Source organism: Canis lupus, chromosome 28 (genome assembly GCF_048164855.1).
Source record: "Canis lupus baileyi chromosome 28, mCanLup2.hap1, whole genome shotgun sequence".
NCBI classification, from domain to species: domain Eukaryota; kingdom Metazoa; phylum Chordata; class Mammalia; order Carnivora; family Canidae; genus Canis; species Canis lupus.
The window spans coordinates 3,198,468-3,270,289 of NC_132865.1; the positions used below are offsets into that span (position 1 = coordinate 3,198,468).

At 40.3% G+C, this 71,822-nt stretch overlaps 3 protein-coding genes and 1 long non-coding RNA gene across 7 annotated transcripts; 2 read left to right on the forward strand and 2 right to left on the reverse strand.

The window, feature by feature from the left end:
* Positions 1 to 3,327: 3,327 nt before the first annotated feature.
* LOC140620109 (uncharacterized) lies at positions 3,328 to 6,152 on the reverse strand. The gene is made up of 2 exons (XM_072803921.1): positions 4,918 to 6,152; positions 3,328 to 4,798 (listed from the first exon to the last, which is right to left on the reverse strand). Exon 1 carries the CDS (start codon positions 5,954 to 5,956, stop codon positions 5,192 to 5,194), a length of 765 nt encoding a protein of 254 aa, XP_072660022.1. The 5' UTR covers positions 5,957 to 6,152; the 3' UTR covers positions 3,328 to 4,798; positions 4,918 to 5,191.
* RBM12B (RNA binding motif protein 12B) lies at positions 5,268 to 29,837 on the forward strand. 4 transcript variants are annotated; one of them, XM_072803920.1, is made up of 4 exons: positions 5,268 to 5,485; positions 5,758 to 5,851; positions 8,896 to 8,943; positions 9,594 to 29,837. In XM_072803920.1, exon 4 carries the CDS (start codon positions 9,622 to 9,624, stop codon positions 12,604 to 12,606), a length of 2,985 nt encoding a protein of 994 aa, XP_072660021.1. In that variant the 5' UTR covers positions 5,268 to 5,485; positions 5,758 to 5,851; positions 8,896 to 8,943; positions 9,594 to 9,621; the 3' UTR covers positions 12,607 to 29,837. The 4 variants fall into 4 exon arrangements, with proteins under 4 accessions (XP_072660021.1, XP_072660018.1, XP_072660019.1 ...); XM_072803917.1 differs by having other exon boundaries at positions 5,268 to 5,851; XM_072803918.1 differs by lacking the exon at positions 5,758 to 5,851 and having other exon boundaries at positions 5,268 to 5,725.
* CIBAR1 (CBY1 interacting BAR domain containing 1) lies at positions 16,174 to 44,109 on the reverse strand. The gene is made up of 9 exons (XM_072803922.1): positions 43,953 to 44,109; positions 43,249 to 43,483; positions 40,824 to 40,892; positions 39,823 to 39,924; positions 37,702 to 37,707; positions 35,668 to 35,772; positions 24,735 to 24,848; positions 18,912 to 19,031; positions 16,174 to 17,274 (listed from the first exon to the last, which is right to left on the reverse strand). Exons 1-9 carry the CDS (start codon positions 43,976 to 43,978, stop codon positions 17,188 to 17,190), a joined length of 864 nt encoding a protein of 287 aa, XP_072660023.1. The 5' UTR covers positions 43,979 to 44,109; the 3' UTR covers positions 16,174 to 17,187.
* Positions 44,110 to 45,561: 1,452 nt separating this feature from the next.
* On the forward strand, positions 45,562 to 48,516 carry LOC140620111 (uncharacterized). The gene is made up of 2 exons (XR_012019850.1): positions 45,562 to 46,678; positions 48,245 to 48,516. It is a non-coding gene; the product is annotated as an uncharacterized lncRNA (long non-coding RNA).
* Positions 48,517 to 71,822: the final 23,306 nt, after the last annotated feature.

The following is a 71,822-nucleotide window of genomic DNA, read 5'->3' on the forward strand; positions in this document are numbered from 1 at the left end:
CTTGAAATGCAAGTCTAACATGTCACCTCTGCTTAAAATAGTTCGTTGGTTTTTTTCAGTGGGAAGCTCAAAGTCCTGAGCATGAACCGCAACGCCCAGCAGGGTCTGACTTCTTCCTGCACCCTTTCATTGTCCTGTGCACTCCTGTGCTAAGCCTGTGCACCTCTCTGTGCAGACCACCCCTGTTCCCACTCCCTGTCTGAAAATTCACATTTACTTCACTAACTCCCCCTTTACTTCCAGCTCATCTGTCACTTCTTTAACAAATTCCTCTTGCCTTTTGTAATCAGGCCAGTCTCCTATGAAATACTCTCACACTATCATGTATTTCCCTTTTATAGCTCTTGTCCCTGCTGTAAACTAACATTAGTTGAATTCTTTTGCTAGTTTTCCTGTCCTCTCCTGTATTTTATGATTTATGAGATTATGAGAGCAAGGACCATGTCCAATTTTGTTCACCATTGTCTTAGTACCTGGAGTTATGCATAATACATTGTCATTTAAAACACACATCGCAACGGAAAAGATTAAATCAAAACTTGCTTCATTCTCTAGTTTATTATCATCTTCCAAACTCTAAGGAGATCTCAATGCTATCTCCCCTCATTTCATCCCTGGGAAAGGCGAGAGGACCAATGTGGGTTGAGCCTGGAGTAGGCTTTAGCCAGTCAAAAGAGACAGACTTTTTTTGTGTGTGTCCACAAAATTTTTTGTGTACTTTGCACAAGCAAAGTACCATGCACTAGTAACCAGTTTCAGGGGAGGACTCCAAACGTTCCTGCCCATTGCATCTTGGTTTTAGAGTCACTAAGGGAAATTCAATGCTGGACAGACATTGAATTCACTGGACAGACAAGATTTTACTTAGAGAAGAGACAGAGCAGGAGCAGTTTCAAAAGTGGTGTCAGTTCTGGCCAATGGGTCTCTCCTGGCCACTGACACAAGGCAATCGGCCTATGTGCCACACCCCTCTCATTCTGCAGTGGAAGCAACCTGGCCTTTCTCCTCAGAGGATGGATATAGCAGCGGGTTGACCAAGTGATATATAATATACATACTTTAAACAGAAACAAGTGTAGTTAGTGAGCCCACAATAAGGAGATATTCCCACATTGGGTGATAGGCCAGGCAGTGTGTGTGGCCTCTTTAATTCTTGGTAAGGAAGGGTTCCAGACTCAAGGCTCATTCTTATGCAGCTGAGTGGGGGCTGAAAGACTGCCTGCAGGAGACTGCCTCCCTCTTCCAACACAAAGTCTTCTAGATTCTTTAATTAATTAATTTTTTTTGGCTATCTCCTTACATTCGGTCTTTGGAACTTCTCTTATCTTCTTTCGTTTTATGTACCTGGCATTGGATGGAACCCAGAGAAACAAAGCCTAAGCATGAGATAACATGCTTCATATGTGGTCCTACCTGTTCTACAATGGGTTCTACACCGAGATTTGGGGGGGGGGGGGTGTCAAAGCTTCAGCAGTAAAATACAGAGATTTTATCCAGTACTTTTTCTGTATGCCTCCTTTGTTAACGTATAACATCAATTAGAACATTCATGATCTCAGTCTCTTCCATCTTTCTGCCACAGAGATAAGACTCCCATTTATTTGTCCCAACTTATTCAATCAGTTGTGTACAGAGCCCCAACAATCCCTAGGGGTTTTGTAGGTATGCCTCCAAGGAGCACTGCAAGGGATAAATCAGAAAGGAGCATATGGGCCACCAGAGCAACAGGTAAGAGTTCATGTTATGTGATTTCCTTGGTGTTTTACCATGTGCTATATATAATATATAGTGGTCCGTGTGTGTGTGTGTGTGTGTGTGTGTGTGTGTGCTTTACCTACACAACAACCCTACTCTGTCATTGTCCTCTTCATTTGATAGGTGAAGAATTTAAGGCAAAATGATTCAGTGACTAATGTGAGACAGTTAGCAAGGTTCAGAACTATGGCATTCTGATCTCTGAGCCAGCCTTCTTGATTTCCAAGTTATATTGGAGTTTATTGTGTGTTAGGGACTGTGCTATGTGCTCTACAAGCACTGTATAATTTAGTCTTCAAAAATGGCCCCGAAAGGTGGATACTGTTATCGTCACCCTACCAACTGAGAAGTTTAGGATAAGGAATTTGTTCAGTCATGAAGGCAGAGCTGGGATTTAAACTTGAATTTGCCTGATTTAAGAGCCCAGTCTTAATCTCCATGTTCTACACGTCCTCCTGTGTATGATGGCTTGCGCCCGCTCTCTTCTCCTATAGTACACGCTTCTTGAGGAAAAGGGACTGTAAATTCTTTACCTGTCTTTCAGGAGCCTTGGCAAGGTGCTTGACACATAGCCTGTGCTCATATGCCAGTTGAACTGAATGGAAGTCAAGGGATGCAAAAGGAATAAGGGTCCTTGGGAGGTGAGAAGATCAAGGAACTCTTAAGTCCAAGTGATGAAAGGCTGTTCTTGTGGGTATTGAGGAGCTGGAAAGGGCAGCTAAAAACTGATACCAAAATCATTCAGAAGGGTAGGGAGTGAGATAGATGTGGTAAAAAGCTTGGAGAGGTTAAATGCCCAGGAGAGCCATAGAATGCTCATGGATAAGTGTGGTTACTATGTTTTAGGATATAGTCTTCTGTTTTTCTGTTCCAGAAATTTACTTTTCTTTCTGTTCTCTAAAATGATTAGGTTTCCATGTTGACATACTAAAGGTTCAAGAAACTATTCAATAACCAGAATACTAAGTAATTAAACCCAATTATCTTAGCTGGAGTTTTCTGTTTTTGATTGTAATGGTATTGTGCCTTGTAATTGTAATTGCCTGTGTCTTCACTAATGTGGTAAAAAACAACTGTTTTGCTGGGTGACATAAATGACTTCAACACTGTCAATGAAGTCTACAAACAGTATTTCAAGAGTAGTTTTCCTGCAAGAGCTGCTTACCAGGTTGCTGCTTTGTCCAAAGGAGGCCGTGTGGAGATTGAAGCAGTGGCTGTCCTAGGACCTCTCACCACAGCATCGCTATAAGTGGGCCCAGTGTTATTTTATCTGGAATCGTAACAATGTTTTTAAGTTTACATCTTAATTTTTCCGTTGACGTTGGAAAGTGTATGATTGGCTAAAACATTTGAGGTCATTTTGGAAATAACCATATAATAAGGGGAATTAAGCATGAATTGGAGATCAGATGACAACTCCAGTTACTGGTGCCATAAATCACACACACACTCATGGTACTGGATGTGGGGAAAGAGACGCTCATTACATACACAAATAAATGGAAGTAGAGGGAAATAAATCATGGGAGAGAGGAATTACCATTCCTAATAAATAATTAAGCGCACACATAATTCAGTTAAATCCTATTAATTTAATGATATGAAATAATTAGTCCTCACCTCAGCTATATAATTCTGCTTTTACTTGAATAAAATTAAAGTACCTGAAACTTGAATGGTAGAGGTAAAGGAGAATAAAGTGTACCACAATTTTAATAGATAGTATTTTTCTAATGGAAAATAGACATGCAGATAAAAAAAAAAGGAAGAGGATGGTCATCCCAAACAGTAAAAGAGGCTGGCAATACCTAAGCTTGTCCAAAAGAGGGAGTCTGATCTGAGCACACTTGTTCAGACTAGCCTTACAGTAAGAGCTCATTAAATGACAGCTATTATTTTTGTTAACGTAGGTGAGGATGCTTCCAGGTGCCCTTTAGCTGAGAACCACTTTTTGAGATTAGGTACCTCCTTGTTCTATTTCCATGATTAGCAAACAACTCTGAACATCTGACTTCAGAGAGAGTGCATACATACACAGGTCAGGAAAGTGGCTCGTCAGCCAGAGTTGATCTCAGGTTAACTTTACCACTGAATTACCATTCTTCTTGTGAATTAATACTGACAATATTGACATTCTGGAGTGCTGGCCCTGTGTACTTATTTAAAGGAGGCCTGCCTCAAAGGACAGAATCCTCTCTCCATGGCCTCTCGCAGCAAATGACCAGGGTTCAATTCCTGGCTGTACCTTGCACTATCTCCATAGCTTTGAGCAAGCTATGCAATCCTTTATGCCTCAGTTTCCCTTATCTGTAAAACAGGAAAAATAATAGCACCTACTTCTGAAAGTAGTTGTAAGAAGACAATGAGATAATGCATAGGCGTTGCCACAGAGCAGGCCTTCCATAAATTTTAGCTTTTGAGGTGAGGTTCCCCTAGGGCCAAACCATGAACTGTGGGGAAAAATCAAGGTAAGTGCTATCTACTCAATCAGCCCAGGTTCCCAAAGTGCCATCCTCTGCTTGTGTATGGATCGCCTTGACGTTTGAAACAAGCCACTAATACCTAGTCTCGGGTTCTAGATATATCAACTCATTCAATATTTATGGCAACTCCATGGGGTAGATGCTACTATCATCCCCATTTTACAGATGAGGAAACTGAGGCATGGAGAGGCGCTTAATAATTTGCCCGAGTGAGTAAATGCTGGCTCTCGTTCCAGGAGCTACCTTTTACTCACTTGTGAACCTTTTTCCCTCTTTCTCACACTCGTATCAGAGGGATTAAAGACTCATTTTTTTTTCCATCTCCCGAAAGTATTTTCAAGACCTAGTTTCTGCTTTCTTAGTGAGCTTTGACTCCACCCAAAAATACACCACGTAGTCACAAAACCGGCGGGGTGCTTTGTTATTTGCGAAAACAATCGAGTCGCATCAAATCAAGCCGAAGTTCACCTCCTCTCACGTCAGCACCAGAGAGCGCGCCTGTACTTGTGCTCTCCGCTTAGCAGTTCTTCAAGGGTGGTGTGTCCTCATGTTGCAAAAAACTGCAAAGTGGGAACAACAAACGTAAAAGAGCGCCTCATAAAGTTACTCGAGTGCATAAAATCCTGAGTCGCGTTGGAGCGCACGCGCGTCCCCAGCCCCCTGGGTGCTGGGCCTGTACCTGCCCCCCACGGAAGGCCGACTGACGTTTCCGTGCCCTGCAAGGTCTCGTGAGGGCCTCTCAGAAGATGCTCACGTCGCACAGTAACGGCAAAGGTGAGGGCAGGAAGGACGCGCCCGCCCCCTCCGCCTTCGCGGCTCCTGCCGGAAGCCCCGCGGCCCGCGAGCGTCCTCCCGCCGCCCGCCGCCTCAGCGGGCTCCCGCGTCCGCCGAGAGGGCCTCGCCTCTCCCCGGTGGAGGCGCCGGATTGGCGGAGCCTGAGCATGCGCAGAAGCTCAGCCGCCGCGGGGCGGGCCGGGGCGCCCCCGGGCCCCGCCTCCCTCGCCCTGACGCCGGGAAGCGAGCCAACGGCAGGGCGCGTGCGCAGACGCGGCCGGGGCGCCGGGGCGGTGGGGGACGCCTGGAGAGCGCATGGGCAGACAGACTGTACGTCCGTTTGTCCGGAGCGGAGGGGAGAGTGGGCGCCATCTTCTTCTAGGCTCTCTGAGGGCTCCACCTGTGCCGGGCAGGCTGCTGCGACGAGGAGCGCCCCCCGCGCCCGGCCGCGTGCGTCCGACCCGGCAGCCGCGGTGTGTGTTTACTGCCGAGCGCGGAGCAGTTCCCCTCGGGGCGTCGGGCTGGGGAGGGGCTGGCGCCGGGACGGAAGCTCCGGGAAAGGCGGGGCCGGCGCCGCGCCAGGAGCTGGCGTAGCCTCTGCCGTTAGGGCACCTCGTTCCCTGCCGAACCCCGGCTCCCGGCAGCCTCCGTGTGGCGGGGAGGGCGCGCTTCCCAGCGTAACTGCGAGCGAAGCTCGCCGAAGGATGTCCTAGGTAATTTTTTATTCTTTGCTGTGTCATCGTAGTCAGTGGTGGCGGAGGAGCGCTGGAGGCCCGGCGCCGTTGGCGTGAGAGCGGCCAGTGCTGGAGCGAGGAGCGGGGCGGTCCACGCCGGGCGAGGTAGGGTGCAGTGCGCCCTTGGGCCGGCGTGGCGGAAGGGCACGGAGGTTGGGCGGTCCAGGTTACTTGGAAGGCTGATGTTGGCCGAAGGTCTGGCGACGGCATCGGATCCCACGTAGCAACTTCGGCCTGGCGCGAAGGAAGGAAGCCCTGACCCCTGGGAGTACGGACAAAGGCTTTGGGCTCTAGAAGCGATGCCTGCGGATGATCCCCGCTTGACGATGATGGATGTTCTGGGAAATCCGGTGCCGTGTGGATTCGTCTTCGTTTACAGTTCCCGTTAAGGACTATGGCTCGGTGTCGTCATCATGCCTTTGGTTTTTATTTTAACCACCTACATTATTAAAAGGATAAAAGGCAGATCTTCATAAACACATAATCGTGGACTGGGCTAGATTATTTTCTGCAGGGGAGACTCCTGCATTTAGAATTTCACCATAACTCTGGGTTTTAAGGGATAGTCATTTTCTTTCCCCTACCATATCTGGAAAATGACTTGTTATTTGCTAGTTAAAATCAAACGGATCTGAGATAATACCTTTTTCAGTTTAATCTCTTTCCGGATCAGGCTTGATTAGAAGATGCAGATTTCGTGTTTAGTGATAATGGTGACCAAGTGGGATGAATCCTGGATAAAATCAAAATGATTTAAAATTGAGCTTATTAATTTCAGTGACTTGCCCTTATAGGAGTTTTTAAGGACTCACCCCCATCTTTTCACAGGTTAGAAGTTCTAACATCCCTGTCTTCATATCAACACAGTAGCAAAAATACTTGTGTTGCATTCATAAGTGGAAAGAAATTTAAGTGCAGTGTACTTTAGTATATTTTGTGTATTTTAGTTGTTGTGTCATGTGCTAAGAGTAGAATTTCTAGGGAATTTACTTAAGGAAATAACATGGGAACCACAGGAAAAGTTCTCATTTTGAGAACTAGTCTCTTATTGGTGGTCTCTCAGGTGTGTCAATGTTGAGGGATAAAACGATACATTTTCCCTACCCTTTGAAGGACAGAGAAGTGTTAATATGTGGCAAATTAGAAAAAAATATTTTAAATTACTTGAATTGGAATTCATAACATTTGTACTCATGGAACCATTTAGTTAAAATACTGTTTGTAAGCGAGGGAGAATAAATTAGAAATTTTTTTAGTTTGACAGGTTATTCCTTTAAATATCCTTGAGTATCAGTAGATATATTTATGTTCTCAGGGTAAATCTCTTATATTTTTAAAAAAGTTTAGGGAGAGACAAATCTTACTGTATCTTACTTTCTAAAATATTTTAACAGTAAAGGAGCCAAGTCAGTTTGCATAGGAAGGAATCTTGGAATTTTAGTGGGGACAACTATTCCAAAGCCATTTGTAGTTCTCTAAATATTGGTGTGGATATTGGTTTGTTGAAAGAACCAGGCTTGTACTTAGTTGTTATTTTTGGTACTGTGCGGATTTTTTTTAATAGACCATTTTTTTAGAGCAGTTTTTTAGGTTTACAGCAATATGGAGCAGATGAAGCAGATTTCCCATATACCCCCACAATGTACCATGTAAATATTATAACAGTAAATGTCATTAATATTTTCTGTATCAATTTGGCATTGATAATTCAGGTATAAAATATGCCAAGTAATTTCTTGATATTTTAGTTTGGCTTGTAGTTTAAAAAGTTTATAATCAGTGGACCATTTTCAAAGGAAAATAAACCTTGCAGACCTGAAAGAATATGTCTTACATAAGTGTAAATACTGAATTAAAACAACATTTATTGGCACATTAAAAACATAAATTTATAATTATTAATTTAGCAGCTCTTAAAAACGTATTCAGGAAGACTGTATTAAATATTGTTACTTTGGTATCTCTGAAAATAATAGATGTAAATTTCCTTAACGAAAGACTAAGTTAAGATTGTTCAGCAGTAAATACTGATAATCCCTAAACATTCTAAATAAATGTGTTTTTATTCTATTTTCTACATTGTCTTTTGGGTTTTCTCAATGCAGGACAGTTTGAAATGGAATAAGCTTGTTAGTGTAATAAGATTCTATATTTGAATACTTCCTATTTGGCTTCAGATGAATTTTAATAGTAATGGTTTTAGAAGTTTGGGACAAGGAGTAGTAGTAGTTGAGTTTTTATTTTATTTTAGGGGTATTTTATTTTTATTTTACTTTTTAAAGATTTTGTTAGATTCCAAGCAGACTCTGTGCTGTGCACTGAGCCCATTGCAGGGCTTGATCTCACAACCTTGAGATTGTAACCTGAGCCAAAACCAAGAGTTGGATACTTAACCAACAAGCCACCCAGGTACTCCTGTTTTTAGGGGTATTTTAGTATTTGCCTTGATTATATTAGAATCAGGAAACTTGGTTCCATGTTTGGAAGTGTGAGCTGTAGCCATTGGTTTGAGTCTATTGCTTTAGAAATCGGTTTTTGAATTCAAAGCGTTAGTGTCTTTTTTGTTGTATCATTTTGAATGGTTGCCTTATTAGTTTGATTTGGCCTTATGTTTTAAAAGGGTGGAAAATTGCAAGAGAGTTGGACTTAATGAGCTAAGTGTTTGGCCTTTTCACAAGTGGAAGTGATAGAAGGCTTTTGGGAATTTTTGGTGTTTCTAAGTTGTCATTTTACTTGTAGAACAGTGCAAGTGCATGTAAAATTTATATACAGTGAAATGCACAAAACTTAAGGATAGTATTCATTTAATCTTGATAAGTTTATACACCCATGTAACCAACACTAATAAAAATGTATAACCTTTATACACCTTTTTCCTCGTGCCACTTCCAATCAAGGAGCCATTCAATTTCCAGAAGTTTTTTTGTTTTTAAATAATTTGCAGATGCCTACTTGGAATTTGAACTTCATTTTTGCTGAAGGATGATTAATTTCCCTTGAAACAAAGAAGACCATTTTGTAATCCCCATAGTTGTGGTTCCTTATATTGCTTCTTAGTAGGTAATTCTGAAGGGAATATCCTAATCTGGTGTCGTTTAAGATCAATTACAGGGTCCAAGGATTAATTATATTTCATTTTCTTTCCACAGTTAAGTTGCTTTTACAGAATTAACAGGTCTCCAAGAAATTATAAAAAGGTAAGATATCCAGAGCTTAAGGCTTTTCACAGAAGCTTGACAAAAGAAATGTAAAGTAGAATAGGACATGTAGGTACACATGGCTTCTGTACTTTATGTGTGGCCAGTGATGTATACTAATGGTAGACAGTTTATTATCATAAGCAAAAAATATGTACTGACCATAGATGGCTTTTTGAATATGTAAAACTCATCGTTGGTTAGTAAAATTCTTTAACCCACAAAGCTCTCTCTCATGTTTTAGGAGAAGGTAGGTTTCTAAGTGAGTCTGAAAATAGTTTGGTCTTGTTGTGAAGCAGTGCTTGGCAGACTTACAAAGATTATTTGATATTTTTGATGCTTATATTGTATAGGATAGGTGATATGAAATATTTCTTTGAAACAGTTGGTTTATTTGTATGTTTAGATGGGAGGTTTATTCTTTAAGAGATTAGATACTGTATTTTTACATATACATAATTTTACATATTTTTTTGTATTTATAATACAAAAAATTTTACATATTTTTACATAATAAGGTATTATGTATCATACCTTATTTTCATTTATAAATGTTGAAGAAGGTAGGAACCAAGTAATTATTAAGTTTAGTTGGGGATAAGGTACTTCAAAAATAAGACTTGCTATTATGTGTACCTTTTTGTCTGCAGGTCATTATTGCTGTGGTTTGAGCTCAGCATGGCTGTAGTCATCCGTTTACTGGGGCTTCCTTTTATTGCGGGGCCTGTGGATATTCGTCACTTCTTCACGGGATTGACTATTCCTGATGGAGGAGTGCATATAATTGGAGGGGAAATTGGGGAGGCTTTTATTATTTTTGCAACAGATGAAGATGCAAGACGTGCCATAAGTCGTTCAGGAGGGTTTATCAAGGATTCATCTGTAGAGCTCTTTCTTAGTAGTAAGGCAGAAATGCAGAAGACTATAGAAATGAGAAGAACCGATCGCATAGGAAGAGAGCGACCGGGATCCGGGGCGTCAGGGGCTGGCAGCTTATCTAACTTTGTCGAGGCTATTAAAGAAGAAGCAAGTAATTCTGGATATGGCTCTCCAATTAATCAAGATGCTGGGTTTCATACTAACGGTACAGGACATGGTGATTTAAGGCCAAGAAAGACACGGCCATTGAAGGCAGAGAATCCTTACCTGTTTCTGCGAGGTTTGCCTTACTTAGTAAATGAAGATGATGTACGTGTCTTTTTCTCTGGTTTGTGTGTGGATGGCGTAATTTTCTTAAAACATCATGATGGCCGAAATAATGGTGATGCCATAGTAAAATTTGCTTCATGTATTGATGCTTCAGGTGGTCTTAAATGTCATAGAAGTTTTATGGGTTCAAGATTCATAGAAGTAATGCAAGGCTCAGAACAACAGTGGATTGAGTTTGGTGGTAATGCAGTTAAGGAGGTTGACATTCCTATGAGAACTGAAGAACATTCTCCGCCAAGAGGAATTAATGATCGGCATTTTCGAAAACGATCTCATTCAAAATCTCCCAGAAGAACACGTTCTCGTTCTCCTCTTGGATTTTATGTTCACTTAAAAAATCTGTCCCTAAGTATTAACAAGAGAGATTTAAGAAATTTCTTTAGAGATACTGATCTGACTAATGAACAGATTAGGTTTTTATATAAGGATGAGAGAAGAACGAGATACGCCTTTGTGATGTTCAAAACTCTGAAAGATTATAACAGCGCTTTGGGTTTACATAAGACTGTTTTACAATATCGTCCAGTTCATATTGATCCTGTTTCTAGAAAACAGATGCTGAAGTTCATTGAATGTTACGAAAAGAAAAGACCAGTGTCTGTAGAGAAAGAGAGGCTTGGACATGTTTCACAGAAATACTCTCAAGAAGGCTATCCCGGCCAGAAACTGTGTATATACATAAGAAATTTTCCTTTTGATGTTACAAAAGTTGAAGTGCAAAAGTTCTTTGCAGACTTTTCTCTTGGAGAGGATGATATTTACTTACTTTATGATGACAAAGGAGTCGGTCTGGGAGAAGCATTGGTGAAATTCAAAACCGAAGAACAGGCCGTGAAAGCTGAGCGTTTAAACCGGCGGAGATTCTTGGGGACAGAGGTATTGTTAAGACTGATATCTGAGGCACAGATGCAGGAGTTTGGCGTAAGCTTTTCCTTGATGTCCACGGAGAGAATGCAAGGCCATTCGCAGTCCTGTGACAGAGACGACCATGCCCATTCATTTGACTCCAGTGACCCGCCTCTATACTCCGCCGGCCCCTCCGAGAACTTCAGGCACCAGCAAGAGGACTTGAGGCAGCTGGACAGTTTCAAGCAAACCCAGGCGGACTTCCGGCAGCTTGACCGGAGCCTTCCGGAAGACTTCAGGCATTCCCCAGAGGACTTCAGGCGCTCTCCCGAAGACTTCAGGCGCCCTCGGGAGGAGCACTTCCGGCGGCCGCTCGAGGAGGATTTCAGGCGCCCTTGGGAGGAGGGCTTCCGGTACCCTAGAGAGGAGGACTTCCGGTACCCTAGAGAGGAGGACTGGAGGCGGCCCCCCGAGGAGGATTTCAGACGGCCTCCCAAGGACGACTTCAGGCGACCCCCCGAGGAGGACTGGAGGCGGCTCCCCGAGGGAGACTTTAGGCGGCCACCTGAGGAGGACTGGAGGCGGCCTCCTGAGGACGACTTCAGGCGGCTTCCCCAGGGGGAATGGAGACGACCACCCGAGGAGGACTTCCGGCGGCCTCCCGAGGAGGACTTCCGGCGACTCCCCGAGGAGGACTTCCGGCGACTTCCCGAGGAGGACTTCCGGCGACCTCCCGAGGAGGACTTCCGGCGTTCTCCCGAGGAGGATTTCCGGCGTTCTCCCGAGGAGGACTTCAGGAGACCACCCCCGGAACACTTCAGGCGGCCGCCCCCGGAGCACCTTAGGCGGCCGCCCCCGGAGCATTTCAGGCGGCCGCCCCCGGAGCATTTCAGGCGGCCGCCCCCGGAGCACTTCCGCCGGCCGCCCCAGGAGCACTTCCGCCGGCCGCCCCAGGAACACTTCCGGCGGCCGCCGCAGGAGCATTTCCGGCGTCCCCGCGAGGAGGAGTTCAGGCGCCCGCCGGATGAAGATTTCCGAGGCCCTCCTGACGAAGACTTTCGGCAGCCTGCCGAGGAGGACTTCCGGAGCCCGCAGGAGGAAGACTTCCGGGGCCCCTCTGACGAGGACTTCAGGCGGCTCCCGGAAGAAGACCCCAGGGAACCCCCGGAGGAGGACCCGAGACTTCCCGACCCGTTCCGGCCTCCCGGTGAGGAGTTCCGGAGTCCACCCGATGACTTCAGAAGCCATCGCCCTTTTGTGAATTTTGGTCGCCCAGAAGGTGGCAAGTTTGATTTTGGAAAGCGCAGTTTGGGAAGTTTCCCCGAGGGGAGATTTATGCCTGACCCCAAATTAAATTGTAGTTCAGGCAGAGTGACACCTATTAAGATAATGAATCTCCCATTTAAAGCTAATGTTAATGAAATCCTAGACTTTTTTCATGGTTACAGAATCCTGCCGGATTCCGTTTCGATACAGTATAACGAGCAAGGATTACCTACAGGGGAGGCCATTGTCGCCATGATAAACTATAACGAAGCCATGGCTGCTATCAAAGATCTCAACGACCGGCCGGTGGGCCCGCGCAAGGTTAAGCTAACGCTGCTCTAGGGAGCATTGCTGAGTTCACGTCCCTCCCCGCAGTGTTGATGCAGTAAAATGCATTTGTTGGTTTTTTTTTTTTTTTAAGTGTTTATTTTTAATGATCTGATGAAAAGCATTTTAATTACGACTTGTGAATAGAACAAATGTAAATATTAGAATGTGAATCTGGTTTTCTTTTGCTTGCAAATTGCCATTCGCTTTTTTCTAACTTAAAATTATATATGCCCCTTTCCTGGACAGTGGGGGAGAAAATTCCCCGAGCGTGTTCATTTTTGTGGATGTCATGGGTAAACCTCCAGACTTGTATAGCAGAGCTGTACTGGGGGAAGAGGAGTTTTATATTCCCTTTGTTTCCAGTCTGTAGTCTACATCTTCTACTGTATAAGGAAATGGTCAGTGACTCATTGTTCAGGTTTAGCATTTTTATTGCTAGCTGCCTGCGGAACTAATGCCCTCTTCTTTGTCTGAGATATTACTGTGTTAAGCCTCCCATTAATTATACATAGCTCAAAATGGACAGACTGTGAATTTCAAGTTTACTTATGTAAAAAAGCTTAGGAGATTCTTGAAGTTTCCATGCTCATAACTTTGGAAAGTTTCATAAAAATAATAATAAAAAAAAATGCAACTGGATAGACCAACCAGTTAACTTTACTTGTATTTGTGTGAGAAGAAAAAAGAATTATAGCTTCTTCTGTGAAGTTTTCAACAGCTACCTTAGACAGTATTTATGACTGCATCGGCCAAACAGCCTACTATAATAGCATAGAGTGCTACGTGTAGTTCTGTGGTTTCTTCCACATTTCATCAACCAAACTGATAAGATTAACTCAAAATACTTAAAAGACAAAAAGTAAATTACAGGTACCAGAGACATTCGGGCTTATGCTGGGAATAATCTGATAAATGGATATAGTTTGTTTTTAGGTAGAATTTAGTGATAATTCATTTAACTTGTATTTTTTATTAGGTTTTCAAATTTAAATTTGAAGACTTTGTATCCAGAGGCTCAATAACTAGATATAATCAGACTTTTATGAGATGAATTTTGACTTATTTGATATTTAGTGTGGGCATTTTACAAGTACTAGATTTTATTTTTTTAATACCCGTAATAATACTAATGGCTAACATCTATTGGGCACTTACTGTGTGCTGTGCAGTAAAAGTGCTTTTACATGCATAATCTCAATTTAAATATTCCCTAAGAAGTATGGAATATTATTTATGTCTATTTCACAAGTGAGATAATGAAGTTTGGAGGTTAAGTAACTTGCCTGATAAGCTAGGAAATCATAGAGGCAATTTCCAGCCAGACAGACCACTGACTCCAGTTCATGCTCTTAACGCTTTTGCTTATTAACTTTGTTAAGTCGTACCTCTAATCTTAGTAAGATCATGCTAAAAATATTTTGAAGAGTAAATCAGTATTTTCTTCACCTCCATTGTTGCTTTAAAAGTACCATTAAAAAACAAAATTAGTATGCTCATTGTTCATAAAAGACAAAAAAGTGACTTTAAAAGTTTTTATATATCCAGGGCTTCTCTTGGACAATAACATTATAAATAGACTTCTAATTAAAAATTATTTATTTTATCAAATATGATTTGACTTTGGTTGGCCTTTTATAGTTTACCTAAAACCAGGTAATTTTAAAATTTTCCTCAGTTCTGTGATCCAGAAGTTTACCATTTTGAGCAAATAAGAATAGAATTCGCATCTATATGTGGTAGTTTAGTCATTTAATAGGATATTGCGGAAGTAGAATACTTTGTCAGTACTTAGCCATTTGTTATCATTTTGGATGAATCTTCAGTGATTTAAGAGAAACCAACTCAAGTTTCTGTGTGTTTAATTACAGTGAATATAATTGCTAGTAGAATAAATAAACTGGTAATTTGGTTTGAAAAAGACCATATTTTTGCACAGCTTTTCCCAGCTCCGCTTTCGGTGGCATGTTAATAACTTAAAATGGCCATGATAGGATTACTTACGCTGTGGAAGTAGGCAAATGCAATAAATCGGCATTTTCCATGTTGGAGAGCCAGTTAACCAAGCATATCACCAATTTCAAACACACAGAATACTAAATTCTCCTACACCCATCAACATAGTTGACCATGAACCACCTGGGTTTGCACTGCAGGTGTCCACTTAAACATAGAATTTTTTCAATAAAGACAACATTAAATATTTTATGATTTTATCAATACAAATGTATGTTGATTAACTTATTGGTAAGGCTTTTGATCAACAGTATGCTATTTATTAGGTTTTGAGGTAATCAAAAGTTAACACAGATTTCAAGTGCACAGCAGTCAGCGCCCCTGACCCTGGCATAGTTCAAGGGTCAGCTGTATCAGCCAGTTTTGCCTCCTCTCTCCTATTCCCAGATCTACTAGGAGCAATACTTACTGGTTCTTTAGTTTAATACCCAGCAGCATTTTAATTGTCTTATAGCCAAACAGTTTTGTCAGAATGTATCTGAAAAATAATAGTTCATGTCTAGGAAGTGAAAATAATCCCACAAACCAAGAGATGGTTAACAATCTTTGGGAGTGTACCTTTATCACTTACTGATAATATTGTCTAGCTGTTGTTTCACAGATCATCTATTAAGCAGTGACTGTCACCTCCATCTTTACATTAAATGCTAGTTATTCATGAGCTGCATTAGATACTATATTTTTATGATTTATAATTATGAATTAACTATATCATTTATTTTCAAAACCCTAATAAATCTATTTTGGAGGTAAGAAATGGAGACCTATAGGCTAAGTAACTAGTCGAGTTGCCTGGGTTTTTGGTTTTTTTTGTTTGTTTGTTTTTTGTTTTTTTTTTACAAGGAAGCTGAAAGAGGTTTTTACATTTTTAAAGGTGGTCACATTTTAAATGATTACATAAGTACCTATGTAATAGCCTTGATTTTCTCAGCACACAAATTATAAAAATATTTACTTTTTAGCCATTTAAGGAAAAGTTTGCCAACCTAAGTCTGGTCTAAAAGAAAGTTTACATTGCTGAAAGTATTATATGTAGTAATCCTTTTGTCTTAAGAGTTCATTCATTTGAGAGAGGCAGAGAATGAGCAGGGAGAAGGAGCAGAGGGAGAGAAAAAGAGAAGCAGACTCTGCACTGAACAGGGTGCCCGACACGGCCTGAATCCCAGGACCTGGAGATCATGACCTGAGCTGAAGGCAGATGTCTAACCAGCTGAGCCACCCAGGTGCCCCAGAGCATACATTTTATATCAACACTATTTGCTGACTGCTTTATGTATCAGGCACTGTTTTCACTCTATAGATAGGGCAATTAATCTCAAGTGAGCTGCTATTGTAAACAAGAGAAGTACTTTAACCCTGTTTTATTTTTTTCCTCCCAGCTACAACACTGCAGTTAAATACTGAGAAAATAAAAATGCAATGATACCTTCAGTGTCTTAATTCATTTAGGGTTTTAAAACATTTTGCATATTTTATTTAAAAAGTACTGAAGTAATTTTATCACTTAGGACTATTCTCAGGAAGCAGTATTTTGTTAAGAACAGAATCATGAATAACAAAGTCAAAAAGCTTTCTAGAAAGCCTTTATTTTTCTGTTATGAATAATTTTCTTGTGGTTATCCCAAATGATTTTATAAATTTCATAATTTTTATATGCCTAACTGGTATCGATGAAATGTCAAAAGTACAATCCTCATCCGAAGAAACAAAAGAACTGGACATACTGAAAGGCTCCGATTAAATTGATTATTTTAAGGAATAAAAGTAACTATATCCTCTTTCATTAATTAGATGGTGGTTTGGTACAATTTTTATACTTTTAATGATTTAGGGTTTTTCATGATAATTTCTTAGGCAACATTCCACCAAGTTACAGCTTTCCAAAAGTTGTAGTACTGTGTATAATGCTTTAGTATGATAGCACTTTTCATTTTTAAACCAGATTCAGGCTGAATGTGGCTTTCTTTTTGAATCTAAAATTTATGCTAAATTTGAATCTAAAATTTAAGACAGTGTCCCTAGTGTCCCATTACCTTTAATCAAAAGTAGTAACACTTGTTGAATAGTAAATTATGTGTCAAGTCATGTGTAAAGTCATGAAACTTAAGGTTGTAGTAAAAGTGAAAAAAGTAAGGGAAAAAAAAAAAACCTTGTCTTTTTGATTAAGGCTTTATGGAATAGAATTTCTGTTTAATTAGAATGACTAAAGACCCTTTTTTGGCAATGAAAGCAAAAGAAGCAAGTAGAATTGTTAGATCTGTTTTTGTCATCTACTTATATTGCAACCTCAACTAGGTATAGTGCAGTAATATGAAATACTTTTGAAATACATAATTTTTTTAAAATGGAACCTATAGAAAAATCACATGCTGTTAGATAGGATGTTGAAATGACTGCTGTGTAATATTTTTTAAAACTTTCAATTTTGGTCAGCATACATTTTCTTTAATTTTCATTTCCAGTAGGATTTCATTTTGAGGTTTAACATGTTTGAAGCCAGTATAAAGTTTTACAATGTAGTAATTCTGGATTCCAAGTCATTTAAGATGAAAATTGAAATGTGAAGTTTACTTAAGAAAATTAATTTTCTTCTGTAACATCCAAGTCTTCATCCTCTTCATCATCATCCTCTGCTTGTTGATCCTTTCTTAGTTGACAGGTGGATACCTGTTAAAAATTAGCACATTAAAAAAATACTAACTTAATATTTTTATGTGCTTGGTATCTTCTTAATATGTCCTTACAAAGAGGAGCACATAGAACATATATTTCAGGAAGATTATTTCTAGTAATGAAATTTCCCTATGAATCACTGTATTTTAAGGTTGAAAATAGAGGGTTTTCATTCATTTATGTTATTTTTGAGCAAAAATATGAAATTAACCATTCGATTCCAGTTGGATATACTAGGACTTCCATAACATAAAATACTTAAAAGAGAAATACAGATTCAGGATATTATGTCAAGTATATTTTAGGTTAAGTGATTCTTTGACCATAAAAATAGGCATTTGAATGAGAATCATCAAATGCATAGCAAAAATTCCCAAGAACATTTCTACTAGTCAGATGATATAATTAAATTTAATACTGTGATTTAAATGGAATGAGTTGAGAATCTGAATTCACTACTGGGGTTTAAGTCCTTATCATTGCCACCTGGGTCATCTTGCTTCAGACCTTTCTGAGGGTGATTTGGTAATGTCTGGAGATGTTGTCACACCAAGGGAGGGGTGAGTTTGTGTGTGTTACTGGCATCTTGTGGGTAGAGGCTAGTGATGCTGCTGAACATCTTCAGAATGCATAGGATATTACTCCCCATTCCCTAGCTCAAAGTCAATAGTGTGGAGGTCAAGAAACCCTAGGATGATGTAATTTTAAAGTACTACACAGATGTTAGCTAATTTTGGTAACATTAAGTCTAAAATAGAAACAAACTTTGTACTATGATACTAGATATATGGAATTTATGTGCAAAGCACTTCATGCTGGAATAATAAAATTGTAAGCTGGTTGGGGGAGAGGCATACATATAAAGCAGTAAATAAATACCTAGAGGAGAACCAAATGAAAATAGGTGGTATTGGGTCCCATTTACCTAAAAGTTAAAATTTTGAAAATATTTTGCTCAATTTTAAATTCTGAATGCCAGATATGAAAAAAGGGGTATAGATCTCTAGATCAGAAGTTGGCAAGCTATACCCCAGTCTGCCTCCTGTTTTTGTAAATAAAGTTTAATTATAACAGCCAAATTGACTTGTTAATGTATTGTTTATGGCTGCCCTTAACTTGGGACATAGACTATATGGCCTCTTTTCTCTATGGCCTCTTAGAAAACAAGGTTGTTCACCCTCCCAGTTCTAGATACCAGTAACTCAGGCTTTCTGGATACTGAAGAAGTGAGAAAATTGACTCCTACCCTAAAGATAATGTGCATCTGGATCTACGATAATGCTCAGCAAAAGATCTTTTTTAGGTATAATCAGCAAGTCATGGTAGTGGAATTTAAACCCTAAGCGGTTTGACTTCAGAATATGCTCTTCATGTTATACTGCAGAACAAACCTAGATAAGCATTCCCTTGCCCTTTCCACCTCTGCTCTCAAATGTTCTGCTTTAGAGAGTATTATGTGCCATAGTATATAAGACAGGAAATAACAGAGCTGCATCCAGTATGATCTTCATCATTTTATGTAAGAGGGTATGTTATATGAAGTCAGGACTTACAGGAAACATTTTTAGTACTGAATGACACCAAAGGCAGCTGCTCAAGTTCCTTTAAAATATGTATGATTTCTAGCTTACCTGTCCTGTTCCAGATAGACACTTAGCTGACAGTGATCTTTGAAGAGGCGACTTTGAATTTGCTCTTACAATGTCTAGACGAGATGAATAATCTGGTGGATACAGAGAATTTCGGAAAGCCTGTTGCAATGATAAAGCAATATTATAAAGTAGATATCAAACACTAGAATAATCTAGAAAGCCATGTTAAGTTTCTCTTGGTTAAGATTTTTCTAAAGCAACCACATCCACTCACCCACCTCCACCTCCCAGAACAAAATTTCTATTACCGTAAATTTAAAATACATATTTTTAAACATTTTATTTATCTGAGAAAGAGCATATGCTCAAGCAAGGGAAGGGCAGAGGGAGAGAAAGAATCCAGAGCTCAGGTTTCATGCCCAGGGCAGAGCCTACTCAGGGCTAAATCTCACAACCCTGAGATCATGACCTGAGCTGAAATCAAGAGTCAGACGTTTAACTGAGCCACCCAGGCACCCCCGTACGAAAAATATTTTAAGTTGTAAAGATGAAAGCTAAAAAGTTTATTTGCACCAAGTGAGGCGATGATGAGAGTTTTGCTGACGAAATGTGTAAGTTGCTACCACCCTCAAAGAGGATGCCGACCAGGAGGGAGCCTACAAGTCACTCATATACCTTAGATTCTTTGTTTTCTGCCATTCTCAACAATTAGTAATTTAACTTCATTGCGGTACTGTGATAGTACATCATGTAAGAGTAAGTTGCACTCCAGTTTCACTAGAATCTAGAATCCCTTTGTCAGTTTTTTGCCTTAAAGCAACAGTTCCAAATACCACTCTCTTAAGCCTGTCTGCATCTTTGTCTTCCCCCATTTCTCTAACACGCAGACTAGTAACAGGTAAGATTATCAGATGTAATAACTTCACTCTTTTTTTCCCCTCAGCTCTTCACCCTGTCATGGTCAGGGTCAAATGTCATTCTGATATTTTCCAAGGTACATATATCCTATAACCAAAACTTAAAAAACAAAAAGCTTGCTTTCTCCACAGTTCCTTCCCCCAGCAAACAAGCCAAGATCAATCTTTTTTATTTTTTTAATTACTTCAAGGTATAACTTTATTCCTTAAAAAACTTCTCAAATATTCTACTTCATCTCCATTTGTCAAAAACACACAAGTAGTCTTTCACCTTCCATTGAGATTGCTCTTGCCAAAAGTCACCAAGGTCATCTTTCTGTCTTGGTCTTTACTGACCTTGTTAGGAAACTTCTTTTTCACGCATGCCATTTCTAAACCTTTCATGTGCTAGCTGCCCTATTTCTTCACATCTCCTTTTCTACTGCTTATACCTTAAATATTCTTATAAAGGGTTTCCCTTAGGCCATGGGTGGTGGTTTTATTTATACCTGTCTCTGAAAGATTAAGATAAATACAGTGTTTAATGGCTACCTTTCAACCAATTCTCTATAGGCTCTCTCTTGATAGCCATACTTACGTGCCCAACTACCTTCTGTTTTCTTAGACCAATACTGTCTAGTAGAACTTTCTAAGATGAGGGAAATGCTTGCTATCTTGTGCTGTTCAAAAAGGCAACATGTGGTTGCCCTTGCTCACATGTGGTTCATGTGAATAAGGAACTTCAAATTTTTTATTTAACCACAGTGGCTAGCTACTGTATTGGACAGTGTAGCTCTGCATTCACCTTACCAATGAATGATGTTACCATACAATTTAGTAGACCAAAAGCTAAAACCCTGGCCATTGTCCCCTAAACTTCTCATCTGAGGTACGTCTTAGTTTTTTGACTCCACGCGTCTTTCTCTGTAGCTTACTTAGAATTATCTTACTGAAGACCAAAATATGTTATTAAAAAACTTAGTGGCTCCTGACTACCCATGGTCCAAATTCCTTAGGTGACCTCCATGTCATCAAATGATCTTAATCACTCAAACCTGCCCACCACTCTTCACTTCTAGCCAATGTTCCTGTATGTAGAACATGTACTACTCTCCCTTTGCAGTGCTGATTCCTCAGCCTGGAATTCTAGCAAAATTCCAAGAGCCAAGTCAAATGTCAACAGTAGCTCCTGTTGTCCATACCCTCAATACAGCTTTCATTTCATTGTTCTGTAATTACACATCTATCTCTCCTCCTAGTTTTAAGTTCCTATAGAGTAAGGAGCCCTGTTTCATCTTTGCAACTCCTCCACCTTAAGACAGTAACATGATAAGTGATGTTAACATGATCTTAATCCCTATGTTCTAGGGGAAAAAAAGACTCCACTAAGGGATGTCTTTATACGTTCCTTTAAACCTTAGAGAAGTAAGTGCAAGACATAAAAGAAATTGAGAGATGAAACTTCACCCCACAGGTGAGACTTGTGTTGTAGGGCAATTCAGGCATGCTTAACATGTTAGGTTATTTAACATGTTACTGAGGACTCAGTTATGTTCTGGTGCCAGACATGGAACACTGGCATCCTAGTATGATATAAAAACTAGATGACTCATTAATTAGCTGGTACTTGGAAAGGATATATTTTTGGTAGAACATTTCTTTTTTTAACTGTTCCAGCAAAGATGAGGTTAAAATAGGAAAATGGAAGACAGTATACACCAATGAGATAAAAGCCTAAACCAGTTAAATATTAAAATTAATCTCAATGCAGGGCAACAGATTTAGAGGAATATTTATTGGCAATAATCCATTTCCCAGTATGGTCCAAGATCTCTTCTAGGAGTGAGTCTCGAGATGTTCTGAAGTGATTGCGCAGAGGTGATCTTTTGAAGGGGAAATGAGCCTGACAATGCTTTTTTAAATGAAGAACAAATAAGGTAAGATGGTTTGTGATTATAGATACCTAACTGCAAAAAAATTAGCTGCTGCCAGAATAAGTGTCAGCAGCTCTCGTAAAGCATAGACTACCTAAGAGCAACAAGTTCTATTTCTGTTCCTCTCTTCATATTTTCTCTACTTGTTTCCAAGAAACCCTGTATTTAAAGGATCCTTTTCCTTCTTGATACCTGTTTATTATTTTATGTCCCCTGGTCCCACAACTGTCCCTGGACTACCTTCCTCTCCACAATCTCTATATGGCATAATAGTAACAGTTTATGTCAGTAGTTCCTCATGCCTCAGGACCTTTGTGTATCTATCTGTATCCTTTGCCTAAAGGGTGTTGCCAGGGGTCCTCCAACACATCCCTCAAACTTCTAATCAAGAAACCATTCTTTGATTCTCCAGACTATTTTGAATTCTCCAAAACATACATTCATAGCACACTATATACTTTATGAGACTGGTTGTATTATAAAACTTAAAATAGTTACACAGTGTAGGCATACCTGGTCTCATTGTATTCCACTGTATCGTGCTTCACACATACTCTGTATTTTTATGAATTGAAGGTTTGTGGCAATACTGCTTTAAGCAAGTCTTGGTGCCATTTTTTCCAATAGCATTTGCTCACTTCGTGTCTCTGTGTCACATTTTGGTAATTATTGTAATAGTTTAAACGTTTTCATTATTATTATCACTACATGTGTTATGGTGACCTGCGATTAGTGATTATGACTGATAGCTCAGATGATGGTTAGCATCTTTTAGCAATAAAATATTTAATTTAGATATGTACACTTTTTTAAAGATCTAAAATGCTATTGCACACTTAAACTATAGTATGTAATGCTGTATATTAATTATACTGGAATTAAAATAAACAAAAAATAGACTATAGTATAGTGTAAACATAACTTTTTTATGCACTGGGAAACTAAAATATTCATTTGACTTGCTTTATTGTGATATTCCTTTTGTTGCAGAGGTCTGGAATACTGCAATCTCTCTGAGGTATGCCTGTATATTTTTAATATCTGAACTAGATTTCTTAAGTTTTTGCCTAAGTCAGACCATTTCTGACTTACAATGTTTAATCCTCAGAACTTAGAATGGTGCCTGGCATATAACAGGCGCTCAATAAAAAGTTGTTGAATGAACATTTTATGAGGTAAATACTGTATCTCTATTTTAGAGACAAGGAAGCTGAATTATGAAGAACTTGCTTAATATTGCCCCACGACAAAGTGGGGGAAGTTGATACCTTGTCAAAAAACATATCTACCACACAGCCCTGAGATCTTTAGTTTTTTTATGAATCTCTCTTCTCATGACCTACCTAGTGTGTTGCCTAAGAATAGCAGTAAGAGAAGTGGTGTGACCAAACACCTAGCTGGGACCACTGGGATGAGAAGGAAAATCTTGGGGTCCAGAGGAAGTGAAGGGACTTTGGTGACTGTTAATAAATGGCATGTCAAGGGCATCAGAAAAAGGAGAATGAAAATGCTTGTAATGAGGACTCCAGTCTTGTACGAAAAGTGGGGGACCAATTCTGAACCTGCCACTGAATGCTGTGATGTTTCTTGGAGGGAATCTGAACATCATTTTTCACAGGATAGAGAGGATACAAACACCGTGTCAGTAGTCAGACTTCTGGGTTTGGCTCCCAGCTATATTACTTATTATTTATGGGCCCCTCTGGGACGTTTCTTAACCTCATTCTGCCTCAGTTTTTCTCTTCCATAGAAATGAAGACAATTAAGTACCTCTATCAAAGTAGATGGAGGAATGAAAATATAATTAAAATGCATAGGTCAGTAGCTGCCCAGAGTAATCACTATATAAACATTTGTTATTTTTTCATTTTACAGATGACAAAAGCTCGATCTATTTTTTTTTAAAGAGTACATGAAAACAGTGAAAATTAAGAAATCTTAGCTTTAGTATTTGGAAGGAATGGTCCCTTAGGAAGCCATTTATTGATAAACAAAAAGCAGAAATATCATGTATGCATAATTGATAGAAAACTGTGAGATTCTTGGCATTGGAAAATATATGTACACACACACACACACACACACACATACCTTTCTTCATTTTTGTCAAACTGTAATCTGATTTTACTCAATTAAGTTTCCTGGAATCAATGGGGTAGTGAGAAGAGAAGGCCCCAGGGGTCACTTTATAATGGACAGTTTAATAAATAAACAACTTGGGGATTCTTCACAATTGTCAAATGGCAGACACTTTCAAATTCTATCAATATAGAATTCTGGTTCTATCTTGAGATGACCTGGCCTTTCTCACTTCTACTATAAAGATAATATGGACAAAGTATGTCTCAATATTCTAGCTGTTTCAGCAAAAATACTTTTCTGCCTTTTTTCCTCCCTTTTAGAAGGTAGGGGTGTATGACATTATTCACTCTTCAGATAATGCTTGTTGAAGCCAGGTTTTGATTTAGGTGCTCTAACATTAGTTGGCCAGCTGGACTTGCATTGAATTCTCAGTACAAAACAAGCCTGATTAAGTCACACAAAACTGGTTAGAATCCTGATTCTGCTACTTACAGCTAAGTGTCCATGGTCACGCCAAGTTACTGAAAGCCTCTAAACCTGTTTTTGTAGTTGTAAAGATGAGAGTAACAGCAGCTTGTACACCTTATAGGATTGTGTGAGAAGTGAATGAGAAAATGCATGTGAAGCTCTGAGTATTTTGCATAGCACAAATCAGTATTATGGTTAGCACACTGGCTTACATCACTAGTCAAAATGACACATTATTTCATGTAATGGCCCTGTTAACTAGCTATTAATAAATTAATCCTTGAAACTTTACTATGGTTAATTTGAAAAGTCAAAAATGCTTACTTAGAAAATCATGAAAGTTAAACTATTTGGGACTGCATACAGTAATATAAACCACTGTAATGCTCAAAGTCAAGATATTTTTGCCCACACAACCAGTGCTTTCTTTTAAACGTTTCCATCTTAACAGAAGAACTGAATTTAGATAGACATAGTCCTACCTCCAAATCTTCTTCTTCGTCAATCTTTTGTATGTTTTGGTAGGCAGCAGTGTAGACCTCTAAAGCTTTGCCATGAAATAACATTTCAATAGTGATAAATTCTGAAAATATAGTCTAAAAAAAAAAAGAGATTGGAATTTAAACAATCATATGAACCTGTGGATTTAGTAAATTTATTGCTTACTATAGTCTTGGCATTTTATGAAATATAGAGGTATCTCTTTTTCCACAGGGCAAATGAAGTACAAAAAGATAACGGGTATAAAAATAGTTGCAAAGACCTTTGGCAGCACAACCTTGAAATTACACACAGTATTTCCTATCTTACCATTTACTTCCTCTTATTTAGTTCTTTGTACACCTTGGAATTGACATTTGTGATTTAAAAAGAAAAGATCCGATTAAAATGTATACCATTATGTACCCTGTTGCCATATGCCTATAATTATTAGGTAAAACAGGTCAGTTCTAAACCTAGTGTTTTAGTAATTCAAACTGATGTTTAAACAACAATGTCTTTTAGACAGGAATTATATTCAGTCCTATTTCTATGTGTTACTTGTATTCTCTAACCACAAAGGAATTACTTAGTAATTATATTGTTACCACTGATAATAGCATCGTGCATTTGCATAGGACTTGGCAAGTGTCGCTCACAGCTAGAATGTTGAAACTTGGGTCTGATTCTTCAAAGGCTATAGCTCTTGTACTGTGCTATTCTTGCTGGAATCAATAATTTCTTTCACAAATAAACTGCATGTAGACTCTGAGCATGATGACAACGTATGACAAGGAAAATCATGGGTTAAGAGAATGAGGATAGACATGTTGATCTAAGCAGGGGTGAGATAATTGGTATAAGATACAAACCAGACAAGTGTTTCATAAAATAGGATCTTCTCCTTTTGTTATCTTGTTCCTCATCAAAATAAATCAGAGCATTAAAGTGGAGAGAAGTAGGCAGAATAAGAACAAGGTAGAAAATACTCATTCACTGTCCTTCAAGGGGCAAGAGAGAAGAGATGGGTTATAGACGACAAGAGTCAGATGTCCCTTTCTCCTCCTTCCTGTTCTCCTGTGTTAACCTCCCAGATAGGAGTGACCCTACACTTTGGAAGACAGTGTTACAGGTATCCCTATTGTTCCATGGTTCCTCCTGCCCCCATCTCCATTCTTTCTTCAGAATTACAAGAATATTTATGGGAATATTAATAGGCTTCTGATCACTACTCATGTAAGCAGATCTGTAGTTGAAAAGGATCCCTTCTGGCCTGCAAATATTGGGCTCTGGGATGAGAGGCAGCTATGACTCAACAGTGACCCTTACTGTCAGTTCATATAGGTCACAGAGGATTCTGGTCTACTGGAACAGCACCTGACTAATATGCAGTATTATGCCCAAGGATCTCCAGATACCCAGGAAATATCTTAGAGGTGAACTGGTTTTTGATTAGGACTGGGACTTACTTAGTTCTCAGTCTTCCTTAGAGAGCTGGCGAGCTAGAAAGGAGTGCTCATTAGGAGAGCAGCAGAGCACTGAAGACTCCTACTTGCTTCTTGGTCTGCAGCTCGTTTTAGGTAATGGGACAGTCAAGCACAGGCTTACATCTTTTCTTCTGAATCTTAAATTTAGGGATTTTTCTACATTTAGTAAGTAAGGAACTATGTTAAAAAATACAGACATAGTTTGACTTTATGTTTATTCAAGGCTGAAACAGAAAAGTTTTTCATTTACTTAGGCTTAGAATTATACAGTAAACCCTTAAACTTGTTTCAGGTTAAGTACAGAGGGAGGTAGAGAATCGTATTTTACAATGTTACATAGTCAGCTCTGTTTTAGTTTTTCTTGGATATTTCCAGACCATCTGTTTACTTATGTGGAGAGAGAAGAGAAGGTATGCTATGAAAGTACCTAAGAAATAAAAGAGTCTCAAATAAGGAATTAAGTTTCAACACTCGAGTTAGGTGTTATTCCTGTTTTTAAATATTTCCACAGATGGATATTCTAAGTCTTTAAGACTGGCACACTATTTAATAACTAGTGGAGTCCAGACATTTATAATGGTATTACACCTAAATCTGTAGATTTAGGCTTAATTCAAGTCTATTTCACTGTGGTAACTTTATGGAATATGCAAACCTCTTTAAATATTTTTCAAATATTTGAATATAGTTATTAAATTTCTTTTTTTTTAAGATTTTATTTATTAATTCATGAGAGACACATACACACAGAGAGAGAGAGAGAGAGAGGCAGAGACACAGGCAGAGGGAGAAGCAGGCTCCGTGCAGGGAGCCCGACGTGGGACTCGATCCCAGGACTCCAGGATCAGGCCCTGGGCCGAAGGCAGGCACTAAATCACTGAGCCATCCAGGCTGCCCAGTTATTAAATTTCTGATGGTTAAAGATCTCTGAATGTGTCATCTCTGAACTAACATTTATTTAATGCCAACATTTTATAGGATTTACATTCCCCTTAGCTCATAAGCCCTGAAAAATATGTAGATATGTCTGTCAATGAAGAAAGATACATTATTTTTATTTATTCATATCGTCTGTTAAGAGAAACTACTGCATCCTCATTTTAAGACACTGATCAGTTTTTAGTCTGTTACCATTTCCCAATCTCAAAATTTAGTTTCAATTAGTGATAAATACTTTACAAATTATCTGTATCAATACTTTACAAATTATCTGTATCAACGTCTGTTATTTACTACTTGGAAGATGGGGAAATCAGTCTTAAGTTTTGTGATACTTTGGTTTAGTCGTCTATGGTTTGAATTTTTATTTCTTGACAAAACCTATCACACTCACTAAGATAAGAATGGCCCTACTGTTTTTTTATACTGTTTTTCTATCAGAATGGGAAATGGGAAATCAGTAGTGCTGGTAACCTAGTATCCCAGACTTGCAATCTCTGACCCAAGAGTCATGAGGCCTAAAGATTATCACAGGGGAGAGTTGTATCCTTGAGTAGAGTCAGGAGAGAATACTGCCAATTATGCTCTTCCTAGTTAGAATATCATAAAATATGTGAAAATAGGCAGAAGGAAGGAGAATAATAGCAAGGAACATAAAAGCTAGGTGATGACTAATATAAGAAAGAATATAAAATGCATGTTTTTGAAATAAAATATTTTCAGTGAATGACTAGAAGGGTGGCGGAACTTTCTAGGAACCAGTCATATTTAGAAATAATTTTCCTCAAATAAATACAACTAACTTTCAGGGATCTCATGTAACCTTATCTGGAATGGGTCAGTATAATCAAGGACAGAAGCATTAATGAGTTACTTCCCCCCCCCCTTTTCAATTTTTATTTTGTGTGACTAGAAGGCAATTTGGGCACATGCTTAATTTTTAATCTGAGGGCTAAGGGAGCTAATCTGAAGTCCTCTACCTGTTGGCAAGTATTCTCTAAAGCAGGAGAGTTCTTAATTTAGTAGTTAAGAACATGGGCTCTGGATTAAGATAAATCTGGGTTCCAATCATGACTGAAACCTAAGAGCTATAGAACATTGAGCAGTTCATCTATTCTTTCTCCTAATTTCTTTCATCTGTACAATGGGGATGACAACAGTGTCAACCTCACAGGATTAATCCTCAAGGATTAAATGAGATGATCCAAGAAAAGGTATAGTATGGAAACTGGTTTGGAGTAAGTGCTCAACACACGTTACCTATTTTTATTACTCAAGAAGTAAACTTGCTAAGTTAGAAAATGTTCCTTTTCCTAATATTAAAGCCTCCATCTGATTTAATTAGCAAGCAAGACTTTTAACAAGTCATAAAAGGTCATACTAACATTTTGGCAAATAAAGGGGAAATTATGTTCTCCAGAATAGAGTCTCTCCTATAAATGATGTCAGGAGAAATTTATCTACTTGAAAAGAATGAAGTTAATACCTACCTCATACCATATCAGAACACAACTACTAGATAAAATGTTTAAATACTTAAAAAAATATACCATATCAGAACACAACTACTAGATAAAATGTTTAAATACTTAAAAAAATTTTAAATATCACATTTACTAGAAGAAAATATAACCAAGTATTATACAATCTTCAGGATGAAAACAACCTTTCTAAGCATGACACAAAGTCAGAAACCAAAAAGGGGAAAACCATTAATAGACCTGGCAACAAAAATAAAACTTTAGGGCAAAAACACACCATGTACAACAAAATGGGAAAATACATTTTGCAACATGTGGGTTAATTTTCTCAATATAGTTTTTACACATTAATAAGAAAACTGCCACTATTCAATAAAAATATAGGCTAACAAGTATGGGTCATTTACTAAAGAAATTTGTCCTTAAATATATGAAAATATTCTGTCTTAACTGCAGTAACTGCAAGTTAAGATGACACTGATTTTTTCACCTATCAGATTAGTTATTAAAAATACTACTACTCTTCATTGGTACACTGGGGAGCCCATGCAAAGTTTTGTAGAAATATAAACTTGTTAAAATTTTGTGGACTGAAGTTTAAAGATCTGTGGATAGAAAGTATCAAACTTTAAAGGGTGTATGCTCTTTGAATCAGAAATACCACTCTGGTAATTTATCTCAGAAGAATAGCTGGATCAACAAAGGCCAATGTTTAGTGATGCAGTGAGATTTATAATTGCAAAAAATAACCTAGATAACCACTAAGGACCATAAGGACTGGTTAGATATAGCCATAGCGAAATACTATGAGGATACCAAAAAGGATGATCTCCATCTCCGTTTCTTGGCACATATGTCCATGATATATTAAATTTTAAAAAGAGATGCTATATATAGTGTGGTCCACTTCAATATAACTACATGGGGTAATGATACTATGTTCCTCATAAGGATGTTGTGAGGAGTATGAGTTTATCCATATAAAGTACACAGGATATGTGACATAACACCTAAGAAATACTTGTTATTATCATGTCTCTTGTGTATATGTGCATAGAAGAACATCAGAATGATATAAACCAGAGTGCTGATTATTTCTGAATAGTAGGATTACATTTTTCTCAATGGTTGTATTAAAAAAAAAAACTATGGTGACATTATATTTAGCTATAAGAAAAATAAAGCTTTTAAAAATTAATTTAAATGTTTCTTGCTCATGTCAGCTACTTTGCCACATACTACATTCCTGTCCCTCTGTTCTAGGAGTGACCCCTGGTCAAGATCCTTTCTGTAGGTCTGAAATTCCCTTGACACCCACCATTTAAATGATGACTTTTCCTATTAACATGGGAAACGAATGAGATTTAAAAAAAAAAATTATTTGAGAGAGCAAGAGAGCATGATTGGGGTGGAGAGGGAGAGGGAGAAGCAAACTCCTCACTGACCAGGGACCCCAATGCAGGGCTCCATCCCAGGACCCTGGGATCATGACCTGAGCTGCAGCCAGATGCTTAACCGACTGAGCCATCCAGGAACCCCACAATTTTTTTTTTTTTTTAAAGAGAAAGAACAAGAATGAGCAGGACAGAGGGAGGAGAGGTGGAGAGGGAGAGAGAGAGTATCTTAAGCAGGCTCTAAGCACAGCATGGAGCCTGATATGGGACCCTATCTCATGATCCTGAGATCATGACCTGAGCCGAAATTAAGAGTCGGAATTTTTAACTGCTTAACCAACCGAGCCACCCAGGCGCCCCAGGGGTCATGATTTTTCATTCACATTGTGTACAGTAAGTTCCATACCAACTTTGCTCAAATTTTTTGCAAGGTTCCTGTGAAGTCTTTTATCTAAAAATTGTGCTACCTTGCTCATTAATGCTGCTACCAAAACTCAGATGGACTTGTAAGTTAAACCCAACTCAACACAGTAGTACAGTTATCAGTAGTGCTCACTCATTTCTGCCCCCACAGAGGTTAAGGAAGGAGACAGAAGCTCTGTCCCCATCTGAAGCAGTAGCCTGATAACAGGTCCTATGTTTGTTTCTCTCAAAATTGAATGGCATCAATGATTACTTTTCCAAGAAATTTTCTCATAAACAGAAATGTGAGACATGCTAACCTCAACATAGGGTGACAGTAATTCAACTCTTTTTTAACTTGTCAGAAGGCTTCTAGTATGAGATTTGTGCATCCCTCTTTATCATAAAAGATCTCAAATGAGGCCTGACTTGGAAAAGAAACAATTTGATAGTAAGGAGGAAAGATGTAGAAAATGAGGTTTCAGAGCCTTGTTTGATATTGACCTCTGGAACCCATTTCTGGAAGTTTGTTAGAGGAGTCTAAATTTAGAGTATAGGTTGTCACACATGACATCATCTTGTATGTAGAAAATCCTAAGGAATCTACTAAAAAATTGTCATTGCTTATAAAGGAGTTCTGCCATGTTGCAGAACGTAAGATCATTGTGCAAAAGTCAGTTATATTTGTGTGCACTTGCAACGAACAATCTGAAAATGAAATTAAACAATTCCATTTATAATAGCATCAAGAATGATAAAATACTTAGGAAAAAGTTTAAGAAGAACAAAACTTATACTCTGAAAACTACCAATGTGGTTAAAATAAATTAAGGAATATTTAAATAAATGGAAAAATAGCCCATGTTCATGGAATAGAAAAATTAATGGTAAGATGGCAGTACTCCCCCAAGTGGATTTACAGATTGTAGGCAATCCCTACCAGAATCCCACCTGACTTCTTTATAGAAACTAACAAGCTGGGGAACCCGGGCAGCTCAGCCATTGAGCGTCTGCCTTTAGCTCAGGTCGTGATCCCGGGGTCCGAGGATGGAGTCCCACATTGGGCTCCCTGCATGGAGCCTGCTTCTCCCTCTGCCTGTGCCTCTGCCTCTGCCTCTCTCTGTGTGTGTGTCTCTCATGAGTAAATAAAACCTTAAAAAAAAAAAAAAAACTGACAAGCTGATTCTAAAATTCATATGGAATTACAACAGATCCAGAATAGTCAAAACAATCTTTAAAAAGAACAAAGTAGGGGCAGCCTGGGTAGCTCAGTGGTTTAGCGCTGCCTTCAGCCCAGGGTGTGATCCTGCAGACCCGGGATCAAGTCTCACGTCGGGCTCCCTGCATGGAGCCTGCTTCTCCCTCTGCCTGTGTCTCTGCCCCTCTTTCTCTTTCTCTCTCTGTGTGTTTCTCATGAATAAATAAAATCTTAAAAAAAAATAAAAAGAACAAAGTAGAAGCACTCACACACCGTGATTTTAAAATGCATTATAAAGCAATGCTCATCAAGATAGTGTAGTACTGGCATAAGGATAGACCTACCTATAGATCAGTGAAAGTCCAGAAACAAAACTATGTCAACTGATCTTCAACAATAGTTCCAAGACTATTCAATGGCAAAGAATAGCATCTTTAATAAATGGTGCTTGGGCAACAGGACAGTCCCATGCAAAGAGATGAAGTTTATTCTTCAGCTCACACCATACATAAAAATTAACTCAAATGGATCAAAGGCTTATTATAAGAAACATTAAAACTATACAACTATTAGAAGAAAATAGGGATAAATCTTCAAGATCTCAGATTTGGCAGTGGATTGTTAGATATTACGCTGGAAACACATGCAACAAAAGAAACATTGGACTTCATCAGAATTACAAACTGTTCTGCTTCAAGGAGCACCATCAAGATATTGAAAAGAACCCTAAGAATGGGAGAAAATAATATCAAATCATAGATCTGAAAAGGGACTTGTATCCAGAATAAAGAATTTTTGCCATTCAATAATAAAAAGACAATCCAACTAAAATATGGGCAAAGGATCTGAATAGACCTTTCTTCAAGGAAGATACGCAAATGGCCAATAAGCATTAGCAGGGAAATGCAACTCGAAACCACAAGAAGCTGCCATTTCACACCCACTAGGATGGCTGTACTGCAAAAGTGATGAACAAGTACTGGTGAGGATGCAGAAAACTTTGAACCCTTGTTTTTTACTGGTGGGAATGCAGAATGGTGCAGGAAGTTTCTCAAATGATTAAATATAGGGATAGCATATGATCCAGCATTTTAAAAGATTTTATTTATTCATGAGAGACACAGAGAGAGAGGCAGAGGGAGAAGCAGGTTCCCTGCAGGGAGCCTGATACGGGACTCGATCCCAGGACACCGGGATCACAACCTGAGCCAAAGGCAGACGCTCAATTGCTGGCCCTGGCCCAGCAATTTAATTAGATATATACCTAAGAAAAATGAAAATCTATGTCCATACAAAAACTTGCACATGAATCATAATAACCAGAAGGTAGAAAACAACCCAAATGTCCATCAATTGATGAATGGATAAACAAAATGAAGTTATATCCATACAATGGGATATTTGGCCATAAAAAAGAATGAATTACACTGATAGAACACATACTATGACATTAAAGCATATTATAGCTAACATATAGCACACACATATATACAGCTAATAATGAAAGCATGCTAAGACAAAGAAGCCAGTCACAAAAACCATGTTATGATTCTATTCACGTGAAATGGCCAGAAGAGCCAAATCCAGAGATTTCAGATTAGTGGTGGCTGCTTAGGGCTGGGGTAGGGGAGGTAGGGGTGTGGGAGGCAGCAAAGTAGTAGGTCTTCCTGTGGCTGATGATAATGTTCTAAAATTGAGTGGTGATGGTTGCACCTACTGGAAGGCACTAAAAATCACTGAGTTGTACATTTTAAATGGGTGCATTGTATTGGTGTATGAATTCTATCTCAATTTATTAAAAAAGGTTTTCTTCATGTCTCACACTTTTGGTGACTACCAAGAGACTTCCTTCCAGGGGCATGATGAAGTAGGTAAAGAGAAAAGCTTGGAAGCCCTTTCCCTCTCTGCGCACCCTCCCGTCTGCGGTCCCTCTCTCTCTGTCCTAATGCTTCAGGAAATCCCAGGTAGTAGGAATTGCAGTTGGGAATTCTCCACTCTCTCTGTCCATTTTGTAACGGGTGGTTGCTTGGGGCATTAAAAACCTCTGTAGAGGTAGTCTGCTGCTGAACTGAACCCACAGATGAGAGACCCAGATTATCACATATAAAAGAAAATTTTGCAGGCATGAGGAGCTGGAGCGGTGCAAGGAATCAGGCTGCCATCACTGATGTAGCCTTCAGGTGGCAATGGAATCAAGCATACCTCACAAGTCTCCATTTTCATCATTCAGGTTAAAGCTAATTATTATTTTTTTTTAATTTAATTTTTTAAAAAATTTATTTATGATAGTCACAGAGAGAGAGAGAGAGAGAGAGAGAGAGAGAGAGAGAGAGGCAGAGGGAGAAGCAGGCTCCATACACCAGGAGCCCGAAGTGGGATTCGATCCCGGGTCTCCAGGATCATGCCCTGGGCCAAAGGCAGGCGCTAAACCGCTGCGCCACCCAGGGATCCCCAAAGCTAATTATTTTAATAACCTTCCTTCCTTTCTCCCTCAGTTGAAGAGATGATGTCAGCAGGTGTAAAACGTTATATCCTGCCCACACTCCCAACTCAGTAAACGGAGTCTGTCTCAGGGCAGCTTTCTGAGATGCCCTTCATGAGTAGCAATCTACTATATTACATACTAGAGGACAAAGTGAATTGAGAGGCCTTTAAAAAAAAGGTTTTTGGTCTTCAGGACCAAACCAGAGACTTCTGAGCATGGCTATCAGAAAAATCAAATTTCTGAGATCCTTTGAACCTGTGATGGGGGTGGGGTGCAAATGAATATTGTTTTGTGGATTATAAAGAGGAATGATGATAATATTGTATCAGATAGTGCTTATTTTATTGATAAGAATGTAACTTAGGGGCCCCTGGGTGGCTCAGTCTGTTAAGCGTCTGCCTTCAGCTGAGGTCATGAACCCAGGTCCTGGGATCGAGCCCCCGTGATGGGCTCCCAGCTCAGCAGGGAGTCTGCTTCTCCCTCTCTCTGAGCACTCCCACTCAGGCTCACTCTTTCAAATAAATAAAATCTTAAAAAAAAAAAAAGGAACATAACTTTTGAAAGCAGGATGTTTTCTTTGTTAATGGTTGTAAAATGACAAGAATATTTTTCTTTGAAACTTGTTCCTGGAAAATTTGCAGTGAGCCAAAACACCTCCTAGATGATTTGTTTTAAAGGACTTAATATGGTCATAAGCAATCCTCCAAATCTTTCCAGGTGCCTATGAAAAAGTCACTGAACACCTTCTGAAGCATTTTACGATAAAATAAGGCAATTCTTGTGAGATCCTATCATGGTGGGTGCAAGTTTATGTGGTTGGCTACTCTTGCCTATTCATTTATAATATGGAGTTACTAGAGAGCATTTAATAAGAATACATCATAATGGAAAACACAGATTTTTTTTTTAGATTTTTTTAAACATATAATTGGTTTATAGTTCAGATTATTGGCTATGATACTTTAGGTAAATTATATATCTGCTTAAATTTCATATAATATATGGATAGCACCACCTCTTATGAGGTTGCTGTAAAGATTAAAAGATAATACATATATAGTGCCTGTAACAGCCTGGGTGCACAAAAACATAGTAAATGTTAGTTTCCTTTGATTAAATAGTACTTGTGATAATAAGCTGAATATCTGGGGAAAGAGGAAAATAACACTTGATGCTTTTTATTTATAGTATCTTTTTCTTATAGACCGTGGGCTAAAAAAATCAGGAATTATTTCATACATTTATTTATTTTTTAAAAGATTGTATTTATTTATTTATTTGAGAGGGGAAGAGAGAGAGAGAGAGAGAGAGAGAGAGAGGGAGGGAGGGAGGGAGAGAGGTAGCAACAGCGAGCAGGAGTGGGGAGGAGAGAGAGAAGCAGGCTGCCCGCTGAGCAGGGAGCCCAATGCAGGGTCAATCCCACAACCTAAGCCAAAGGCAGCTGCTTAATCAACTGAACTACCCAGGCACCCCAAGTTTTCATACATTTAAATAAAACAAAAAATAAGATTAGGGAACATGTATCAAAATTTAACAATTACTTTATTACCTTTATATCCTTTATTTTCTGCTTTTCAAAATTGTCAATAGTCTCCTCCAGATGACGAGTTGTCCGGGTAGCATCCATCGTAGCTCTCTGCAATTCAGTTTCTGCCTGCAAAAGTATTCCCCAACCAAAGATATAAAAAGTTCAAGTTAGAATCCATTCAACTGAGCCTATTTGCAAATGTTACCATTGCACTACTGGCTTTTTGGCCACTGTAAACTGTTCAGTAATACATTTTATCACATAAAATAAGATGATCTATATAATAAGCATGTGCAGAAATAGAGCTTTAAATCTATTAAGTGATACGATTCCTGACCTCAAACCAAAGAAAACCCTCTCTTTCTACAAAACAATTTTTTTCCCTATATCGTCCTTGGATTGTTTCCTGTAAAACAATTTTCTATATTTTCTACTGCTTTCACCTATTTCACTGTCTGTTCCACTTATCGTTCTATTCTTTTTCTTCTCATTCTTTCCCCTTTAACACCTTCTCTTCAAAAAAAGATCTGTGACTGAAGTGTTTTCAGTTTTCTATTTCTTCAAATGCATTAAATGTTTTTTTTTTTAAGATTTTATTTATTTATTTATGATAGACAGAGAAAGAGAGAGAGAGGCAGAGACACAGGCAGAGGGAGAAGCAGGCTCCATGCCAGGAGCCCAACACGGGACTTGATCCCGAGACCCCAGGATCGTGCCCTGGGCCAAAGGCAGGCACCAAACCGCTGAGCCACCCAGGGATCCCCGCATTAAATGTTTCTAATCTTGTAATATCCTAATCAGATATAGTAGAATATACACTACAAATATTTATTTCAGTATGATATAATATATATTTGTATATTCTTCTTAGAGGCTAATAATATTAAATAATATTACACTGTCACCATTTAGTTAAGGCTTAGTACAAAAAAATATATATACAGGTAATAAATTAGATGACAAATCTAGTGCTTAGCTTCATATATTGTAATGACAAGTACTTGTACTACCTGGATCTGTGTTGTATGATCAATATGGTGGACAGTAGCCACATGTGTCTATTTGTATTAAGATTAAATGAAAATTTAAAAACTGTATCGTCATTTACTCTAGTTGCATTTCAAGAGCTCAACAGCCATATATTGGTAGTGGTTACTGTAAAGTGCAAAACACTTCCAATCTACTTATGTATTCCTCTAAAAAAAATCTCTAACTTTAGAATAGTAGTTGCCCACAAATATTTAATAAATATTTAAAATATTTATTATAAATTATGTTTAAAATATTTAAAATATTTTATTAAACAAGTTTAAAAAGCATAGCCTAATTTTGATTAAGTTCTAATAGTTTTGTTTCCTATCCTAGTAGTATATTTGCTCAAAAGTATCACATATCATCATTTAATAATTAATCCATGGGAAAAATGTACATTTCTCATCAAAGCCTAGTGACACATACTAATCTGACATTTAGCCTTTGCTTCCTTTTTTCAAGAAAATGTATAAATTGAAATAAGTAAAAGAGTTTACTATAAGGATCCATTTCTTGACACACCACTTTATTACCCACCTGTGACTGAAATTTTTCATAAAGGAAAAAATACATTTCAAAGAGAATATTTTTTTAAAATAAATTAAAATCATATACTCATGAAATTATATGATCTTGCAATTAGATTATACATTAATTATAACTTTATAGTGATTATGTATTCTTACATTTAGGTTAATTCAAATACATGATTTTAAGATACTGAGTATAAAAAAATATTTGTGTGTGTGTGTGTACATTTGCCATATAGGGTCTAAAATTTTTAAAAACCATATAAACTTTTAACTTTTAATCATACCCAGTGATCAAAAGTAACTTTCTATATTACTGGGCTTGAGATTTTTAAAAATATAACTATCACAGAAATTCAAAAATAAAATAGAGCTCCTTTATAGATTTGTATGAAAACATGTCTAACAGCTATTTGATGGCGTGTTAACTTTCCACTACTGAGAATACCCAAGTAGACTAATACTATTACACTTGACTCATACGATTCTTTACTTGTGACTACTTCCTTTTGACTTATTATGTCTTTGCCCTCCCCATTTTATTGGTAGTTTCAATTTTTTTTTTTTTTAATTTAGATAAGTAGATAGAATTGCCTAAACCACGGGAGGGGGAAGCAAAAGCTACAGCTGGGACATCTTAATCTTCCACTGCCCTCCAGCAACTACTATTCATTTCTGAAAGTCTCAAATCCTTTTACTGAGGCATAGCAACTCACTCAAAGTTACACAGCTATTTTTAGCAAAGAGGATATAGGTTTCTATTCTTTTTTTTTTTTTTCCCTGAAAATTCTTCAAAATTCTATAGTGGATCCATTCGAGTAGGAAATGCTTTTGATTAAAATACTATGATATGACTTTATGAGGGGAGGTATCAGTATATTTAATGAGTCCTGAATGCAAAATGCCTTGTAATACAGTGAGCCAGACTGGTGTTTTTCAAACCGTGTTACAGGAAGCTTTTTCAGGGGCCCCCCAGAGCCTTCCAGGATGAGCACAGAGCCCTGAGATTCTTTTTTACCCCATCCTCTTGTATCAGGGCTACTCCAAGTTATGTTACTTACTGGACTTTAACATCCTTCTTTTGAACTGTCAGATGAATTTTAAGTGTCCATCCTGGTAAATGTTCTGTAATGCTATGAGTGAATATTCTTATATTTATATTAAATACATTTATATCCTTTATCTTCTAGTCTTAAGTTGTCAAAACCCACTCACTTTCCCATTGAGCACAGCAGTTCACCTATAGCAATGATCTATCCTGTTGCTGCATTTTATTTCCCCCCATGTGAACCCAAAGACCGATTTCATCTACAGTTTAAGACTACCTCTTCCATAGCAGTGTTCACAACAGACCATCTCAGTCAGAAACATCTTTACCTTAGGAATATTCATCTCTGTGTTGAGTCTCCATACTAATACCCCTGATTCAATCCTACCAACTGCTCAGGATTCCAGACATGACATTTTTTTCTGCCTTTAAGTATTTTCCTCCAAATAAAACAATAAAATTTTGACCTCTGGTTTACTTCTTAAAAACTGGTGACAACCCTAGTTGTCAGTCATAAATTTTCCAGCATTCTCTGGTTTACCTGACTTGCTTAAAAGCCAGGTTCTGTAATCTAGTTGTAGATGTTAAGCCTCAGTGAGATGTTCCTGTCCCAGCCTCCAGTGGGCACTCCCAAGCCCTATGGCTGCCCATTTTTCTTTATTGCGTGCTTGGGCATATGTACCTTTGGACCAAAGGAAGGAGGACCAGGCATTTGGTGCAACCCCAAATCACTGCTCGAGGGATTCCCCTCAGGGATGGAGGTGTTCTGGAACCTCAAATGCCCCCATTGAGCCATTCCTCATGTGGTTTCTGGCTGAGCTGGGCAGTTAAAACCTTCAGGAAGTAGGAAGGAGACATAAGAAGGAATGGGAAAGAGAGGCAGTGGGATAGATTAGTACTTTCTCTACAGCTGCACCTATCCCAGTTGCTGGGAATTAGCCAGGCACTATTTTCTATTCTTTTCTTTAATCATCAACAAGGCACATTCTAGTTTAAGAGTCAACCTTAACAGAAGAGCCTTGTTACAGGAGACAGCCCTATCTAGATTCTTTTGTGTCCAGCTACAGACCTCAGTTTTACTCTAGAAGACTCTGAAGGTCTTTGGCTGCTAGTCACAATTGTGGTTTCACATTATTGTTTTGAAAGGTGAAGGGAATTATACTGGGGAAAAATGACTTTTCCTTCCTTTGTTCAAAAGCAGGGCAGACAGGGCATTGATATATTAGGATTCATGACAGATGTTTAAATTGATTTTATAATTAATATTCAGTCATCATGTGGAAAAACAACTCAGAATTTTGAACTTTCTATAAAAACATCAACATTTTTAAGTGTTTTATTTTTTGAATATCTATTATGGAAAACAATAGGGGAATGAATTAGTGGTACAGTTTGTTTAAAATCAGTTTATCTCTGTAATGATAATTTGTAAATGTGTTTCTTTTCAACCTTTATATTCAAATTTTCAGCACATTTAAAAGTAAAATGCATATTTTCCATATATATTTACTTTTGTACAGCATACCTTACAAAACATTTTTTTAAAGATCAAAAGTCAAAGGATACAATAACATGTCGATCAGATGGGTTTCGCTGACGTGTTCGTTCTAACTGATTTAACTGCTTAGCTTCTCGATTCCTTGCTGTTAATGTTGCTTTGAGGTCATCCTGAAAATAAGCATTGTTGATTAACAAAAATCTCTGATTTAAGAAATAAAATACATACACTCTGTTTTAAGAATGAGAGAACACTCCTGTTTGGTCCAGGCATCATTACCAGAGGAATTATTACTATTGCAGGATCAGTGTGTGTCTTGTGTGAGAGTGTGCATGTGTGTGTGTTTAATACCTTCTCAAATGATGATACAGATAATTTCAATGTAAACCTATAACCAAATATATATATGTATAATTTTGATTGTGGTGGTGGTTATATGTGTATACACATTTGTCAAAATTCAATGAACACTTAAAACAGGAGAATTTTATGCCTGTAAATTATACCTCAAAGTTGGTAAAATTCAATGAACACTTAAAACAGGAGAATTTTATTGCCTGTAAATTATACCTCAAAGTTGGTTGAAAAAACAGAACTAGGGGTTGTAACATACAGTATGGTGGCTATTGTTACTAACACTACTGCATATTTGAAAGTTGCTAAAAGTTTATCTTAAAAGTCTTAAAAGAAAAAAAATTTCTAACTATGTATGGTGTTGGATGTTAAATAGACTTGTGATCATTTCACAATATTTATAGATATTCAATCATTATGTTGTACACTTGAAACTAGTCAGTTACACCTCAGTAAAAAAAAAAAACAACTTTGTCACACTTTTAATCTACATGTTACTGCCTACTTTAAAATGAAAATATAAACATTCATTTAGTAAAATAAGTTCCGTCCATATATTCTTCATGACTACAAATATTAAATATCTTAAAGTTTCTATAATAAAATACTGCTTCATGTTATTACTTAGTGTAACACTACATTGTACTTTTTATTAAGAGGACAATTACTCTTTGCCACCAGAGTTAATAATAGTAGGAAAAATGAATTTACTTACTCGTTTCATTTTTACAATGGTTCCATAAGCTTTCAAAGGTTCAACTACTTTGGCTTCAAGTCTTTCAACCTATTAAAAATTATTATAAAATATAACTGAAAAGAAACATAGATATATCAAAACTTAAATTCTGAAATAAAACCTGGGCTATTTAACCCAAACATAATTAATACACAGAGTAATGTTTTAAAATGTTTAAAATGTTAGAATTTATCTTTGTAAGTAAAAGAATAATCACTAGAAATTGATAAAACTCAGAATCTTAAACAAAATAAAACCTGCTAAGTCATAGAGTAACAAAGCCGAAAAGTACCTAGTGTGCAATATGACAAGAAAACCTCTCGGGTTTCTAAGAAGCTTATCTCTGCCACAAGATCATCTCTGTATTATTTTTCTTTTATAGTAGATTTTGGGTAAGTTTTAAGCCATCTCAAATTTTACAGCTACCACTTTCAGTGTGTTTGGCCCAGTGTTGGATATTTTACATTATATTATCTCCAAAATGTAATAGTCCAACTTTCCAGATAAGAAAATTGAAGTTGAAAGATGCAGCATGTTGGAAAAATTTAGTGACAATCCTTAAAAGCAAAAGAAGCTTAAAGACCATAGTATTAGGTGCAATTCTTTTCTGGGAAGCCATTTGTAAATTACCAAAGTTTGGAGAACAAGATAAATGGTCTCAGTGTTGCTGAGCTGTGAAACTGCATGGTTGATCTTTTATTTAGAATTAAACTGCTTTTCTTAAACATTATCATTTTTATCATATTTTGAGTAATTACACCTTCAATTAATAGTGCTAGTGGAAGACACTGAAGAAACGGGGTTTTTAAAGGCAGATACAGCATAAGAAAAATAACTCATGGATGTTCAAATTTTCCTTATCAGGACAGGTAATACAAGATGACATTATCTAATTGTTTAAAATGAACATGTATTATTTTAGCAGCAGGAAGAAGGCTTTTTTTTGATGATACATGTTTAATAGTATGTTTCATTTCATATTGGTTTTTATATAAACAAATATAGATAAATGTTTCACTTTAAAAGATTTTAGGAAAATGAAAAAAATCAAGTTCTCATTGAGCATTTAAATATTAGGAATCCTAAAATCAAAACCACGAATAATCAGAATAGTTATCAAAACCACGAATAATCAGAATAGTTCAATCTGTACCATTTCAGATAATCCATACGCTGACCATTCAGTGCAAGGATTATCCAAGTCTTTTTTTCCTGTTCTCCTTTTTGTTGCCTACCTTTTGTTCATTGTTCATTAGCACCTCCACCATTTGGTAAGCAAGGGAAATAAAAAAGGAGAACAAATGTAAATCAAATTCACTTTGCTATTTAATAGCATAAAGGTTTTCTAGAAGGGGGCATTGAAGTTACTGTCTTATGGGTTTTTAAGGTTATATCAGTGAGTATAAATTATTTTTGAAGTCCCCAGTTACGTGTAACTGAGAGTTGCTTGTTTGTTGTAGACTATCACATGACAAGAACTCAACTTTTCCCAAAAGTACCCCCAAAATGTAATTACTACTCAAATTTCTGTATGAATAGCAAGTAGAGGTTTAAAGATCATTATCTTTGTTTTGTGAGGTTTTTCTTTCTATTTTTTTTTTTAAATGACTGAAATTTCTATACGAGGCTTTTTAAAAGTACCAAAAGCAACCAAAAGCACTGATGAGAGGAGTACAAGAGAAGCAGTGCTGCTGCTTCTAACTGGGCAACTTCTAACACTTAACCTGTACCTTGAAACCTAAAATATCTATTAGTGAAAGTGCTTATGAGATACTAGAAGTGAAAATGAGCTTTTAGAAAGAAAACAGTTACAACACCACCTTCTTCCCTCCCTTCCAAAGCAAACAACAACAACAACAAACCCCAAAACCACTCCAGGAAGCCTCATTACCAGTATCTATGATATAAATCAGGAAATCAATGCTGCTTTTCTTTTTGTCAATGAAATATTGGTCACTTCCCCGAGCATTGAAGCAGCAGAGATCTCTTGTCCGTTTACTACTTAATCACTGACATTACCACTCTCCCCATGTTCCATCTGCAGACATACTTTAAAATATACTTACGTGCATACAAGACACCAGTCACGCTCCTTTTCTTCCCCACGGGCACTACGTTTACTACCCCCTGTAAATAGCCACCCCTTGGCCAAAAGCTGGCAAATGAAGTGGGGAAATTTCAGGACTTCAGGACACCCTAACAGTTTAGTTTGAAAACGGTAAAATCAACAAATCACAGGAAGCTTCCCTTTAATAGACTCACACAATGTTACATGGAAATGTAGGCTTATCATCAAGTGTGTGTTCGCCACTGCAGTTAGGTGGATTGCAAGTGACAGTCTTCACGGGTCCTTCATCCACCAGTTCAGGGCTCATTCCTAACAATGACGCTGTGACCTCCATACCTCTGCCTGTCGGTAATCCTGAAGTCTGGCAAACTCATCAGCAAAGTTTTTCAGGCCCTGCTTTAAATTTGGGGTCTCTGTGGAGGCGTACACGTTGATCTCATTCACCAGGAGGTCCGCTTTGTCTCGCAGCCTGGCCGTTTTCCGCACATAAGCAGCAAAGATTTGGCACAGCTCCCCGAAGTGCTTCTCCACATTTGTGACAGCATCTTGCAGTTGTCTGGTTTGAGTGTCCCTGGGGAAAAAGGGGGACACAAAACGCGGGTCATTCTCATTAGAGAGGAGGTGGCTTCACCTCCACGGTCCCGTGGGCATGCCGCAGCTTCGGGGCGCGAACCATCTGCGGGGCCCACGGTGGCCCTCCGGTGGCCTCTCGGGGCCTGGCCTCGGTGCCCCACAGCCTAGGCGCACGGGCGGCGGGGGGCGCTGCTGGGGCTGCTCCGCGCGGTGCCCGCGGCCCCGGGAGGGCCCGTCCCAGCCCCGGCCTCCGCGCCTCCGGGCCTCCGGGCCTCCGGGCCTCCCGGCCTCCGCGCCTCCCGGCCTCCGCGCTCGCTGCCGCCCGGGGAGGTAGGCCCCAGGGCGCGGCGGGGGCGGCGCGGAGGCCCCACCGAGGCCCCCCGGAGGCCCCCGCAGACGGGCCGCCCTGCCCCCGCCCGAGCCCCCGCGTGTGGGCCCCCGGCCAGCCGAGGCCCCGGGGCCGTTACCGGTTTTCCAAGCCGCGCCTCAACATCTCGCCTTGCGCCCGCGGGGACCCTGGCCTGGGCCCAACGACCCGGGCTCCGCGGCGCCCGAGCGAGCGCCCAGCCGCGAGCCGCCGCCTCCTGCAGCCCAGAGCCCGCCCCGCGCGCCGCCGCGCCGGCCCCGGCGTTTCCACGGCAACGCGGCGCGTCCCCGCGCTCAGGGCCCGCGGCGGCGGCGGCAGGGCCGAGGACGGGCGAGGAGGGGGGCGGAGGGGGGCGGGGGGAGGAGGAGAGGAGGGCGGAGAGGAGAGGAGGGGAGAGGAGGGGAGGGGAGGGGAGGGGAGGAGAGGAGAGGAGGGAGGAGAGGAGAGGAGAGGGGCGGAGAGGAGGGGAGGGGACGGGAGGGGAGGAGAGGAGGCGCGCGGGGGGCGGGGGCGGGGGCCAGGGCCACGCTGAGCCCGAGCCGCAGTGGCCGCTCACCTGGCAGCCTCTGTCCCCGGACGCCGCCCCCCCTCCCCGCCCCCCACCCACTCCCCACCCCCCTCCAGCGGGGACCCTGCCTAGAGGCCGCGGCGGACCCCGCGAGGAACCTGGAACCCGGGCCCTGGGGCTGCCTTCCCTCGGCGCAGGGCGCCCCGGCTCCTGCTGAACTCGGCTTCTTCCTGCGGGGGGTTGTTGAGTCCCGTTTTCTGGACGAGATTGGGTGCGACACCCGGCTCCTACAAGGACAGGAAGGACGGAGCCCATCCCGAGGGCCCCGAGAGTTCGTGAGGTGACGGCCACCAGGCTGCTGCGCAGCGAGCCCGAGGCAGGAGCTCGCAGGTTGGCCTTGAGCCTCCCGGGCCTGGCCGCCAGCCCTGCGCTCAGGCTCTGCCTCCCTGACGGCGGCGCCGGGGCTGCCCCTCCGTGGTGTCTCGTCTGGACTGTGCGCTGTCGCCCCTCGTCTACCCTGAGCTCCTGGGGAGAGGCCGCCTACTTTGGGCCTTGGATTCCCGAGGCTTTACCATGACCGACGTTCGTCTTGGACCCTCCACCGCCTGCCCTGGACGCGGCGGCCGTCCCGTTCCTGCGGCCTCCCCTCCGCTCCTGCGCTGGGCCCCGCGGCCATCCCGTTCCTGCGGCCTCCCCTGCCCTCCGCTCCTGTGCTGGGCCCCCGCGGCCCTCCCGTTCCTGCGGCCTCCCCTGCCCTCCGCTCCTGTGCTGGGCCCCCGCGGCCCTCCCGTTCCTGCGGCCTCCCCTCTGCTCCTGCGCTGGGCCCCGCGGCCCTCCCGTTCCTGCGGCCTCCCCTGCCCTCCGCTCCTGCGCTGGACCCGGCGGCCCTCCGGTTCCTGCGGCCTCCCGTCGGCTCCTCTGCTGAACCCCGTTGGCCCTCCCGTTCCTGCGGCCTCCCCTGCGCTCCTGCGCTGGGCCCCGCGGCCCTCCCGTTCCTGCAGCCTCCCCTCTGCTCCTGCACTGGGCCCCGGCGGCCCTCCCGTTCCTGCGGCCTCCCCTGCCCTCCGCTCCTGTGCTGGGCCCCGGCGGCCCTCCCGTTCCTGCGGCCTCCCCTGCCCTCCGCTCCTGTGCTGGGCCCCGGCGGCCCTCCCGTTCCTGCGGCCTCCCCTGCCCTCCGCTCCTGCGCTGGGCCCCGCGGCCCTCCCGTTCCTGCAGCCTCCCCTCTGCTCCTGCACTGGGCCCCGGCGGCCCTCCCGTTCCTGCGGCCTCCCCTGCCCTCCGCTCCTGCGCTGGGCCCCGCGGCCCTCCCGTTCCTGCAGCCTCCCCTCTGCTCCTGCACTGGGCCCCGCGGCCATCCCGTTCCTGCGGCCTCCCCTGCCCTCCGCTCCTGTGCTGGGCCCTGGCGGCCCCTCCCGTTCCTGCGGTCTCCCCTGCCCTCTGCTCCTGCGCGGGGCCCCGGCGGCCCTCCGGTGGCTTCGGCCTCCCCTCCGCTCCCTGTTGCACTGGTTCCCCAGGCGCCCCTTGGGTTCCAGGTGCTGGGCTGAGCTCCGAACACCGACGGTAAAGCAAAATCAGAACAGTCTCTACGGTCGCAGAGCTCAGTCTCCTCGGACGGATGGACACCAATCAGACCAACGCACATGAGGTCACCGCGACCTGCGTGCCACTGTAGGTGACAACCTGCGGCCTAACGCGGAGGCCTGAACCGGCCCTTCGGCTGACTCGGCACCACGAGGGGGCTCTGCTCTGCTCCGAAGGGCTCTCCTACAGCCTCCCGGCCGTCTGGGGGTCAGCCGGTGGCTGGGTGGTAGAATGGCCTCGCTGGCAAGTGTCGGGGTGGGAAGGCTGTCAACACGCCAGTGAGCTCTTGCACACTACCACACGGGCAGTAAGCAAAGTGCATGGTGCCAGGGTCGCCCCTACTTGATACAGAAGTCCGCTTTGACCTACTTGGGGGAAAGTATTTCATTGAGAAAGTGACATTTGAGCTGAGGCCTCAGGACTGGGGAGGGGTTGACTGGGTGTGGGAGGAGGGACGGTAGAGGCAGATTCCCTCCCTCCCACCCCTGCCCGTCAGTTTCCCCTAACCTCCACATCCCCTGCCTCCATTCCCTCCATCTCTCCTGCATCCCTAATCCCAGCCACTGCCGTCCTTCACCTTCACGGCAGCCCCCCTTATTGGCGTCTCCGCACCCACAGTTGAACATTGCCATGCAGAACATGGAGAGCAGATCCTGCCAGCCTTTCAAAGCCTCTGCCCCATCATCTGAATGTTTATGTCTCCCCCAAAATCAGATGCTGAATGCCTAAGCCCAAAGGTGATGGTATTAGGAGGTGGGGCCCTGGGGTAGGGGGCGCATGGGGCACTTGGTTAGTGCTCTTTGTAAAGGCGGCTCCAGAGAGCTCTGGGGCTCCTCCTGCCTTGTTACACTGGGAGGAGGAGCAAGAGGCCCTCCCGGCCCACGGCTAGTGCCTCCAGAACTGTGAGAAGCAAATGTCTGCTTTTTATAAGCTACCCAGTTTATGGGGTTTTGTTTTTGTTTTTTGTTATTGGTTTTGGTTTCTTTGTTTGCTTGCGATAGCAGCTTACATGACTAAGACAGACACCCACTATGCATAAAATCAAATTTTAAATCTTGACCCTGGCCATGAGGCTTGCTTATCCATCCACTCTCACTGCCCCACTATGTTAGAGCTACGGTAGCTTTCTGTTCCTAGCATGCAGCAAGCTCATTGTAGAATCAGTTTTGTGTTTGTTATTTTCTCTGCTTAGAGCACTTTCCACTTAGATCTCCACATGGCTGCCCCCTTCTGGTCCCGTAGAGTTCCCTAGGCACAGAGTCAGGTGCTCTCTGACCACCAAATTATTACCATATCACCCCGTATTGTTTCCTCCGAAGCACGTACCACTCTCGACGTTGACCTATTTGTGTATAGGCCGTTTCTGGCTCCCATGACTAGAATACACACAACTTGTGTTCTGCACACAACTAGGCACTTTGCTATCTTGTTCACGTCGTATTCTCTGCACCACCAAAGTCCTTGATTTGTAGTGGGAACTCAGTAATTAGTTGAACTTACCAAAGGAAAAATGGATGAGTGAAAACCCCATGAGAGCGAAAGCAAGGGGTGTTTGAGGAAATAGGAGAAAATCCATGAAGCTGGAGTGGAGGCGGCGGGCATCATGAAGGTGACGTAGTTGGAGTGGCGGGAAGGGGTCAGGTCATAGAAGGCATTTCAGCCCTGCTAAGTAAGGATGTGGTCCTTGCATCAGAGGCTTCAGAGAAACAGAGCCGATAGTGTATACGTAGACATACCAGATAGGGGGTGCGTACACGTTCTTACCATCTATCCATCCATCCGTGCACTTTATTATAAAGAATTGGCTCATGTGACAATGGGGGCTAAGTCCCAAGATGGGAGGTCAGCAAGCTGGAGACCCAGGAGAGCTGATGGGATGAATTCCAGTCTCAAAACTGGCAGACTCAAGACCTGGTACGTCTGGCTGAGTCTGAAGGCTGGAGAAAACAAACAAAAAAAAGCAATATACTAGTTTAAGCAGTCAGGTGGAAAGCGTTCCTTCTCCCTCAGATTTTTTTGTTCTGGTCAGGTCTTAATTGATTGGATGAGGCTTACCTACATTAGGGAGGACAATCTGCTTTACGCAGTCTACTGGTTCAAGGGGTCATCTCATTCTGAAACATCCTCACAGACACACCCAGCGTAATGTTTGGCCAAAAGTCTGGGCCTCCTGTGGCCACAGTCAAGTTGACACATATTAAGGATCACAGTCTTTATCTTAGTATTGATGTGAAGGTATTTATATGTTACAGCAGCAACTACCTTATTCATCATGTAACTTTTAAATCTTTTCTTTTTTTAAGATTTTATTTATTCATGAGAGATGCAGAGAGAGGCAGAGACACAGGCAGAGGGAGAAGCAGGCTCCCTACGAGGAGCCCAATGTGGGACTCGATCCCGGGACTCCAGGGTCACACCCTGAGCCAAAGGCAGATGCTCAACCGCTGAGCCACTCAAGTGCCTCAGACTTTTAAATCTTTAAGCAAAGGCCTCATGTAAAAATTTTGAACGAATATGTATTGTACTCTTCCAGCCTCCACTGAACATACGGAATGAATATGTTCTAGGAACCATTCTCCTGAGCTCTGGGCTCTTCTTCGGTCTTACTCTTGTCAACAGATATTTCAAAACATGTATCAACATAATTGTTCTTAAACCTTGTCAACACTTGGAGGAACTTTTATATAAAAGGCTATACTTTCTCCTGGTACCTATGATCTCATACAAGAGGAGCCGGGGGCCTGAGAAGGCCAAGTGCTTTGGCCCTTAACACATGACGAAATAGTAGAGGAGTTGGGATTACCTCTGTCTGCTCCTTCCAGTGCTCTTTCCACTATCTTTAGATAGATACATCTCTCTCTGTCTCTCACACACACAACACACGTTACGATTTTTTTGCAAAGTTCTTAAACAAATGTAAAAATTAAATAAATTACTTTAAGTATGTCATTCCATATTTGGAATAAGGAGCATATGTGCCCATGGTCAGTCCATCATGGGTGTAGCATTCCAAAATCTTTGGGAATTATCGTTCCAGTGTAACCTGACTTTTCAGTGGCTTTTCTTAAACTACTACATATTTGTATATTTATGGTGAGACTGGCACAATTTTATTTTTCGTTAACATTGAATGAATTCCAACTTACTTAGGCTGGTTTAAGAAAAGTCCAGTGGAGGCAAAGAGTTACATTAACCTCATTCACTCGTTTATTCAGCACTATTTACTGAGAACTTGTCCTGTACCAGGTGCTAGATTTACCTGGTAAATCTACCAGGTAGGATTTTTTTTTTTTAAGATTTTATTTATTTGAGAGGACAGAGAGAGAGAGAGAGAGAGAACATTCACGAGTAGGGGGAGGGAGAAGCAGACTCCTTGCTGAGCAGGGAGCCCGATGCAAGGCTAGATCCCAGGTCCCTGGGATCATGATCTGAGCTGAAGGCAGATGCTCAACTGAGCCCCCCAGGTACCCCTGGAGTTACCATTTTTTAACCCAAATGCCCTGCATGAGGTGGAAGGAGACAGAAAACTGTTATACACATAACTGGATCAATTTTTTATTTTTTTTTCCAATCATATTTCTTTGGAACTTTCGAGGTGATGGATGATATAGTTTAGATTGCTTGATATGTTTATTTAATTTATTTAAGTTATGTTATTCTTTTCTTAATCTTAGCTTTCCCCTCCCCTCCACCTTTGTCCCATTTCAGAAATGAAGATGTTAAGTGAACAACCGTGATCTATTGTATTTGCCGTTGTTAATGCCTAAGCAATATAACTTCAGATGTAGCTGTTTCATGTTAGATAGCTTTAGCAAATTATTTTAATGCTGATTTTTTAAAAAAACAAACTTCTTTCTAGCAAATGATTTTGTTTATTATTTGTTTGATTTTATTTTATTTTTTTACTCCTGGGCGATTCAGTATTTGAGGGGATATAAGGACTCCCTCTAGTGGTAAATGTAGTAGTTAAAATCATTTGATCAAGCCCTAAAAGCCAAGGGGATAGGATGAAACGGGCCCAGACTCCTATCTCTTTATGATCAGTTTTTGAGTAGAACTCTCCTATAACTGGCCTTCCCAGTATCTTGAGGAGTGAATATCATTAAGTGATGAAGCACATGGGCTTTGGTAGGCTCTGAGGCCTCACACCTAGATTTAAAGGCTGGCTTGATCACTCTCTTGGGGACTGGCATGCATCAGAGTCACCTAGAGGGCACGTTAAGACACAGCTTTCTAGGCCCCCTGCCTGAGTTTCTATTTTAGGAAGTCTAGGGTGAGAGCCAAGAATGTACACTTATAACAAATTCTCAGGAGTGATGCTGCTGATCCAGGGACTGTAGCCAGGGCCCAAGGGTCCTAGAACACCTGGTTCCAGGGGTCACCACTCCCAGCTGACAAAATCCAGAGGCACAGAAATGAGATGTGGTGAAATAAGAAATGATTTATCACTGAGGCCGACACCGGGAAGACAGCAGACTAATATCCCAAAGACTGTCTCCAAAGTGCTGAAAAGACTGCTAGGTTTATGTAGGGAAATGTGGGACAGAGGTCGGTGGGTACTTGCAGGTGGGCAGTGCAGGTCAGGTCAGTCGTTTTCTTGGGGTTGACCGCGGGGGTCTTGCTGGCACCAGGGCAGGCCTTATTGCTTGAGGGGGTAGTTTTGGTTCCCGTCACGGGGTGCTTTGCCCACCGGGTCTTTTGCCTGAGTTAAAACTTAAGTTGGGAAGAACTGAACTAGTTAGAAAGCACAGACTAAGGGAAAAAACGAAGTCAAGTCCTCTTTCAAACCCCACACTCTGAGAAGCATGGTCCTTGACTCCCTGAGTGATGAAACTAAGCCTTACGTCCCTCAAGGTTAACCTCAAGGTTAACAACCGCAGGGTTGTTGTGAGGATTAATGGGGCAGGAGATGCTAAGTGCTTAGCAGGGTACCTGAGTGAGTGCTCCACAAAGGTTAGCTCCTATGGATATCAGAGATCCGTCAATGATTTCGAATTTGAACAATAGGTAGAACTTTTTAATAATATTGTTGAGCTAATATTGTCACTAAGTTATATCCGTGATTTTGCTTATGATTAAGGTCTTTGTGCTTGACACTGTACTAAGCACTATTAATAGGTCGATTAATATCTCTCTCATTATTAATATGTTAGTTAATATGATCAGTTTTTGAGTAGAACTCTCCTATAACTGGTATCTTGAGGAGTGAATATCATTAAATGACGAAGCACATGGGCTTTGGTAGGCTCTGAGGCCTCACACTTAGATTTAAAGGCTGGCTTGATCACTCTCTTGAGGACTGGCATGCATCAGAGTCACCTAGAGGGCACGTTAAGACACAGCTTTCTAGGCCCCCCGCCTGAGTTTCTGATTGCATTGAAAAATTGATAAAATGAAACAAAAACCACACACCGAAGGGGGGCATGTCAGATGAATACAGGGGCCAATTGAAAGAGCTCCCAATGGCCAAAGCTGGAAAAATTTGAGCAATGAAATACAGATAGATTATAACCCCAGGTGAAAAACCAACATCCCCGAGTCCATGCTGAGATCAACGATTGAAAGAAGGAAGGAAGGAGTGCGTAAGTACATGGGGAAGAAGAGACAGATCCCCCATGTGGAGGACAGCAAGGTATGTCCTCAAAGAGGTGAAGCCTACCTGCCCACTCCTTAAATGTAGGCAGCCCGGAGTGACTTCTTTCTAAAGAAAGCGGAAAAAGAGTAACTTTAAAGTAGTAGTGAATAACCACCACTCCAGCCGGGTGACTGAGGTCAGTACCGACGGTGATAAGTCCTGTTACAAGTGTGCACCTGTTACGTGGTGTAATGTTACTGGCAGCTTACACTTGGGGCCTTCTTCCTCAAAATCCATAACCTCAGGGTGATTGTGAGAAACACAGCAGAGGAATTCAAGTACAGGGACATTTTACAAAATATCCTGAAAACTGTCAAGTCATTAAAAATAGGAAAGTCTGAGAAGCTGCCACAGCCAAAAGCTGTGTAATGTGGTATCCTGTATGGGATCCTGGGACAGGAAATGGTAAAAAAGTAAAAACTGAGGAAGTCTGAATAAAACATGGAAATAAGTTAAGCAAAGGTCTTTGACTTTTAGAAAAAAAATAATACATATCCATTATTAAAAGTTCCATCAAAACTTGAGAAATATAATAAAAATGCCAGTGTTCTATGATAAAATATTAATATTAGGTGAACATTTTTCCGGATCTATTTTTCTAAATTGATTAATCTATTTAGCTATTGATAGGTAGAGGTCGAGCATACACATACATATATACATTTACGTATATAGAGTAGACATGAAGGCAAATAATCGTATAGAAATAGAATCTTTGTGTGTCTCAGATTTTTATTTCAGGCATTATTTAATTTTTTTTACATTATGAAACATATCAAACACACAGAAAATAATTAACTGACCTCTACATGTTTATAAGGCAGATTTTACCATATTTGCTTCAAAATTTTTGTAATAAACAGAAGTTCCAGATAAGTTAAAGCCCTACTCCTTCATCTTGTCCTCTCTTTTCCTTTTTCTCAAGATAATCACTATCTTCAAAGTGGTGCATATTCTTTCCATGTCTGTTTATATACTTCTACTTTATATATGTATTCATCAATGATACGGTATTTTTTATGTTTTTAAATTTTTTGTAATTAGTATAATATTTACATACCTTTTTGAAATTTACCTTTTAACACAACATTATGTTTCAGAGGTTTATCCATATTGTTACATTTAGTGCTGTGTAGGTTTCTATTGTATGAATAAACCACAGTGTTTGTATTCTTCTGGTGAATATTGGCTGTTTCCAGTTTTTCACGCTGCACTGTATATGTATTTTATTTTCCCTAGAGTATCTATGCAGAGATGGCTTACCTTTTCATGTTGTTTGCAATAACTTTTGCAGAACAGAAATTTTGAATATTAGGCCTTTAGATTCCTAGTTGGAATCTATTTTTGTATGTTCTAGAGGGGAGGATCTAATTTTATTTTCTTCCAAATGGATAACTGCTCATACCAGATTAATTTATTGAATTATTTATCCCCTACCCCCCCCAACTGATTTTTATTACTACTTGTGTCACATGCCAAGTTCCCGTACATATTTTGGCCTTTAAAGGACATTCTTTTTTTTTTTTTTAATAGACATTCTATTCATTGACCTATTTGGTCATAGCCAGGCCAATTCTAAATGGATCAAATTACTTGAAACCAAGAGAAACTTGCCTATAGATCTGTAAGACAGATTAAATTGGCCTTAATGTGACAAAATTTTTTTTCTTGTTTTTTTTAAAGATTTTTTTAATTTTTTATTAATGATAGAGAGAGAGAGAGAGAGAGAGAGAGAGAGGCAGAGACACAGGCAGAGGGAGAAGCAGGCTCCATGCACCGGGAGCCCGACGTGGGATTCAATCCCGGGTCTCCAGGATCGCGCCCTGGGCCAAAGGCAGGCGCCAAACTGCTGCGCCACCCAGGGATCCCGCAAAATTTTTTTTCTAATGGATGTGACTACAATTTATTTTCCTAACCCTCCTTTTTTAGATAGCTTCATTGACATATAATTTACATAGCATATAATTCACTGATTTAAAGTGTGCAATTCAGGGGCCCCCGGTGGCTTAGTCGGTCAAGCGTCTGTGTTCAGCTCAGGTCATGATCCCAGGGTCCTAGGTTCGACTCCTGCTTTGGACTCCCTGCTCAGCAGAGAGACTGCTTTCCCCCTCTCCTTCCGGGGCTCCTCTGCTTATGGTCTCTATCTCTGTGTCAAATAAATAAATAGAATCGTAAAAAAAAAATTAAGTGTGCAATTCAATCACTTTGAGTATATTCACAGATTTGTGCAATCATTACCACAGTCCATCCTGGAGCATTTTTATCACCTCAAAAAGAAACTCCATACACATGAGCAATCACTCTCCATTTCTTCTCAATCCTCCCAGCCCTAGGCAATCAGTAATCTACTTTCTGTTTCTAGAAACTTGCCTCTTTTTTGACCTGTCATATGAATGGAGTTATACAATGTGTGGTCTTTTGTGGTTGACCTTTCACGTAGCATAATGTTTTCAAGGTTCATTCATGCTGTAACCTGTATTAGTATTTTATTATTTTTATTGCTGAGTAATAATCTATTGTATGGATATACCAATTTGATTTACCCATTCATTGATTGATAGGTGTTGGGTTATTTCCACTTTCTGTCTATTATGAATAGCGCTGCTGTAAACATTTCTGTACAAGTTTTTTGTGTAGACATAGGTTTGTATTTCTTGAGTATATACCCAGGATCATATGATAACAGTACATTTAACCTTTTGATGAACTGCCAGACTGTTTTGCAAAGTGGCTGCACCATTTTACATTCCCACTAATGGTGCATTGGGGCTCCAATTTCTCCACATGATTTGCAATATATGTTATTTTCCTTTTAAGATTTTATTTATTTGAGAGAGAGGGTGGGGTGGAGAGGGGCAGAAGGAGAAGCAGGTTCTCCGCTGAGGCAGTCCCAGGACCCTGGGATCATGACCTGAGCCAAAGGCAGATGCTAAACCAACTGAGCCACCCAGAAGCCCTGCAACATTTGTTATTTTCTGACTTTATTGATTTTAGCCATCTTAGCGGGAAAAAATGATAGCTCATAATGGTTTGGATTACCATTTGCCTGATGGCTAATAATAAGCATCTTTTCATGTCCTTATTAGCCATTTGTCTCTCTTTTTTTTTGGAGTTTTTAAATTGAGGTAAAATTAACATAGTGTTGTATTAGGTTCAGGTGATAATGATGATTCAACAATTCTATACATTACTCAGTATAGAGCAATGCAATGTACTCAGTGCTCATCACAAGAAGTGTACTCTTATTCCTCTCTATCTCACTCATCTCTCCACCTACTTCCTCCTGGCAACCACCAATTTGTTCTCTGTGTTTGAGTCTGGTTTTTTGTTTGTTTGTTTGTTTGTCTGCTTCTCTCTCTTTTTCCTTTGTTCATTTGTTTTGTCTCTTAAATTCCACATATGAGTGAAATCATATGGTATTTGTCTTTGTCTGTCTGACTTATTTCACTTAGCATTATACCCTCTGGGTCTATCTATGTTGTTAGAAATGACAAGGTCCCAATTCTTTTTTATGGCTGAATAACATGATACCATATATAGTTTATATCTCCATATATATCTCATATCTTTAAACATATCATATATATCTCACATCCTTATCTCTATCTATCTATCTATCTATCTATCTATCTATCTATCTATCATCTATCTCACATCCTTATTCATTTATTTATGAATGGACGTTGGGCTGTTTCCATATCTTGGATGTTATAAAATATGCTGCAATAAACATAGGAGTGTGTATATCTTTTTGAATTAATGTGTTCATTTTTGAGAGGGTGGATACCCAGTAGTGGAATTACTGGATCATATGGTAATTCTATTGTTAATATTTGGGAGAATCTCCCTACTATTCTCCATAGTGGTTGCACCAATTTGCATTCCCACCAATAGTGTACAAGGGTGCCTTTTTCTCTGCATCCTTGTTATTTCTTGTCTTTTTGAGACTAGCCTTTCTGACAGGTATATGGTGATATATCATTGTGGTTTTGATTTGATTTGCATTTCCCTGATCATTAGTGCTGTTGAGCATTTTTCATGTGTCTGTTGATCTTCTGTATGTCTTCTTTGGAAAAATGTCTATTCAGGTCCTCTGCCCATTTTTTAATTGGATTATTGGGGCAGTTTTTTGTTGTTGTTTTTGGCATTGAGTTGTGTAAGTTCTTAATATATTTTGGATGTTATTGGCCATTTGTTTATCTTCTTTGGAGAAATATCTCTGTAGATCCTTTGCCCATTTTTAAAATTGGTTATTCTTTTTATTACTGGATTACGAATGTTCTTTTTATATTCTAGACACAAGTCCCTTATCAGGTAAATGATTTGCAAATATTTTCTTCCACTATATGGATTGTGTTTTCACTTTCTTGATGGTGTCTTTTGAAGTACAAGAGGTTTTAATTTTGATGAAACCCAATTCACCTAATTTTTATTTTGTTGCCTTTGTTTTTTAACATAGACAACTTTGTTTAACCTAAGGTCATAAAGAATCACTCCTATATTTTCTTTTAAGAGTTTTATAGTTTTGGCACCTACATTTCTGTCTATGGTCAATTTTGAGTTAATTTTTAGTACAGTGTAGGGAAGGGGTTGAATTTTATTCTTTTGCATATGAATATTGAGTTGTCTGAGAACATCATTGAAGGGACTATTTTTTTCCCTACTGCACTATTTTGGCACCCTGTTGAAAATCAACAGGCCATTAGTATAAGGGTTATTTCTGTATCTTAGTTCTCTTCCATTTATTTTTATGTTGACTTACATGATATATATCTTGATCCCTATGCCATTACTGTGCTGTGTTGATTACTACAATTATGTAGTAAGTTTTGTGGTTGTAAGTTTTGAAATTGGGGGAAAATAGGATATTTTTAAAATATGGTTTTTAATTAACTTTAATTAAGTTTTAAATAACTTTAATTTTATTGAATTTAATGAGAGAGGAAAAAAATAGAGCATAAGGATGTCTTGATTTAGAAAATAACTTTCCCATCCCACAAGATGCTAGCTCTTAAAAGATCTAAGATTTGAAAAGGGAATATTACAGATGTCATTAAGAACTGAAGTTTTTATATTTTGTAAACATGTGGTTCATTTTCAGATTCTATGATTAACTCTGCTATAAAAAATAAAGCAATTAGCATCTTTTAAAAAAAGATTTATTTATTTATTTATTTATTTATTTATTTATTTATTTATTTTTAATAGATATAGAGAAAGAGAGAGAGAGATAGAGACACAGGAGGAGGGAGAAGCAAGCTCCATGCCGGGAGCCCAACGTGGGACTTGATCCGGGGACTCCAGGATCGTCGTGGGACTTGATCCGGGGACTCCAGGATCGTGCCCTGGGCCAAAGGCAGGCACCAAACCGCTGAGCCACCCAGGGATCCCCACAATTAGCATCTTTATACTTTCCATCACTTCCCTTTTCCCCACATCCTGTTTTTATTGATAATACTATTATTTTATGTTATCAATGTTACTAATAATATGTTTGAAATTATAACCCATACAATGGCTTAGTCTGGGTTGTACATTTACATTGACTCAATGCTCCCTATCAGTCCATTTCATCTAAGCTACTGACTTTATAAGCTCAAAGTTGATGTCATATTTTACTATCAGTTTTTTAATGTCTGTGGGGCAGGTAATGTTGGTCCTTGTTTCAGGTATGAGATTTGTAATTTGTGTCTTCTCTTTTTTTTTTCCTTGATTAATCTGGCTAGAGGTATATAAATTATAATGATCTTTTCAAACTAGCTTTTGGTCCCATTTGGTTTCTTTTCTCTCTCTATCTTTCTGTTCTCCCTTTCGTTTTTTATTTTCTACCTTCTGCTTGTTATAGGGTTAATTTGTTTTGCTTCCCGCCCCCCGCAGTTTCTTAAGATAAAAGCTTAGATCATGGTATTTAGACCTTTCTTCTTTTTTAATATATGAATTTAATGCTATATAAATGGTATGCAGTTTTCTCAAGCATTGCTTTTGCTATATCCACAAATTTTAATATGTTGTGTTTTTCTTTTCATCCTATTAGATATATTTTCTAATTTTCCTTGTGGATCCCTCTTTGACTCACGGATTATTTAGAGGTATGTTGCATAATTTTCACATTTCCCAGTTCTATTTCGGTTTTTGATTTTTAGTTTAATTCTGTTATAATCAGAGTATATACATCTTATGATCTTGGTTCTTTCAAATTTGTTGAAGGATTTTTTTTAATGTAATTTCTATCTCTATGTCCAACGTGGGGCTTGAACTCATGACCCTGAAATTGAGTCACATGCTTTACTGACTAAGCTAGGCAAGCACACCTGAAGGATTTTTTAATGGCTCAGAATATTATCTATATTGATGAATGTTTCATATGCTTTTGAAAAGAATTTGTACTCTGCTCTTGAGTTGAATGTTATATAAATGTCGATTAGGTCAAGTAATTAGTAGCATTGTATTATAGATTTTCTATAACTTTCCTGAATTTCTTTCTACTTGTTCTGCCCTTTATTGAAATAAGAATGTTGAAGTCTTTAACTGTAATTATAGATTTGTCTTTTTCTCCTTTCAGTTTTATCAGCTTTTGTTCATTCATTTTGCATCTGTGTTGTTAGTTTCATATATATTTAGATATGTAACATATTGATATATCTTCTTGATTAAATGACCCTTTAATGATTGTATAATATCGTTCTTTAACCCTGGTACTATTCCTTAATCTGAAGACTATTTTGTCTGATATTAATATACTTTTCATTAGTATTATCATGGTATCACTTTTCCCTTCCTTTCACTTTTAACTTATCTATATCTTTTTATTTAAAATGAGTTTCTTCTATAGTTAGGTTTTAATTTATCCACTTAATAATTTCTGCCTTTGATTTATTTAGACCATTTACATTTAATGTAATAATTGATATAGTCATATCAAAATCTACCATCTGTTAGTTGTTTTTTATATATTCCATATCTCCTTTGTTGGAAGACCTAGATCCTGTTATTTTTTGATGTCTTTGTTAATATCCTGTATCAGGGCTTTCTCCATGTAATTGTAGATCCTATGCCTGTGGTGGGGGAAATCCAGTTCATCATATGGCCATGAAATGCAGTTACTGTAAGAGATTTCTCTAGTGTAGTGGTGCTCAACTCTGGATGCATGTTAGAAATACCTGAGTGGCTATCAAATATTCCAATGCCTGTGTCCTACCAATAAAAATAGTAATTTAACTTAACTGGAATGCAGCCTGGATTTGATAATTTTAAAAGCTTCCCAGGTGATTCTAATGTGAATTAGGTTGCAATCTCTGGGAAATCTTGAGTGAAAAGTAGCAAATTCTACTCATTGATTTTCCTTGATGCTTCTCTGAGCTGCCCCTTCTCTCTTTTCTCACTTCTCTAAAAATTTGTGGATAAAAGGGAGAATTCCTAGGACTTAGTTGACCTCAGTATTTCCCCTTATAACTATTCCTGGAAGAAGGTGTGGGATTATGATCCAGGCATGGCTGAAGCTTTTAAAGGTTTATTACATGATTTAGTATCCTTTACTGTGTTTTACATTTTGCTTGTAATTTTTTGGCTAGGTTTTTCAACCTTTGTTTGTTTGTTTATGTTTATTTAGTCAGATATTGGAGGAAAAGGATTCTGAGATTCAACTTTATTCTATCATCTTTTCCTGGAAGTCCTTACATTTTTTATTGTATTATACTATTTTCTCTAATTTTCACAATGACCTTATGAAGTAGTTGTTGCAACAACTACTACTATTACTACTGTAGTAGTAGATTTCCTCATTTTATAGATTCTTAGGCTTCTTCAGCCACACAAAGGAGACAATACTGGTATCTACCTCATATGTTGCTGTGGAGATTAAATGAAAGAATGTATGTAAGACATTTTGCACAATGCCTAGAAAGTAAGTGTTCAATGACTGTTAGCTAATAATAATTGCTCTATATTAAGTATCACCCATCAATATGAAGATAGTAGCTATATTCTACTCATGGCCCATTAATTTCATGTCTTGGCCCTATTAACTTTTTAAAAGGTTAAATTAAATATAAATTACTTTTTTTTCTGACATAAATTTAAACATTTTCAAACTACTATATTTTGGGCATACTTTATAACTATTTTTTTGTCCTTTAGACTGGAAGATTATCTTCCATAAAAGCATATGTTAGTAACCAGTTGTATTTCACATATTAGTTTCATACTTCTGTCCATATGAATTTTTTTCTTTATTGGTTTTTAGTGTTGATATTGTTTTTTTCTGAGTCTTCACAGATATTTTTAATGAGCAGTTGGATTTTACTTAGTCAAGATTATAAGTGATTGCAGCCATTATTCTTTTTGATTTTCCAGTTACCCAAGAGTTGGTCAATGGGAGCCCTTTTAGTTGGCTCCTATGTTTGACATGTCCCCACTCTTCTTAAATGTGTTGGGTTCTGGCACAAGATGTCCCAGACCCACCTTGTGCCTACTCTTCTCCAGACATGGAATCAGCCAGTTCTCCACGAAACAGCTAGACATCCCTTTAAACTGAAAACTCCAGGGCTGCCTTGCCCAGGTGGCTCAGCAGTTTAGTGCTGCCTTCAGCCCAGGGCGTGATCCTGGAGACCCGCCGTCGAGTCCCATGTCAGGCTCCCTACATGGAGCCTGCTTCTCCCTCTGCCCATGTCTCTGCCTCTCTCTCTCTCTCTCTTTCTGTCTCTCATGAATAGATAAAATCTTTAAAAAACAAAAAACAAAACAAAACAAAAAACCCCTGAAAACTCCAAATTTCTTACTGAAGCATTTTCTTGAGATTGTTTTGGGAATAGCTCACCTGCTGAGTGAAGAATTGAGAGTATCTATTTTGACTATTAACTATAATGGTCACTGAAACAATACGTTTCTCTTTTTAACAAAGAATATCATAGTCAAAATATAGATTCAATCATAACTCATTGTGCTCTTATACTTTCAACCTAAAGAAGCAAAATTTTAAAATAGTCTGTTTGAGACTGTATTTATATTAGAGACAATTTTGTGCAGTTTAACAGGCTTAGCCTAATGGGAAGAAAGAGTAATGTTTCTTCAGAACACCAGTGTTTGGAAATACTTCTTATTTTGATAGCAGAATCTAATAAATGCAGTGTTTCTATGCACTATGACAAATACCGCGGAGTGAAAAGTTCAGTCATTTATGAGAATATGTCCAGATCTATATTCAGGAAGTAACTGAAGCACTGAAATAATTTTCAGACACATTTTCTTTTTATCTAGATAATATTATAGAAAAATGTATATTTTAATATTAAAAAAGAATGTACCCCAAGCTTTTATTTTATTTAAAAATTCTTACATATTTATTGCCTTGTTATTATTATAAAAGCTACTATATACATATATATATTTATATATATTTTAGATAGCCTGTAAGATGCAAAATGACTGTTAATCATTCTCTATTTGATACCTCATACTTCTCTGTAGCACTGATCACAATTATAAGTAAACACTTGATTGGGCAATGAGTACTATTGTGTCTGTCTGTCCTGCTAGTATATAGACTACATGTGTGCAAACACCATGCTACGTCATTCACCACTGCATGCCCAGGAGCTAGAATGTTGTCTTACACGTAATAGACGGTCAATAAATTTTTGTTGAACAAATTATATTTGCTAAAAATATTTTTCTCTAATTTGTAACTTGCCTCTTAAATTTATGCTTTAGAGCAGGTAATTATATTTATGTGGTCCATTTTAGCAGTATTTATCACTGTAATTTACTTTCATATTTTCAAAGCCCTTTTCCAATTTGAGATCAATTAAATATTCACCTTTTCTTCCTCATAGCTTTTATAAGGTTTCAGTTTATGTCTTTAACTCTTGAATCATTTACAAATTTATTTAATTCGGGGCACCTGGGTGACTCAGTTGGTTAAGTGTCTGCTCAGGTTGTGATCCCGGAGTCCTGGGATGGAGCCCTACATCGGCTCTCTGCTCAGCAGGGAGTCTGCTTGTCCCTCTCCCTCTGCTGCTCCCCTGCTTGTGCTCTCTCTGTCAAATAAATAAATAAAAAATCTTTAAAAAACCTAAAACTAAAAATTTCTTTAATTCTAAGTTGGGAGGGAACAGTGTTAAATGCCAGTGTGGCTAATATGTCTAGTTAGCCATTTTTCCCAGTACCATTGATTTAATACATGCCTTCTCTGATGATTTGGGGCTCCATGTTTTTCTTTTTCTCTTATTGGTCTCCAGGACGCCTCTCTAAAATATGTGTCTAGGAATGGAACCAGAATTCTAAATCACAAAAGTGTTCTTGACCCTATACCTGCTTTTTACTAGTGCACATTTTGCTCCAGAAATGTTGAATTTGCCCAGAACAGTGAGAGCAATCACTGAGCTTTGGGCCATGTTTGAACTCCCAGCTATCTGTGTGTTGCCAAGTCTGCCCTATGAAAACAGTTTCAATTAAAAACAAAAATAAAAAATCCTGGTGATTTGCTCTGGGAATTGCATTAAGCAGCAGGCAACAGGGGTGAGAGTGACTCAGACAAGATAGAAATTAATTTTTCTCTCACATAAAAGAAGTACCAAGTAGACAGTCCATGGCTTGTCTGGAGGATAAATAAAGTTATCTGGAATGCACACTTCTTTCTTTCTTTGCAACAGGACAGCAGTCCAGTCATTATATACAGATTTTTGGCTTCCAACAATTTATGGAGATATTGAAGGGCAAAAAGTCTTTCCCTAAGGGTTTGTTCCCCTCCCCTTTTAAAAAGATTTTATTTATTTATTCATGAGAGGCAGAGACACAGGCAGAGGGAGAAGCAGCCTCCATCCAGAGACTCCAGGATCACACCCCGGTGGGGCTAAACTGCTGAGCCACTCAGTGCTGTCCCTTTGTTCCTCTTTTAAGGAGCTTTTTAAAAGTCCCACATATCCCTATTTATAAATATATGTAGTGTAGTAATTATCTCATCTAAAACTCTAACCAACAGGGATTTACCCCAAAGATACAAATGCAATGAAACGCCGGGACACCTGCACCCCGATGTTTCTAGCAGCAATGGCCACTATAGCCAAACTGTGGAAGGAGCCTCGGTGTCCAACGAAAGATGAATGGATAAAGAAGATGTGGTTTATGTACACAATGGAATATTACTCAGCCATTAGAAATGACAAATACCCACCATTTGCTTCAACGTGGATGGAACTGGAGGGTATTATGCTGAGTGAAGTAAGTCAGTCGGAGAAGGACAAACATTATATGTTCTCATTCAGTTGGGGAATATAAATAATAGTGAAAGGGAAAATAAGGGAAGGGAGAAGAAATGGGTGGGAAATATCAGAAAGGGAGACAGAACGTAAAGACTGCTAACTCTGGGAAACGAACTAGGGGTGGTAGAAGGGGAGGAGGGCGGGGGGTGGGAGTGAATGGGTGACGGGCACTGGGTGTTATTCTGTATGTTAGTAAATTGAACACCAATAAAAAAAAATAAAAAAAAATAAATAAAACTCTAACCAACAGAAAAGAAATACATATTGCTTTTCTATTAGTATAAAAACATACAATGACATACATTTATTTTTTTAATTAAAAATGTGAGAGACAGTATTAGTTTTTTTTTACACCCTTGCCTTAAAATTTTTGCCAATAGTGAATAATGCCTTCTTATTGTTTTGTTTATTCCTTTAGATAGTAGTGAAGTTGAGCATCTTTTTAAATATATATATTTTTAAATCTTTTAAAAAATGTTTCATTTGGAAATAATTTCAAAGCCAGAAATAGAAAAACAGTACAAGGAACATAAATATACTCTTTATCCAGGTTCATCTATTGCTAACATTTGATTCCATATGCTTTGTCATGTGCTCTCTTTGTGCATGTTTGCATGTATGTGTGTGTCTCTATGTGTGTAAGATTCTTAAGAAATATGCATAGAGATATTTAAGAATAAAGGACTATCATATATTTATCTTCTTAACAATAGGGATACTTTTTTATGGAACCACATGCAGCTATCAAATTCATATTAACATCGATATACTTTATCATTCATATTCCAGTTTTGTTCATTGACCTAATAATGTCCTTGATAGCATTTTTTCCTTTCCAATAAAAGATCCATCTAGGGTAAGGTATTGCATTTAATGGCCATGTCTCTTTAGCCTTCTTTAATATGGAACATTTCCATAGCCTTTCTTTGTCTTTTATGACATTGACATTTTGTGAGGGTGTAATCCCCCCATGTCCCACATTTTTGGTAGAACGTTCATTATTTTGTGCTTGTCTGATGTTTTCTCATAAAAGACTGAGGTTATGCATTCTTGGCAAAAAGATTGCATTGTAGATGGTGTGTTCTTCTCAGAGTATCACATCTGGGGCACACGTTCATCTCTTTCTTGTTGGTTATGGTAATGGTCATTTGCCAAGTCTTCAATATGCATCTCTTATGTGAAGTACTGGGTTCAAAGATGAATAAGATAATTCCTCTGTCAAGTAGATTACAGTCTAGGAAGGAAACAGAAATGTAAACAGAAAAAGGACAGTATGCTGTAATAGCGGAGTAATTAAATCTACTTCAGGAGCAACTCTGGCCAGGGAAGTTGGGAAAGCTTCACAGAGATAAGTCACTTGGGAACAAGGACTATGCTTATGGATGTTTGCTTCCGCTATAGCATCTTGCCTTTTACTCATTAAATAAGTATTAAGTAAATAAATGAAAAAAATCTACATACCTCAAAATAAAGCTGTTGAAATATAGTACATAAATATAGTTGACTTTATCTCTCTTTTCAGTTCACCATCGATTACAGAATTGAATGTTTTAGACACTAAGGAAATATATTTACGTGCTGAGAGAAAATGCTTATAGTAAATTAGGTGCAAAAATGTGGTTTATAAATTTATGAGATAAGCTTTTCTTATACCCAGAGACTGATTACAAAATTGAAATATGTACAGAATCATAGATGCTGATGCAGAAAAGGATTTCAAGAGTGCATCCATTCCGATCTCTTCTCTTCAGGCGAGGCCAATTTTGCAGATGAAGCCATGAGGCTCAGAGTAGTTTAATGACTCGATAAGGTCAGAGTTATATGGTTATCAAGGATTCTGTGACTCTGGTCCAATTCCAGCCATGTTCGTAGCAATAACTGGCACTTAATCCACATTTGCAGAGTGAATGATGTTCTTCTTTCCAAGTACATTGTGTTTTCCACAATTCACAGTGAACTTTTAGGAATCCTTATGGTCACAAGTTTCTATCTGTGGTCTCCAAGAGTCACAGCTAATCCTTCAAGTCATATTCTGAAGTTATAAGCTCTGTCGGCATGAACTAACATCACCATCTAATAGAAATACAACATGAGCCACGTTCTAACTAGTTTGTAACTTGTAGTCAGTACATTGAAAACGTACAAAGGAAGAATGAAGCCAATTCTCATAATATGTTTTATTTAATGAATGTAGCAAAGTTTTAGCATTTTGGGGGGGACCTCTCAATCCCCTTCATATATTTTGCCCATTTCCCCAACCCAATCCCCTCTGGCAACCATCAATTTGTTCTCTGTACTTAAGAGCCTGTTTGTTTTGTTTGTTTTAAGATTCCACATATGGTGGGCACCTGGGTGGCTCAGTGGTTTAGCGTCTGCCTTTGGCTCAGGTTGTGATCCTGGCCAGAGTCCTGGGATCGAGTCCCGCATCAGGCTCCCTGTGCTTCTCCCTTTGCCTGTGTCTCTCTCTGCCTCTTTCTGTGTCTTTCATGAATAAATAAATCTTTAATAAAAAGATTCCATATATAAGTGACCTAAAGGCTCTTTCTTTCCTTCCTGAACTCACTGCAATGACTGCCTCACCTGGAGGCAAGCTGGCAGGGTGGTGGGTTACTGGCTCTCGGTATAACTAACATCAAAGGTTGTGTGGCCCAAGGATGAAGCACTTTTCTTTTGCCGTCGCAGCTCTGGCCAGCCACCCTCCATAGCTGGTGCTGCTTGTTCGGACACACAGATGCATCCAGAGAAGAAGCCGCGGTTAGCTCCTTGACATCTTTCCATGACTTCCTCCGACTCTCGTTTCTTTGTAGTTCCTGGTTCTTTGCTTGCTCTGATGTTGGACTGTCCACCTTTAACAACCTGGATTGTGTGCCTCTGGCAACTTGGCCTGGGCTAGCCTGGTCTCCACCCCTCACTGGTACCCTCCCTCTCAATTTGTAGCTTTGCCTGGTCCAAACCAGGCCAGACCAAACTGCAAACTCTGTTAACGCCCATAATCACAAGCGGCCTTGTGCACCTGAGGGCGTGTCTACAGAAACGACTCCCCTCACCCCATCCCAAGCTGCCTGTGATCCTCTCCGTCCCCCAGATACACAGTCCTCTTCCATGGTTCTCTTGCCAGCTGCCCTTGTGCTGGGACATGCCCTGTGCTCTCAGCCCAGAGAGCACGTCGCATCCTAGCTCAGTGGTTTCTAGCTCCCCTGGAGAGATGTACAGTCTCGTGTTTTCAGTCCTCAACATTTCATTTTTTTAATTTTTATTTCTTTTATAAATTTATTTTTTATTGGTGTTCAATTTGCCAACATATAGAATAACACCCAGTGCTCATCCCGTCAAGTGCCCCCTCAGTGCCCGTCACCCAGTCACCCCCACCCCCTGCCCACCTCCCTTTCTACCACCCCTAGTTTGTTTACCAGATCAACATATTTTTTATAAATTAATTTTTTTATTGGTGTTCAATTTGCCAGCATATAGAATAATACCCAGTGCTCATCCCGTCAAGTGCCCCCCTCAGTGCCCGTCACCCAGTCACCCCCACCCCCAGATCAACATTTTATTCTTTACTACACTATTGAGATTGTGTTGAAAGTATTTGCTTTTGTGCTTGTTTGCTCCTCGATCATGAATTGTGCAACGGACACTTTGTGTGCCATGTGCCCCTCTAACCGTATCCGTCACAGAGTCCGTCTGTCACAGAAGACAGATGAATGAAGGTGCTGCTCTTGCAAACTCCTCGCAACCTTAAGAGCCTAGGGCTCTGTGAGTATTGACAAAACTACAGCAGCAAATGTGTTCAATAGCAAATGTTCATGACGTACCCCATCGTGTGCCAGACCACGGCTTGGCGCTGGGCACGCGCCAGAGAACGTGCAGAGGTTCCCTTGGAGTTTACACAGTGATGAGGTGCAGCAACGAGCAGACGTCATAAATTATCCAATTCTCTAGGATGTTAGAAGGCAGTGAGTGCGGTAACCAAAGGAAAAAGCCAAGCAGGGTCACAGAGATGAGCAGGGCCGGTGTGGCCGTGGACGGTTCTAGTTCTTCATCGTTGCTTTAGCAGGGCGCCTACTGATACCCGACAGGCCTGCCACGCAGTCCACACAGCCGACGAGCTCGTGGCCTTCTCACACTAGCCATATAGCTAAGTATTATTTTTCTTATTATCTTCATAAATACTGCGTAAGACACAGGTGGGGTTGGGCAGGGAGAGGTAGGTGGGGGCTGCGGCCTCAGGCTCACAGAAATCCCCAGAATGCAGAGCTGTAAGGAAACCAGAGAGGTGAGAGAACAAACCAGAGCACCTGCCTTGGTGGGGGGCCGGGGCCGGGGGGTCTTGTTGTAATAGTCACTTGTGACCAACAAAGAGTTACTTGACCTCTCACTAGTCCTTCCCCAGCGGTGCTGTCAGTTGAGATGTCGAGAGGATTGAAGTTCCCTGGTTGGCCTTCAATGAAAGACCAAGCCTACAAGCCCTTGGTGGCAACCCTGTTGGGGGGCCCCTCTCACCCCTGAGAGCCTCTTCTGCATCCTTGTCTAATAAAACTATTGCTCTACTCACTTCCCCTTGTCCAAGAGGTTCATTCTTTTCCTCGGTGAGACAAGAACCTCGCTCTCCTGCTTCAATACCGATTAGGAACCGAAGAGAGAGGTTCATTTGACTCCGGTCCCACAGCCCACACACAGCAGAACGGGATTTGAATCCAGTTGGTTTGATCTAAAAGTTCAGGTCATCAATCAGTATTAATTAGTGCCCTGGTATCTATGGGAGGTGATACCTTTCCTATTCTCCACTACACTTTCTCAGTTACAGTAATTTTTTCTTTTAATGATGGTAGTTTTATGGAGATAAGGAATTTCTTTACAGCCAGGGGGCAGCAAAGGATTGCTTTTGAACTCCGCGTAGAGCGGCTGAAAAAAATGCAGCTAGCTTTTTGAACTGTTTAATTGTAGTAAATAAGCCTCCAGATTAGTAAGTGGAAGCTTGCTTGCACTTTTCTTTAATCTTTAGAATAAAATGACTTTCATAATAAAAAATAACATTTAAAAATACTTCTTTAAAATGAAAAATTTACAGAAGGAGCATCATCTTGATCTGAATCTTGATCTAAATTATCAGTTTCCTAATATATTTCCACTTTGGCTTTACAATATTTTAGGATGCCAGAATGTGTGTATTCTTTACAAGTAAGCTGAACCGTTGTTTTCACAACTAAAGCATGGGATACAACGGGTATTTGTGCTCAGTTTTCTTTAGAAATGGAGTTTCTTTTTTGTTCTTCGTAGAAATGGAATTTAAAACCCATGTATTTAAAATATTTTTTGAAGATTCAAAAAGGAGACAGTGCGATGGGAAGATGACCAACTTAAATCACAGTTTAGGTTTCCTGAGTTGTAAGAGGTAGCTGACCCTTGACCAGCCCGGGGGTTAAGCCCTGACCTTGTGCAGTCAAAAATCCAGTTACTTTGGACTCTGCAAACCTAACTACTAATAGCTTACTGGTGATCAATAACATAGTCAAGTAACAGATATTCTTGTATATGTATGTATTCTATGCTGTATTCTTATGGGAAAGTAGGCTAGGGAAAAGAAAAAGTCATTTAGAAAATCATAAGGAAGAGAAAATAAATTTGCAGTACTGTATAATATTTATCAAAAAAATCCAGGCATAAGTGGAGGAGCACAGTTGGAACCCACGTTGTAGAGGAAGGTTTGGGGGGACTTTCAGTGCTCCTTAAGGGGTGACACACAGAGTAGCAGATGGGGGCATCTGGTATCTGGGAGCATAATGAAGTGCACCTCGAGGATCCTTTAGGTGACCTAATGGTGAAGAGCCCTGGAGCTTGCTGGCCACGTGGAGCAAAGCCACGGCAGGGCTCGGGTCCCTGACACTGAGGGACGGGGGTTTGGGGTGGACCCTTCACGCGGGCGGGCAGCGGCACAGCAAGGGGGGGCGGGCGGCCAGGGGGAGGGCCAGGGCAGGGCGAGGCAGCAGGTGCACCCTGGCCCGTGGCCCGGGGGCGAGGGGAGGGGGAGGGGGAAGGGGAAGGAGGTGGGAGGAGGAGGGGAGGAGGGGAAGGAAGAAGGGAAGGGGAGCGGAAGGGGAGGAGGAGGAAAGGAGGAAGAGAAGGGGAGGGGAAGGAGGAGGAGAGTCAGGAAGGGGAAGGGAGGGAAGGGGAGGAGGAGGGAGGGAGGAAGGGAAAGGGTGGGAGGAAGGAAAGGGGAGGGAGGGAGGAAGGAGAGGGAAGGAGGGGAGAGAGGAGGGGAGAGGAGGGAGGAGGGGAGTCAGGAAGGGGAGGGGAGAGAAGGGGAAGAGGAGGGGGGAGGGAGGGAAGGGGAGGGGAGGAGGGAGGGAAGGAGAGGAGAGGGAAGGAGGGAGAAGGGGAGGGGAGGAGGGAGGAAGGAGAGGGGAGGGAGGAGGGAGGGAGGGAGGGGAGGGGAGGGAGGAGGGAGGGGAGGAAGGAGGGAGGGAGGGGAGGTGAGGGAGGAGGGAGGGGAGGGAGGAGGGAAGGGAGGGAGGAGGGAGGGGAAGGAGAGGGAGGAAGGAGAGGGGAGGGAGGAGGGAGGGGAGAGAAGGGGAGAGAAGGGGAAGAGGAGGGGGGAGGGAGGGAAGGGGAGGGGAGGAGGGGGGAGGAAGACAAGGGGAGGGGAAGGAGGAGGGGAGTCAGGAAGGGGAGGGGAAGAGGAGGGAGGGACAAAGGGAAGGGGAGGGGAGGAGGGAGGAAGGGGGGAGAGGGAGAGGCGATACCAGTATCTGAAGCTCCCTTTCCTCCCGCCCCCTGCCCTCCAGCTGTAGGCCGAGGACTGACCACCCCTGCAGGTCTGGACCCTCAGCGGGGGTCCCTCCCCCCACCTCCCCCCTTCCCGCTCCCGGCCTCCCCCTGATCATCACCCGGACCCTCTGGCCGCAGCCGATGCCCTCCCTGCGTCCTGCCCGTCCTGCCCTCTCCATTTCCGAGGCTTTCTGTGTGACAAAGAATGTGTCCACTTCTTTTCCTGAAATGACTGTAAGAAGCCACCGGGTCCACGTCTACATTTGCGGGACCAGGGCAGGTTCTGGGGGTGGGGGTGGGGGGTGGGAATAGGATCCATTTAGTCTGTGGTCCGTGTCCAAGCAGAGTTTGCCTATGATAGACCGAGTAATGCTTAAATTTATCGACTTGGGTGATGTAGCTTCGCGATGTTTATGTGTCTCCAGGGGGTTTGATATTTCCCCTTTTCCCCTGTTTTGCTCCCAAGTCTAGTTGGGCCCAGGCCCTGGCCTCCCCCTGCCCGCTGAACTCCCCCAAGCCTGCTTTGCTGCCGGGTCTGAATTACTGTGGAATCGTGTTTGTGTCTCTTCCGACAGCCTATTGATACTAGTTTTAGGACATGTGGATCCTAAGCTTCCTTACTAGATTTTAAGCTCTTTGAGCTTATTGGTCTCTATATCCTCTGTGGTGCTTAGCACTGTGCCTAGCAGGGTCCCCACCCCTGGGCCTTTGCACCTGCTCTTCCCTTCCTCAGGAGGGTTCTCCTGCGTGGCTGGGTCCTTCACTTCCTTGAGATCTTCACTCAAGGATCACCTTGTCACTGCCTGAAACCCTCCCGCCCCTTAACATTTTGTAGCTCACTTTCTTGCTTTAGTTTTTTTCCTCCTTAGTACATTTCACATCTAGCGTTTTCCGTATTTTACTCATTTATCTGATTCATTTTCTAAGTTACAAGTTCCGTGAGGACAGAGATTTTAATGCATTTTGTTCAGAACTGTATCCCTAGTGCTTACGACACAGTAGGTATCCAATAAATATTTAACAAATAAAGGGATAAATAAATAGAAGCATTAAGTAAATACAGTAGAAACGAATCGGAGTATATGGGGATTGGATCTGAGCCTAGAACTGATGTCAAGGGAAATGAATGATTCTTTCCAACATGTGTAGAAAGGCACTAGCTAAATTAATTCACATTTACCTGAGTCTGTGAAGTTTATGAGAAGCCAACTAATTGTCTCATTACTGTTTCCAAATACATATTTTTTGAGACAAAGGGTGGGCATTTGAATATTTCCAACCTATTTTCACAGACCAAAGGGATACACAGGTCTTTGTTTCCTGGATTGTCAGAGAAACGATTATGCTTCTAAGACATCTGTTCAGCTCATCATTTTCATTTCCTCCTGTGGTTTATACAGTTGAGCCCATTGGTACATATTTGTTTATATAATATGGCATATGGTATCGGTCAGTTCTGACCATAGAAATGTCCTGAGGATTTGTGGTAGCACTGGGGCTTGCAATGTGTGGTTTTTGTCGTGGAAAAATTAGATTTCTATTCTGGTAAAAAATTGAGTAACAGGAATTTTAAATAAAGATATTTAGATTGCTTGCCACACTGCAAAATAGTTGAGTTGCAAGATTTGGGGAGCTAATACCAAATAAGTAGCTCTTTGGGGTGTTACGCTATGTGTTGGCAAATTGAACTCCAATAAAAAAGAAAGTAGCTCATTGAGAGGTAAGCATGGATCTGGGCATACTGGGGGAACTTAATATGTCAGGATGAAACTTGGAAAATACTGGGACTTTAGTAGAATTTGTAAAAAAAAAAAAAAAAAAAAAAAACACACACACATACCACCACCACCAAAACAAAACCATAAAAACCCACCCAAACCAAACAAAAACCAAAACTCATTTCACTATTCATTTGAATGCGAGTATTTTCCAGGAAACACTGCCCTTGAAAAGTTCTGAAATTTTATCTTGGGGTAAGGAAGACATAGGAGAATTATGAATATCGTTATGAACATTATGTGATTTTGCTTCTAGAGCAGGAACTTATGGTTCCTATGTATTTAGTCAGCTTCCCTCAGCTTTAGAGTCCTTGGTTTTGTCAAACAAAAAGCAAATGCGGGCTTGGTAAGGAGGGACTTTATTTGAAAAGGTTACTGCAGGGGGAGCTGGGAGCTCTTGCGGAGCTCAGTAGGGAGAGCCCTGTGACCCTGTGACCCGCAA

Excerpts from the sequence above, each read along its gene's own strand:
- LOC140620109 (XM_072803921.1), bottom strand. The coding sequence starts at position 5,956 with ATGCCGTCGCCAGACCTTCGGCCAACATCAGCCTTCCAAGTAACCTGG.
- RBM12B (XM_072803917.1), top strand. The coding sequence starts at position 9,622 with ATGGCTGTAGTCATCCGTTTACTGGGGCTTCCTTTTATTGCGGGGCCT.
- CIBAR1 (XM_072803922.1), bottom strand. The coding sequence starts at position 43,978 with ATGTTGAGGCGCGGCTTGGAAAACCG. Across the intron at positions 40,893-43,248 it reads AGGATTACCGACAGGCAGAG|GTTGAAAGACTTGAAGCCAA; the intron begins GTATGGAGGTCA and ends AATTTTTAATAG. Across the intron at positions 39,925-40,823 it reads CCATTGTAAAAATGAAACGA|GATGACCTCAAAGCAACATT; the intron begins GTAAGTAAATTC and ends GCTTATTTTCAG.